Source organism: Rhipicephalus microplus, chromosome X (genome assembly GCF_043290135.1).
Source record: "Rhipicephalus microplus isolate Deutch F79 chromosome X, USDA_Rmic, whole genome shotgun sequence".
Classification (NCBI taxonomy): domain Eukaryota; kingdom Metazoa; phylum Arthropoda; class Arachnida; order Ixodida; family Ixodidae; genus Rhipicephalus; species Rhipicephalus microplus.
Genome location: NC_134710.1, coordinates 114,651,058 through 114,723,146, shown reverse-complemented (window position 1 = coordinate 114,723,146; position 72,089 = coordinate 114,651,058). Strand labels below are relative to the sequence as shown.

Below are 72,089 nucleotides of genomic sequence, written 5' to 3'. Positions count from 1 at the left end.
TGTATGTGGAGGGGGGCGGCATATTGCATAATATGACGTTCCCGACTTCACCTGCGAAAATCTTAGAGCAAATAAAATACCAAATATTGTCAATCATAACTATGATTACTTCGGAGTTTTCCAGAGACACCTTGCAAAAGCTTGACTGGTGCATCAATCAATTCATCAAAGCAGTATACGTGAAAAAGAAACAGCAGAATAATAAAGCAACGCATAACATAGTTGCCCACAATGTTGTCGGCACATGCTTATTTTTGCCGCTCCGTTCACGGATAAGGACGTCGCGATATGCCGGCGTATTGGCGGTCGCACAACATTGTTAAAACTCTTCAGATTAGGATATTCTATATTATAAGAGCGGAACATGATATCTGTTTTGTCTGAGTCTCGTAAAAGTGTACCAAAAGTGAATTGTCGGCTTTATCTAGCTGCATTTCGATGAACCACGTAGTACACTGTTTTTTCCACAGCAGTTCATATACAACAGATATATTATCAACGTAAGAATTTGTTGCATAGAAACTATGTTGGTCGGGCTTACGAAGTGGAGAAATGAAGCCACGTAAAATTAAGCACACTGTGAAATTATTCATTCAATCTATAATAGGTATATAATATACATTCTGCAGTAGTAAAGAAAGTACGGCGAGTTGGTTTGAGGAAATGCTTTGTTGAATTTCGCCACGCACACAATAGACGAAAAAACAAAAGGCGAGAAGACAAATGAAAGGTGCGCCATAAAATGTAAATGCAGGATGTCACTATACCACTTCCAGTTGTACACGTCTTATATATATATATATATATGTATGTATATTGTTTTTTTATAATACGTGAACGGCTACAGGGAAAACGCGCCGTCAACTATACTTCATACGTGAGCTTCTATGCCAGTTTCCTTCCAAGTTTACGTACACCTTGATTTTACGATGAATCAATAAAGTTGACAGACCAGCAAATTAATATACAGCTTTACCAATGCAAGGTCCCTAGGACCTTACCGCTATTTAGGCGATCTCAGCTTAATTAAGTGTCAACAAACATACCCACAAACTTAACCAAATCTCTCCCTTAAGGGTGTAAATGAGCTTGTCACCAGACGAGCACCCTTTGCTCCCTATTGGGTGTTCAAAAAAGGGTGCTGAGAAAGGGTGCAGAGCAAAAATTTTAAAGGGTGTAATGAGTGCACCCTTTAAAAAAAGGTGCCGTGATGTCATAACACCCTTTCAAATGGGTGCTGGAAGGGTGCTCCTCATCGACGTACCAGTGGGCCGAATCTAGGATTGATGCTGGAGATTGCTAAAAATGCAGAATGCTGTATACTCTGTAGACCATGCTGAGTGACAGCCCACATACGATTCGTTAGTACTTGAACACATGTACTAAGTCGTCCATTCCTCCCTGAACACGTGCACCATGCACGCGGCCGGCCCTCCACAGAGTGCCTTCCGCAGGCGCTTATGAAAATAGCACTGAAAAACAGTGACAGCTCTAGGTGGGGCTTTTGCATTATCGTCTTTAAAACACAGTGTCTCTGCAGTGAAGCTACTGGTAAGTTGGCTTCAGTGTTTATCTTTCTCTATGTGTATAGGCAAATAAAGAATCCGGCACTGTTATCGAGAATTGTGCCTTACCCTGTCCAGGTGCTGTTCCTCGGGTTTTTGTTTTTCAGTGCTCTGGATAGAACAAGCTGAACTTACTGCACTTCTGAAGAACAGTGTCGAATTTTAGATAAGCTTGTACTTTTGCAAGAGCAAAGTTAGCTTCACCACAAAGGAAGTGTGATTTGGCGAAGCCGCCGTTCTCCAGCAGTCAACAAAGTGGAGGCCCCACTTACAGCTGTCTGTACGTTTGTGTACTAGTTACCAAAGTGCCCTCGAGAGGCGCTCAGCAGAGTGCCGGATGCCTGGTGCAATGTTCAAGGTGGAAGTAGACACTATGTAAATATATACCTTAAAGCAAGCTATATTGAATAAATATGTGTGTTTCAATAATCATGAAATTGATCCCAGAGTGCGTATATGGCCTGTGCTACCCATTTTTGGTCCACAATGAATATAATCTATTCAAGGCCCCTTCCTGCACACATGCATGCACAATTTATAGATGCTTGGTCACCATACAGATATGCATACCTGCAAATTAAAAATTCACAAGTTTCGAATACTGGTGATTATTTCAAATGCCATATACTCACTTTAAAATACACACAGATAATATACACTAAGCATAGAACCACATTGCGCTCTTTTAAATTATGTGTAGTAGACGTGAGCTTTTATGCATGTGAGAATGCAAGATATTAGGCCCAACAAAAATTTATGACAAATAAATTAACATGATGCAAATAGTCACTATTTTATTGTACATAGCATACAACTCAAAAATATTGACAATAGTAAACATGAGCTATGAACTTCTGCACCGATTGTAACGGTGAGATTTGTTACTGAGGATCAGTCTTCTGTTTTTCAATTTTTTTTCTTATGAGTAGACATCTTTTTTGTGACGAGACTTCTTTTTTACCTTTTAACATTCTGACTTCCCTACTTGCATAGTAGGTAACAAATAAATTATTTAAAACAACAAAATATAAGTTAGAGGCACCAGCAGTCCAAAGGCGCTTATTGAGGGTGTTGCCAGTGCCCACAAAATTGAAAAAAAATGTATAGGAAAGTAGGTGTGTGGTGAAACATGTGGGCTTATATAACATGCTTTGGTCATCATGCTAAAAGCCTTGACTACAAACTTGCTCAAGGCTTATTTACAGCTCTCCCTTTATATGTGTGTGTGTGTTTCTAAACTTGTACGTTACAGAACCACAAATATTGGTAAGGTAATGCAAGTGGTGTTGGATTAATATGATCATTCAAACACTTGCACAATCCATCTTCAGCTGCCCAGGCGACTTTGGTTCCTTTTACAAAAGTGTGGTCAGGGTGCTCCTTCTCTACAGAACATTCGCACCCGGAAGCCTAAAATAAAGACAAAAGTAATCACTAAGAGTTTCACAAGACAGACTGTCCAAGATACAATATGCTTTGTCATGCTGGAGTGTTTTTAGTTCTATGTGAGTAGAAGTCAGCATCAAAATCCGCTTTGTTTTAAACTGAAAACATGCTTGTTGGAGGTCCCCCAGGCAAAAGGCTGTGTACACTTGACAGTACCTGGGGGCCTACAGAGGGTAGCACGTACAACAGATTTCACATACAAAAACAAACAGAATAGTAGAAAGAAAATATATATAAAAGAAACTTCTGAGCAATGATTCAGCATGATGCACACGTGAAACATGAGTTAGGTTTGAGTAAAAAAGCGACTCATCAAGTAATTGCTCGCATCCGATTTGAACAAACCGAATAAGGCACTGAAGTTAATCAGGGTTTTTAAAGAATTGTAAAGTGCCAATAAGCAATATTCTAGTCTAGCTTTACAATAGTGTGTCATGTATGTTGTATAGTATTTGCCTGTTAGGTATGCTGTACTCATGAATATATTCAGTTTTCTTAATACCTTAAACTTAGTATGGTGCAGTCCAGCTGTTCATGTTCAATAAATAATTGTTTATGGCAGCATTTAGGTTATAAAATTGATGCTAAAAATTTGGCAGACCCCACATACTTTTGGAATCGATGTTATGCGAAACACGCATAACATGTATTTTAATTTTTTTATTGAGCGATCTTATGAAGTGGAGCTCAATGTAAGTACAAATTCTCGCAGGCACATACGTTAAACAGCCGCATAGGTTTCATTTGTTATGGGGAGACGTTACACCCTTGACAACATTAGCAGTTATTTGCTGTTTCGTTACGATGCCAACAGAAACATGGATATTAGCCACACTAGAAGTGGTAGGCTAGTAGTATGAAGCATTGGTGTTTGCGCTGACACTCGCGAGGATGGTAGCCCTCAACACTGCTACAGAAATACTTCACAGGACGGTGCCTGACTACAATTGACTTTGATTCGACCTCACGGCTGCATCATAGGTGTGCACATGTAATAGTTATAAAATTTGATAGCCAGTATTGCAACGACAGTTGATGTTACACAAACATGTGAGACTATTTGGAAAGTATAACTGAGGCCGGGCATGGCTCTGTGGTAGAATACTTAATTTCCAAGCAGAATACTAAGTTTTGATTCCTGCTAGGACACTTGACTTTATTCTTTGCATTCATTTGGTCAATGCTGTCTATGTCAGCTTTTTAACATGACAGCGTTGAAGAGCTCGTGTCGCAGAAAACCCGCCACCGGCATCTGCCCCATTGGTGGTGAGCGAAAAATCGTCTGTTCATCTGTGACCGAAAAATCAAGTTACCTAGTTTCCAGAAACTCAAAATTCCTACTTATGACCTAATGGAGGCGTGCTAATTGCTGCAAAACAAAACCCCCAAGTCGTACTACTAGACACTCAACACAGGACTTAACACACGGAAGCCCATTGACATCAGCCAAAAATTAACTTTTGATGTACAGCGCTATTCCTCTTCCCCATTTCATGAACTACGCAATGCCATGATAATTGTACCCTGGTATTTTTGGTGGGCTATATCGCACGAAAAATACAAGGATTATGTCAAAAGAATGGCTTCAAATTTTACCGACATGTCATCGAAATAGAGACACAGGCTACTAGTCTTATATATAATGCTAAGAGCATTTAAGGTACACGCATTAAAGATACCTAATGGCCTTTTTCACTATCTAGGTATCAATTTTTCACTATCTAGGTATCGAAATTCTGCCATGTCAGTCATAGTTTACTGACATTGCAAGCTCAAGAAAAGTGTGGCGCTGAAGGCATCAACACAGCGTTTTGCCAGATCTTCTAAGAAGGCAGTCTTTAAAATTGCTAATGTTTCCAATTTTTTTTGCTATCAATTTCGTGCCTTGCATCCAAATGAACCTCTATCCTACTTGCTTTTTTGCATTCGTGCTCTCACTAACTGCTTACCTTGTCTTGTCAAGTGTTCATTGACATAAATAGGACTACTTGATCTAAAAGGAAAGGCCACTGTAGACAGACGTAAGTTTTTTGTCTTATGTTACATTTAATTTGTAACATCGTTCATGATGCACTACTATTTTTTTCAAACTAGGCTTGTTTGTTCCTACTCTGTCTGCAGTGTCAATATTATCACGAGTAATGGTTTTTCAATCATCGCACAAAATTTCGGACAGCGTCAAAATAAAACCCTCATATGAGACGCCTTTGATGCCAGATAGTTCAACCTTGAATACAGTGTAAATTCTTCAATTTTCATCTGAAGCTGCTTATTTTCATCTGGAAATTTTTTGTGCCTGTTTGAAGGTGCGACAGGCTCTTCATGCAAAGCCTTTATTTCTAAAGAGAGCGCGTTGACACTGTCACCAACTTCGTTCCACACTTCATGAAGGACCAAAGTTCAGCATGAATTTTGTGCTTGAAATCTTCTGTTTACCATGACAAACAATTCACAGGAAACATTAGTACTCTTGCTTGGCAGGAGCGCATGCAGTAATACTAACACAACTAAAGCAAGAAATAAGTGTCTCACCTGTGCAAAAATGATTTTGACAAGCACTGTGAAGACCACACACACTGCTGCCAAATGGAGGGGAATATGAAGAGCACTTCATATAAGTAGGCAGCGTCCAGTAGCTTGGTGAGGCACAGCGCATGAGCAGGGTGAACAGAGCTGATGCTTGGAACAATGGTTCAGAGTTCGCTGGTGCTTGGGTTCCTTGACCTTGTCAGGAACTTTCCTTGAGCAGCCTCACTCACATGAAATGACAGACCGTGCCGAAGAATTTCTGCACCAGTGCAAAAAAATTATTTTGGTGAGGTTTGTCTAGACTTCATGCGCTGCTTGCCAAATTGCAGTGAATAGCTAGAAACGCGTGGCCAACATATATTTAGTGGAACGCAACTGAGAAATACAAAAAGGGCATGCTGCAGTATAAATACAACAAAAAACATGCTGTTGCAGAGCTTTTCATGTCGATGTCATACATGTGAATTTTCATTCACCTTTATAGCTCGCTCATGCACGAAGATGAAGTTCGAACTCTTAGATGAAGACACGCCCTTTTAGCTGTATCGACTGTGCGTATTTAAGAGATAAGCATGCGTGAGTAATGCTGTTGCCTGGAATCAATGAATTCTGTTCTTGAAGCTGACCAAATATATGCACGAGTGCATCCATAGAGGCACATTTGCATTTCTGTAGTTATGATACCCATGTGATGTGCTTCTTAGGTAAATACCTGCAATATGCACCATATCAATATTTTAATACGTAAAATTGCAATACCACTGCATATACATGTCAGTACGCGCATATGCATCCACTGCAGATAAAGGATAAAATTAAAGCAATACTGACACATGAATTTTTTACCAAGGTAGTGGAGGGCTCCAGAAATTTCGACCACCTGGGGTTCTTTAACGTGCACCCAAATCTGAGAACCCAGGCCTACAGCATTTTTACCTTTATCGTAAAAGCAGCCAGCAAGGTCGGAATATCATCCTGCGACCTTCCGGTCAGAAACCGAGTACCTTAGTGACTAGACCACTGCGACAGGACTTCAATCTCCCTGTTCCCCCGTGTAGGGTGACAGACTTGCTTTGCTGGTCTGGCTAACCTCCCTGCCTTTCCTTCTCTACCATTTATTCTCATGAGTTCAACGAATGGAGCTTCCTTCAAACAGCTAACATTCGGACCTTTATAATTTGCCTGAAATTGAGTTCACTAAATTAATATTGTGTGCTGCATAGTGATCATTGATCTAAATTGTTCTGGTTGGCTAAAAAGGCACTACTCCTCACTTCTAATCCAACAGCACAAGCTGTCTAATGACCATAGGGGGGAAAAGAGGAAACGCTAAGACAAAATATCAATCTTGAACCCCATGCCATCACAATAAAGCAGGCCAGCTTCTGCAATATTGACCGGCAACCAGAATCTCAGACACTGCAGATAGCTACATAACATAATGGTTTCTCAACATGACGTAAAGGCAGCAGAATCACATATTGCCTAACCTGCTTCATTATGATAACAATGAGGCCACAACGTTATTAGCCTCTGTATGCTAATAATAATTTACCTCGCAAATCATGTGACAATAACATTCAATACGACGTCAAGAATCTTGCATCCTACCATGTGGTCTAAGTACCAACAAGGTGGTTTTAGTGACGTCGGTGCAAGCCAATAAACAACAATCACTTGGTGAACATAATTTTTAATATTATTCAATTGGTCTGATGCGTACATCTTCAAAAAACGGCAGTTTATATTTGTTCAGTCTTAGATAAATACAATGTCTAAGTTTGCATGTCAGCAGCAACATATGCACGCCTTAGGCACGCATACTGTGATGTATAACCTTATTGTGTTTTGAGCGAAAAATTGGGTATTCATACACTGCACACATCACAGGTCACTTGGAAATCTGCAGCGAGGTCATAAAGAATTTACGATATAAGATAAAGCGTTACACTTGTATTCGATAGTGTCATTGGAAGTTGTGGTAGAACTTCGTTCTAGAATGTTCGCAGACGTAAAGATATTCGGCAAAGTTTTAACTCCGAAGCGGGCTGCAGCGCCCACAATTCTTTAAAACCAGAACAATGCAATGATAGGTGAACAGATGGGAAGAAGCAGTACCACCAAAATTGCACTCGAACGAGTGAACTGCTGCTCAACCTAGCGCTTGCACAGCTAAGGTACGGCTATTCGGTCACTCATAGACAAAATGTATTGACCCAGGCGTAATTGCACGCTATGAGAACCACACCTACAGCACGCTGTGTCAAGTTTACGCACACTTATGTAGCTGAATATCGTGGTAATTTAATATTATACGTGCCCGGTGGATGCAAACACATTTGGTCACACAGGAAAACACATCTACCCTAAATATTAGTCACACACATTTAATGATCATGTAGCTGTTGAAAAGAGGACGCGTAACATATAAAACTTTCTTCATATACTTCTTTGGCACAGAAAACGAACAAGACCGCGTAAATACCAACACAGACACCGCGTTATTCTTCTCCATTCTTCCAAATTAAATGCGCAAAGATCTAATTCAACGCGAATCACCGGAATACTCCAACGCACGCGACACACAGACGACGCTTACGGCTTCCAGGCGCAGTCCCCGAGTGGCGTCCGACGGCATTGCAAGAATATAGCGATTCATAGCGTGCAGAGCATCGCCCACCGACTCACAGCCGCACAGCGCACATTGCTTTAACCTCCTTCCCCACAGAAAAAATTCATCTGCGCGTAACGTCCCTGAGCTTAGACTTGAGCCTAATGAAATCAGACACGCCAGCAGGCTCGCTACGTTATTAAAAACTTTCTTATCGTCTACCAGCTTGGAAAACCTTAGTTCACAACGTTATTATACTATAGCGCTTTCGGTGTTAACCGCGGGAGGAGCCGAGGACGCGAGCGGAAGCACAGCAGCCTGGATCGGGCACGCCGCGGCCTTGGCCGGAAAAGCAAAAAACAAAGCGTCGACAGCAGAAACATCCACCTACCTTTTTAGTTTGGCGAGCGCTCGACGGTACGAAGCCGCCGGTCCTCTCTTGAGTATAGTGCATCTTCGTAACAAACAGCACCGACAGAACACAAAAGACAGCGCAAGCACACTTTGAACAACATAAAAAATCGACTTTTTAAAAGCTCGGCACACGGCCGTTGCGGCCTCTAGGAAGATACCGCCACTTCTGTCGTTCTGACGCCACCGATCCGCATTTGCGCACATAATCTTTTATATGATAAGTAAATAGATTGTTTTGGCTTAAATTTATAGTGAAAAGTAGTGGAAATAGAAGCTATGCTAGTGTGTATTGCATAGAATATTTCTTACTTTTGAAAATAACAAAATGACATGACGCGTATTCGCGCGAAATTTGAAATATGAAAAAGGGCGCGAAATTTGAAACGTTTGCTTGCTTGTGTATTTCTTTTACCGATACCTTGTTAACATCTGTACATTAGTTGAGTGGTTAAGCTGGCTGTTAAAAATAGTGTTAAGGCCGTTGTATATTAGTACAAAGTACAGGCAGCAAGCAAAATTTGTCACAACAAAATAAGCGTATTAGTTGGCAAACAATATTTTAGCTGTCTTTAGTGAATTTTCTTTAGGAAAAGGTTTTAGTCAAGGCTCATTTTAACTTGCTTTGAAGAATATTTCTATGAACAAAATCAAGAAAACGTTTCCTTAATGTTATATTATTAGAATATCAAAGTCAATAGCCCGCCATAAAAATTGGTAACACGTGTCAACTGATACATTGTAAGGTTAACAAATAATTGTACAACAGAAAAACTATTTTATCTACCACGGTCTTGTTGGTTTGTATTTATTTGCATTAACAAATGTATGAATTATATATACTGTCATGGACGAAGCTTTGTTTTCAATGTTAGGCGCAAACGAGGCCGAGAGCTCTATATGTGTAAGTCACAATCCTATTGTAGCTCTACAAGCTGCGTACTCCGCCATTGGCTAGTGAACTTATAGCGCATAGCTTGGTCAGCACCGGCCGTGAGGTGACGAGAAAAAGGCAGCAAAAATGCAAGAACCAGTGCAGAATTTGCGTTCAGCCGTGCACAGTCGCTATTCAGATATCCGTTACTGCGGTGGGGCTATTATTGAGACCATGGTGTCTAACCAGTAGACCTCTAAAAGCTGCTGGTTATGCTCTATGACCACATTACTCACAAAGATTTGTCGGCGACTGTGCACCCTAATGGGTGCTCATCAGCACCTATTAGTTGTTGCACCCTTTTGCACCCTATTTTCCACCCTTTTGATGTGTTCACCCTTTAGGTTCCGTTTGTAGGGTGCTGAGATACAAATAGGGTGCTCAAAGGGTGTGCTTAGCGTGTTGGCACCCTTTTTGACACCCTTAAGGGTCAGAATCGGTTTAGTATGCATACTTTAGTCTGCAAAACTAACAGTGCGAAGCAACGTTTACTGTTTGGAGCAGCTTTTGCCAAATGCGTAACTTAGTGATTTTCTTGTTGACACCTATCCGTTTTGATATCATACATAAGAAAGGACATGTCCCACTAGAATCCTACCAGGACAATTATGAATATCTGATAAGTATTCCCAATCTTTTTAAAGAAACTCAAAACCCGGATACCAGGAAAGCGAGAGATTTCAGGCATTTCTATTTTATTAGACGAATGAATACAAACACAAATAACGATTCCTATAAAAACAGTAATGTTGTCATAGCCAATTAAACAAATAATAAACGACTGACAAAACATCCCGACTTGTTCGAACGCCTACACGCCCCTTCAGCGTCCGTGCAAGCGCGTCCACATCGCTCCTCCCCGGTTAAGGCAGTGGACATGGGCGGCCCTGATCTCAGCAGCAGAGGTCCATAGGTGGCCTACGAATCTGGATGGCACGGGAATGGCTCGCATACGCGCATTCATGACATACGACTGCCCTGTCTGCGATGGGCGTTTTGGATGACAGGCAGACGGGAGAGTGTGGCTGGCTGGCACAGTCTCGACTGTATACCGGTAGAGGGCCGTCATCTAATCTTACTTGATGTCAATGCTCTTGTGGTTTTCCTCAAGTAACCTGATCTTTTCGTCGAAATCGCATCGAATGGAGTCTTGCAACAAAGCTCGTCCACTCTCATTATATGGACATGCTGCGATTTCCTCAGCTTCGTACTTTCGCTTGATCTTATTCAACTTCATTTTCTTCAGAACACCTGTGACCTTTATCCGCTTACTTATGTTGTTCTGAAGGTCTTCAAGCGGTTGCAGGTATTCAGTTGCAAGGCCCAGTTTTACATCTTCAAGTTTCAATTCTTTTTGGTTTGCTCGCTCGAGGTAAAGCTGTTCCTTGAGGTGCACAAACTGTCGCTCGAGGTTAGCCATGTCATCAATGTACTCCGATCGTCTCATTTCACAATGTTCCTCGTAGATCTCCCAAATGTCATCTTCGGATCCGAAGGACGAATCCGAGTCCTCGTTTTTCGTGTTTTCACTGTCGGGTGTTTGCTGGTCCATTTCTTCACCCTCGTTGTCATTGTTGCACTCCTTGACGCTCGGTATTTTCGAATTTCGAGCCTCGAAGTAAGACGAACCCCGGTAGACTGCCGTCAAGAGCCAGGAACACTGGGTGCATGTCATTTCTTTACGTCGTTGACGCTCGACGGTCAGATACTGGTTTGGGTGTCGTTTCACTGATTGACCTCGCAGCTGGTCATAGCACCTGGGTCGGGCCAGCCATGCCTGGCCCTGGCCAAGGCGCCTGGGCATAGATTGGCTTCCACTTTCCTGGGCATGGCTTGCCTGGCATGGCCTAGGACTGCCTTGCCTGGCCCTGGGGTTCCTCAATGGCTGGCGGCCCAGTGGCGTTGACTGGCACTGGCCTCTACGATCCTCGACGGTCTAATATGGGCCTCGGTGTCATTGTGCTCGCTTGACTCGAAGCTGACCTGAGCCGCCGGGTTGGACGAGCGATGGCTCATCATAAGGTAGGCCAGATCGCTGCGCGGATGGTCGGTCTCGATTGCCGGCATGGCCGTTTCACATGGCCTCGATGCAATACCGTCGTCTGGTGTCACCGTTGAAAACACCCCGTCAGAGTCAGCAAGAAGGAACGCTCGGCGACCGTGAAGAACACCAAACGTTCGCAGCGTGCTCAAGCTTTATGACAGCACGGAACGTCAGCGCATCGAAGCGGAGTCACCAAGCGCACTTGTTCGACGCCTCTCGGTTACGTGGCAAAGAAAGATGATGACGGTGTTCCTCTCATTTCCGGCAGCGACCCACAAAAAGGAGTTTGAAAGAAGACGGAAGTGCGTGATACCTTCGCTCTTCATCTTCTTTTTTCAACTTTGTCTCAAAAATTTATTAGAGACAAAAAAATGAAAAATCTGCTTTAATGGACGTATCACAAATTCCTTTTGAAATATTGTGGTTGCACATGGTTTAGTGAACCATTCAATAAAATTATTTTCTTTTTGGTCCCAGATACTGTGTTCTTTGAATGTTGTATTGGATCAAGATCCAAAGGCTGCGCTTTTGATGCGTGCATGTGTCATTAACAGTTTCGGAGCCCAAAAACACTAGATACACGCGAGACTAAAAAACTGCTAGAGTGAAAATCGCTACTCAGAATGGAAGTAGTGGCCGAGAAATGGCGTCTGCGGCAGCCATCTTAGTCAAGCAAAATAAACTATCGGCATTCGGCCAAGAAAATAGAGCGTTTTCCTCACACGTCCGACGAGTTTATTACGGCAACGTTTGTCAGATAATACTCAAAGATGATACTCAAATAATACTCAAAGGTTGTCTATCTGTTACTAGTTTTCTTAGCAAGCCTCGACGTCAACACGACTTTCACTGGAGGTCATGTGCCAAGTTCATACCTTATTCTTGTACACAATTTGAGAATAAGATTCTTTAAATAAATAATTCATGTAGAACTTACACTAACGCACCAAAACTAGGTTATATTTACAATTTTAAGGTTTCACCAAAAGAGGGAATTTTTTTAGATTTTTGGATTCAAACAGTGGCTCCACTTTTGGCAAAAAGGCATTGTGAGTGTTTGGAATGCAGAATATTTTTGCCCCTTCATAGATAAGTGTTGTGCAAAGTAGACGGACGAATGTTAAAAGCATCCTTTTTTAATCGATGTTAATGAGCAGATTCAGGGTAATGCAAGGAGCTCTTAAAGTGACACTAAAGAGCGAAACAATTTTTCGCTTATTATTGAAGTGCAATTTCACAATCACGACAACACCCCTTTCAGCGCGACACGACGCTTAGAAATCGAGAAAACGTGAGAAAAGAAAAGGTGGGCCGAGACGCAACCTTCAGATTTCCGCACAAGACAGCGTGACCTAAGAAATTTCGATGGTGTCCTGTGGATCTTACCTATCTTTCAATCAATAAAAAATGTAATACGTTGTTATCTGCCATGAACTTTGCATACAAATCTTTAAATCACGCACGACAGGCCCACCAGACGAAATCTTAGAAAATTTCATCGTACCAATGCTGCAAAAATACAACATTTGCATTCTGAAATGTCCAACGTCGCAAGCAGTCATTTTGGCGCGAAGTTTGAAAACTGAACTTCAAATAATATTTTCTACCCAAATAATAAACTTATGCTAGTGAAACATAATGGCATTAGACTTGTCATAGTGCAGTTTGTCAATCAAAAAGAAGTCAATGTTCCTCTTATGAATATCTCAAACTACATGGAATTTTCACGATTTCTTAAAAGTCGCCAGGCCTGCGCCAAACGCGTGACACGTTCATAGCAAAAGCTGCAAACTGGCCTATATAGAGCCTGTTTTAAGCTCTTCTGGGTAACTATACTGCAAGTACCCCTGCATGGCTAGCATGGCACCCACTTCGCCATAAATCATCATATATTTGTAAACCATGTATTCCCGCACTATGGCATTATTCGTTATTGTTAGGAAAAGCATTGTACCAACCGTCTTACGAGCAGTCAGTCAGTCAACAAACTTCTCTCTGGTTTTAAGGAACTAGAGAGTCGTAGTTGTGGGCCACGCCCACGTAGAGGCCGGAAGAGCATGTTGCTTCACATGTTCGAGGGCCCTTTGGGCAGCCCTTAGTTGCTAGAGGCAGCCCTTAGTTGCTAGAGGCAGCCCTTAGTTGCTAGAGATCTCCACTTTTGAAGGCTCCCTCCCAGCCTCATCTTTTTGTTTTTGTAAGAGGCTTGTTGCAACACCAAACATTACCCGAGCGTGTGCCCTGACGAACAATACTCCTTATGGCCCACAGGGCAGTGTGGGTTGATGTTTGGAGCAAAGCGACGAAACCTTCGTCTCTATGTGAAACATCCAGTTTGTAACATTCTCAGTGTGAAGTTGAGGTCTAGTCAGCTTTCAGTATGAAAGCGATAATTTCCAGTGGCCAAGCTCGTAGTGTTTCACTATTCCGTGAAAAGAGAGTAGTGGGTCGAAGTTACGCTCACAAGCGGGATTGTGTAGCCCATCGGGACCATCGTGGAACGTTAAACCTCCTGCTTGGTCATGATCTGTAGCTCAATTTGGTTGCTTTTGCTGGGATCTAAGTACAATTCACGCAATGGCAAGGTTATCACACAAGCTTCGACCCTCCTATAACATCCCAGGGGCAAGTGCCACGTTTCGGAACTGTGAAAATCAAGATTGCGCATTTTTTGTTCCGTTGGCTGTTCCATACACAATAATCGCCCCTACAACGAACTCTACATTCTTCCTATTTTGAGCCACCCATTCGTTGCGATCGCGTCTATTTTTGTGGGCTCTTATCTCCGGTGGTGATTACAAAATGGCTGGAAAATATGTGTTAGAGCTAGTGCTTGGCACCATGGGTATAGCAGGAGGGGAAAGGAGCACTTGCTTTCCCTCCCCCCCCCTTCCCAAGCCACACCAACACATGACATCACCTAGGCTACAGGTACAGTGGTGCTCTCTCCTTCCCCCATTCGCGAAGCAACACTGGTTTGCACTCCTCGAATGAAATGCGGCCGACGACCATGTTTGGCACTGCCATTAGAAAGGGGGATCCCAGCTCAAGGAACAGCAAGAAGGTGAATGAAGCTTTCGTGATACCGTGTAGCCTCTTTTCGAAAAAGTATTCTAGGATATTGCCCCGCCGCGTTGGTCTAGTGGCTAAGGTACTCGGCTGCTGACCCGTAGGTCACGCGTTGGCATCCCGACTTGAGCGGCTGCATTTCCGATGGAGGCGGAAATGTAGTAGGCCCGTGTGCTCAGATTTGGGCGCACGTTAAACAACCCCAGGTGGTCGGAATTTCCAGGGCCCTCCACTACGGCGTCTCTTATAATCATATGGTGGTTTTGGGACGTTCAACCCCACATATCAATCATTATTCTGGGATATGGTGCCATGGCAGTTCTTGGTCGACGCTGGTGCTATAATCTTCATGTACAGTGGACTGAACATTGGTTCAATAGGCGTGCGCAGGATGCACCCTCAGATATAATTCGTCGCAGCGCCCCCCTCCCTATTATGTAAATGTATGGGGCTGACACTGCGCCCACCCCAACACCAAGTCACAGTCCCCCTTCCTATCATATCAATGTGTAGGGCTGATTTTGCACCACACTCTCAGCTTACTAGGAGCAGGGTGCCCTTCCCTGCCCCTCCCCCCTCCCCTTTGCGCACTACTATGCTGGGAACCACGTGATAGTGTGGAAGGCATTCGGCAGTTTTTGCTTGGTTATCGCGGCCATTTCTTTTGAGGTGAGACCACATCACGTGACTGATGACGATGAAAGCTTTTGGCCGAACGCAATGCGGTTCAACAGCATGGAGGGCCCGCCAGTTCAAAAAAGTGAGGGGCCCCTATCTCAATAAAATATTAAGGTAGAATATATATATATATATATATATATATATATATATATATATATATATATATATATATATATATATATATATTATTAGGGTAGGAAAAGATAACTTCCCGTGGGCGGGAACAAAACCTGCGACCTTCGAATAACGCATTCGATGCTCTACCACTGAGCTACCAAGGCGGCTTTTCACCCACCCACTTCATTGTATATATATGGGAATTGAAACGTGGTAGTGTCAGTCAGCACCACCAGTAGCCATGGCGGCGAGTGTAGCACACTCTTTATGAGCCTGTTTGGCATCACGTAGCACATGAATTTATTACGAGCTGGCAGCTGACGAACAGTCCCTCGTATACAATCTAAAGGCATCAAGTCAGCCAGTACAAGACCCTCGTTAATGAATCATGAAAGAAGTTTGTACTTAAGAGCTCGTTTTTTGTCATTGATACAATAATAACAAGATCTAACAGACAATAATGCCAAGGAAATATGGAGGAACTCAATAGACCACCGTGGGTCTGGTTTCTGCCCACGGTGAGTTATGTTTTCCCGTACATTTTCCTTGACATATACGTTACAATATTCGGTCTAATACCTTCTCCTATATTTCCTTGGCATGATTGTCTGTTCGATCTCATATATATATATATATATATATATATATATATATATATATATATATATATATATATATATGTGTGTGTGTGTGTGTGTGTGTGTGTGTGTGTGTGTGTGTGTGTGTGTGTGTGTGTGTGTGTGTGTGTGTTCAAGCTTCATGCAGGTCTCAAAAAGACTGTTATGGTCACCGGCGGAGGTTACTCTGTATTGTGCATTATTTGTTTGCCTGAAGGGCAGCATTAACCAACATCTATTTGTATTGAACAACATGGGCATCTCTGAGGCCAGGCTAAACCACAACACCAAGAATTCTGTCGCAGCAATGGGAACTCGGAAAGAAATAAAAATATGAGTCCTGGTTGTAACTTTCAAGTGTAGTTAACTGACGTGAACGTATATATAAGCCAATGACCAGCCCCTCCCACGGACATTTTACCACTCACTTGCGTATATGTTTTCTACACCTCGTTTATTTTCACGCAAATTTTTTTTTATTACTGTTCTCTCCAACCCCTTGACCTAATGCTGGGTATGAAACAGAATTTCATTAGTCAAGTTTAACTCCTTGCCTCCCCTCCCCCAATTTTCTTCTCTGTTAGGGGAGTTGCTTTGTGAATCATCTATACGTGGTGAATTTCATGGAGTTGATAACTTTGTAGAACGTTGCACAATGTGCACAATCTTGAAGTCAGCTCACAGGTCTGCAGTTTATGGTAAGAACCTTACTCGCCTAAGAACATTCACCTTGTAGAAAGAAACTGATCCAGCGGATGGACACACAAGCCTGACGAGGATTTTAGCAGCCACGGTCCAACACGTACGCAATGCGAAGCTGCATTCCGTGAAATACCTTTCGCTACAAATAAATTATATTCCTCGATTGCATCGTAATCCAAATAAAAGTCATTGTTATTATTGTAAATAATTACCACATTATTGTTGTTTGTTGTTTTTTATTGCATTAGTTATGTTTTTTCTGTGATTACATTGTTACTTTATGTATATTACTGTCGCTACGTTATTACTATAATATGTAATTATAAGTTCACTATATTTGATTATGTCCTAGTTGATTCAGAATTTTCAAAGTTGGTTTGTTGTTTTCAAGTCCGTCTCTTTCTGCCCCAGAGTGGTAGGGCCTGATCTTGTGGTTTGGATCCTCGTTTTGCTTTACCCTGCGGGCAAATCATGTATACGTGTTTGCCAAATAAATAAACAAACAAATAAATAAATATAGTAAATGTTGTTTCATGCGCTGAATAAAAATAACCGGTATGCAGCAGGCGTATAGGTTTGCTATAGTATGCTTTTTTCATAGTGTGAACAAAAAAGGCCCTCTTGTACACTTCAGCGGTGCTCGCACGCAGGCGACAAAAACGCGCGCTACCAAATCAGTGAGGTTGAAGAATTTGGAGAAAGCTGTTTTTGACAAAGGCGCTCCCTGATTTTTGAGGGACGATGTCCTCTCCTGAAGTAAGGGTAACTATCACAATAGGTTAGGGCGAATGGACGAAACACACAAGGCGCCTGGAGTGCACATTTAAGTATCGTATTCATTACTTCTTCTCGCACAGTTTAGTCTTCTTTCAGTATGATTCAACGAATTAGTCACTCCTACTTTTCGCACAGTTTAGTCTTTTTTGGTAGGATTCAGCAAATCAGACATTCTCACTTCTCGCACAGTTTATAGTCTCCTAACAGTATGATCCAATATACCAGACATTTCCACTTCTCGCACAGTTTAGTCTTATTTCAGCAGGCTCCAACGAACCAGATACTCCTACTTTTCAAACAGGTGATGTTCTTTCAATATGATCTAACAAACCAGACATTCCAACTTCCTCACAAAGTTGAGTCTTGTTTCAGTATGATCCACCAAAGCAGACATTCGTAATTCTCGCACAGTTTAGTCTTCTTTCAGTATAATCATACGAACCCCAAATTCCTACTTCTCGCATAGTCTTTCTTTCAGTATTATCCAACGAACCAGACACTCCTACTTTTCGCACAGTTTAGTCTTATTTCACTGTTATTCAACGAACAAGACATTCCTACTTCTCATATATTTTGTCTTCTCTCAGTATGATCCGACAAACCAGATCTTCCTACTTTTCATGGCTCTGGTTGATCCCCCGTCATGGGAATAGGCATACGACATGAAAGTAAAACGCGCCTTTACAGGCGTAATCAAACGTTTACTGTACATTGATAAAAGAGGGTTTGCCGAGTTTATATTTCCGTGTTTAGCAGCCATAGCCACGTTCAACATGGATGTATTTTCGTTGAAGCTTGATGCATCTCCATCCTGACGACTAACATCCGCCATGATAAATATATAAACAAAATATTGTGGTATTTGGAGATTGCAACCGCCAAAGCATATTAAGAGAAAGAGGTGTGATAGCTAGATGAGCTTCGCATCTTGGAAGCGCATATTTCCCTAAGGGCGCCATTCTTCGGCCTGTTAAATTGCGATTGAATTTCGTGGTATTTAAGAAAGCGCGTCACATGGCCTCGGTGTATGTAAATTGATATAGAAGTGCACGCGCGTTGAGGAAGTTCTTTCTCTCTCTCTCTCTCTCTCTCTCTCTCTCTCTCTATATATATATATATATATATATATATATATATACTGTACATTGTACATATATATATACTGTATATATATATATATATATATATATATATATATATATATATATATATATGTATATATATATATATATATATATATATATATATATATATATATATATATATATATATATATATATATATATATATCATGGAAGTGTACTTGCGGTAAAAACCCAGAAAAGTTTATAACGGGCTCTGTATAGTCATTTTTCCAGCTTTTGCTAAAAATTTGTTAAGTGTTCGGCGCTGGCCTGGCGATTTCTTAAAATATAAAAAAAATGTCATGTACTTCGGGGTATTCATAGGAAGAACAATAACTTCTTTTAGGTGGACAAATTTTATTCCAACCACTATAATGTCATACGTTTCACTATCATATGTTTGTTATTAGGGCAGAAAGTATTACTTGAAGTTCCGTTTTTAAACTTCGCGCAAAGATCACCGTGTGTGACGTTGGACATTTCAGAATGTAATTTCTGTATTTTCGCAGCATTCGTTCGATGAAATTTTCCAAGATTTCGTGTGGTGGGCCTGTCGTGCACCATCTAAAGATTTGTATGTTATGTTCATGGCAGATAACAATGTATTTTACTTTCAGCGATTGAAACATAGGTATAGGACCCAGTGGACACCTTCCACATTTCTTACGCCCCGGTGTCTGGTGCAGGAATCTCAAGGTGGCGTTATAACTCACCTTTTCTTTTCGCACGCGTTCTCGCTTTCTGAGCGTCGTGTCGCACTAAAAGTGCTGTTTTCGTGATTGTGAAATTGTACTCTGATAATACGCGAAAAGTTGTTTCGTTCTTTACTGTCATTTTAAGGGCTCCTTGAATTACCCTGGTTCTAATCATTAACTTCGATTCAAAGAAGATACTCTTAAGATCTGTCCATCTATATTGAACAACACGTACCTATAGAGGTGAAAAAATTCTCTGGATTCCAAACTCTCACAATGCTTTTTCAGCAAAAAGGGAGCCAGCCTTCAAAAAATCTTAAAAAATGCCCCTGTTGTGGCGAACATTAAAATGCTTAAATATAGCGTGGTTTTGATGTGTTATTGTACATGCTACATGAAGTATATAATGAAATATTCTTATATCTAAATTATGTACAAGAACAAGGTATGAATTTGCGACCTGAACTCCAATAAAACTCGTCATGACGTCGATTTTTACTGAGAAAAAAATTGTAAGAGATAGACATCCATTTAGTATTTTTTGACCGGAAGAACTTTGCCGTAATAAACTCGTCCGGCGTGTGAGAAAAACACTCCGAATTTTTCGCCGAATTCGGATGGTTTATTTTGTCCTGACTAAGATGGCTGCCACAGCCACCATTTCTTGGACACGACTTCAATTCTGAGCAGCAATTTCCACACCAACAATTTTTTAGCCCTCGCCCGTATCTGGTGTTTTTGGGCTCCAAATTCGTTTACGACACATGCACGCCTCAAAAGCGCAGCCTTCGAGATCCATTACGACATTCAAAGAAATCTGTATCTGGGATCAAAAAATAAATTATTGTATTGAAAGGTTCACTAAACCATGTGCTACCACATTACTTCCAATGGGATTAGTGAGACGCCCATTCAACCATATTTTTTTTCGTCTCTAATAAATGATTGAGAGTAAGTTGAAAGAGGAAGATGAAGTGTGAAGGTATCACGCACTTCTGTCTTATTTCCGATCCCTCTTTGTAGGCGGCTGCCAAAAATGAGAGGAACATCCTCATCATCTTCATTTTCCACGTAACCGAGAGGCATCGAACAAGTGCAATTGGTGACTCCGCTTCGATGCGCTGACGTTCCGTGCTGTCATAAAGCTTGAGCAAGCTGCGAATGTTTGGTGTTCTTCACGGACACCGAGCTTTCCTTCCTGCTGACTCCAACGGGGTGTTTTCGACGGCGATACCAGACGACGGTATTGCATCGAGGCCATGTGAAACGGCCATGCAGGCGATCGAGACCGACCATCCGTGCAGCGATCTAGCCTAGCTTATGGTGAGCCATCACTCGTCCGACCCGGCGGCTCAGGTCAGCTTCGAGGCCAGCCAGCACAACGACACCGAGGCCCATACCTGACCGTCGAGGATTGTCGAGGCCAGTGCCCGCCAGCGCCACTAGGCCACCAGCCATTGAAGAATCCGAGGCCCAGGCAAGGCAGTCCTAAGCCATGCCCAGGAAAGTCGAAGCCAGTCCATGCCCAAGCGCCCTTGCCAGAGCCAGGCATGACTGGCCCTACCTAGGTTCTATGGCCAGCTGCGAGGTTCATCAGTGAAACGACACCCAAACCAGTATCTGACCATTGAGGGTCAACGACCTAAAGGAATGGCACGCACTCAGCTTTCCTGGCTCTTGACGGCGTTTTACCGGGGTTCGTCTTACTTCGAGGCTCGAAGTTCGAAAACACCGAGCGTCAAGGAGTGCAACAATGAAAACGAGGGTGAAGAGATGGACCGGCCAACACCGGACAGTAAAAATACAAACAACGAGGACTTGTATTCGTCCTTCGGATCCGAAGATGACATTTGGAAGATGCGCGAGGAAGGTATTGAAATGAGACGATCGGAGTACATTGACGACATGGCTGACCTCGAGCGACAGCTTGTGCACCTCAAGAAACAGTTTTTCGTCGAGTGAGCTGAGCAAAAGGAGTCGAAACTTAAAGAGATAAAACTGGGCGATCGACCGCTTGAAGACCTTTAGAACAGCACAAGTATGCGGATAAAGGTCACAGGTATTCTGGAGGAAATAAAGTTGAATAACATGAAGCGAAAGTACGAAGCTGAGGAAATCATTGCATTTCAATATATTTAGAGCATATGAGCTTTGTTAAAGCCAGACTCCTTTCGATGCCAGCTCGAGGAAAAGATCAGGTGACTCGAGGAAAACCACAAGAGCATTGACATCAAGTAAGATTAGATGACGGCCCTCTACCGGTATACAGAAGAGACGGTGCCAGCCAGCCGCACTTTCCCGTCTGCCTGTCATCCGAAACGCTCATCGCTGACAGGCAAGTCGTATGTCACGAATGCGCGTATGCCAGCCATTCCCGTGCCATCCAGATGCGCAGGCCACCTATAGACCTCTGCTGCTGAGTTCAGGGCCGCCCATGTCCACTGCCTTAACCGGGGAGGAGGGATGTGGACGCGCTTGCACGGACGCTGAAGGGGTGTGCAGGCGTTCGAACAAGTCGGGATGTTTTGTCAGTCGTTTATTATTTTTTTAATTGGCTATGGCTACATTATCAATTTATATATAAATACTATCGATCTTACTTCTTCGCCATTTTTGTCTATCTTATTTCGCCCATTAAAATAGCGACTCCTGAAATTTCTTGCTTTTATGTTATCCGGTTTTTGAGTTTCTTCAATACGATTGTGAACATTTGTCTGCTCTCGATAATTTTTCTTGTAGGGTTCTCGTTGGACCTATGCCCTTCCATCTATGATATCAAAACGAAAAGGTGTCAACAAACAATTTGCTAGGTTGTGCATTTGGCAAAAGCTGTTGCGAACAGTAAGCGTTGCTTTGCCCTGTGAACTTTACATATTAAGGTATGGGTATGTTCGTTGGCACTTAAGTAAGCTTAGGTCGCTTAAATACCGGTAAGGCCGTAAAGGCCTTGTGTTCGTAAAGCTATATATTAATTTGCTGGTCTGTCAACTCTTTTGATTCATCGTAAATTGAAGGTATACGTAAACTTGTAACGAAACTACCGTAGAAGCTGGTGTGTAATGTTGTGGGCGGCGTGTTGGCCCCGTCGCCATCTACATATTGTGGGGATGACGAACAGCAAGAAAATAAATAAACAAATAAACACACAAACACACACACAAATCTGAGCACACAGACCTACAACATTTCCGCCTCCATCGGAAATGCAGCCGCCGTATCCGGGATTTGATCACGCGACCTGCGGGTCAGCAGCCGAGTACTTCAGCCACTAGACCTATGAGGCGGGGCCTGCTGCACACTCAAACATAGAAGGCTATTCGTAGCATATGTGATAGCCGTCGTTTATTTGCTCCCGTTGTCTTGTGGCAAGATATATGTTGGGCAAATGGGCCAGTGCCTGAATGAGCGCATAAAGGAGCATCATTACAATGTATACTCAGCTGTGGAAGGTCGTTTGTGCATCTATTTGTAGAGATTGTGGTTGCAGACCGGAATTCGAAAAGTGCACTGTCGTAGCGAAACACCGTAAGCAGCTAACACGAGAGATTATGGAGGCCAATCAAAGGCAAATACTGGGTGATCGATGTATCAGCATGCCTTATCTTGCTCTGACTAAAAAAAAATCGAGTTTCTGGCTTTGACACAATATATCGTGAATTTGTGTTGAGGTGTGGTGTTGTAACCATATAATGACATGATGTTTGTCTTGCTGTGATGCAATAGGTTGCGCGATTTCGACATGATGCTCTGTCACGAGTAGATATTTCCAGCGCTTTCGCTAATACATTTCAGTTGAAGTCAGCGCTCTTTCTGTCCTTGTATCTTCTCCTGTAGTTACGTCATAACTACTCGTAGTCTTGCCCTGTGCAAATATGTTCATTCCGATGATGCAGTCGACGTTATGTAGACCATCCATGGAGGAGAACGTCGCACGTCGGCATTTCCAGCAGGCTCGGCAGCGAGGCAGCCACTCCGACACAGTGTTCAGCGAAGGTGATGAAGTACGAGTTCGCAATTTTCGTGTGGGTCCAAAGTGACTGCAAGCATCAGTGCTAGCCCACACGGGACCAGTGTCGTTCAGACTTAGTGTCGTTACGGCGAGTGGTGTGTACGAGTTGGTGCGACATCGTAACCACATTGTACGAGACAGCTCAGTTCTCACTGTGTTTCCCAGCATGAACACACGCACGGGGAAAACACAGCAACAGCCGGCATCAGAATTCAATGTGCCAGCAAGGGCCGATGAAACAGGGCAAGTATTGACACAAGCTAACGGCGCAAGCAGCGGTAATGGTTGCCGATACCCGAACAAGGTACGTCCACTGCCTGATCGTTACGGGTTCTGAGTGCCTGCATGTGCTAGCAGTGTGTGATTAAGTGAGGGCGGAATGTGGTATACCAGTGACGAAGTGCGATAACACCACTTACTGTTTCGCGCGCGCTGTGCTATCAGTTCTCTCCCTCGCCACCCGAAGCGTTCGTAAGCCGCTGCGACGGCCTAGGTGCGAGCCACTTTGTAACTTGACCTTACGTTGTCCACCAGCAGCTAGGCAGCTGTCCGGTTACTTTGGTATGCAAGAAAGACATGCTGTTCGACCAGCTGGATCCCTTCGATGCGGCATGCATGACCCACAACAATATGCGAGGAGGTCGGTCGGCGGTGCGTCGGCATTTTCGAGGGGGAGAAGAGACGCCCACGGCGTTTTTTGATGCTCATTTGTTTTTCACGCCTGCTTCTGTCGCGTCTGCTTGGCACCTGGTTTTACGTAGCCGTTAAAAATCAGGGGCGCGCACTTTCTTGAGCACACGTTTGTAACAAATACCTTGCAACTTATTATCTTTAATGGGATTGGTGAGATGGCCTTTCAACCATATTTTTCTTTTTCTTCTTTAATAATGAATTGAGATAATTTGAAATAAGAGTTTGTACGCTAGTATCGCGCGCTTCCAGCTTCGTTCTTTGCCAAGTACCTCCAGCGTGATAGTCCAGTGGTTATAGCGCTCGACTGCTAGCCTGAAGCCCACGGGATGAAATCTCGACTGGGCGACTGCATTTTCGATGGAGTCGAAAATGCTGTAGGCCCATGTGTTCAGACTTGGGCTCATTGTTAAGAACCCCATGGGGTCGAAATCTCCGGATCCTTTCTCTATGGCACCTCTCAAAATCATAAGGTGGTTTGACCACGTTAAACCACACATAATATTATTATCTCTGCCACGTAACCGCGAGTCCTATGTCACCGACACCCAAGCTTACCAGCCCCATGTTACGCTGTTGACCAAACACCCCCACCTCTGCTACCAGATCGGAGCCGCCCAGGTGCGAAATACCTGGCCCGAGCCAGCAGAGTGTTGTGGATGCACTTGCGCGGAAGCTAAAGGGGCGTGGAGGCACTTGACCATAGTCGGCATTTTTGTTGTTTGTTGATTATTAGTTATATTGTCTGTGACAACAATGATTTATAAATGAATACTGTAGATCATATCTCCCTACTGCTCGAAACGCTTAATTGTGACGTAGATGTGTTGATGAATGTGTTCAATCATATCTAGTCACTGTTTATGTGTTTATTTTATTGCCTAAATTCAACTAGCGGTGCTTGAAAGCTCTCGCTTTCCTGGTACCTAGATTTTCTGTTTATTTGGAATGAATATGATTGTTTATCTTTAACTGATAATTGTTCTCGTTCGATTCTCGTGTATCATCAGCCCTTTTGACTTATATGCGATCGTGCCAACAAGCAAGTTGCGCGTATGGGAAAACTGGTCGTAAACAGCAAGCGTTGCTTTGCGCTGTGAGTTTTACAGATGACATATGCGTATGTATGTCGACACTTATGTAGTTTCCTTCACTTAAATAATGATCAAGTCTTAAGATCGCTGCGTTATTAAAGCTATTTATTTATTCAGTAGTTTGTGAACTCTTCCTAATCCTGGAAAATTTTCAATAACAGGACACAGGCAACTTTGGTTTGATCGAAAAGGACTCCGAACCGTTCTCGACTTTCTACAAGCCGTTTAATTAGTTGCGTGAGTCAGGATCATTAAGAGTCCAGTTTAAAAGCACAGCGTAAGCCATTAAAAGCGATGCTGTTAGATGACAGAAGTTAGAGGCGCGGCCGACGACCGCTGAAAATTCAGCGCAGCTGAGCTTAACGAAGTATAAGCATAGCGTAACCATGTATATCTATGTGTGGTTGAGCAAGAAATGGGAAAGGGTAGTTCGGGCAGGAAGGCATGTTTTTAGGTCGAGGAGAACAGAAAGGATGAAGGTGAAAGATGCAGCATGTCTAGTCTTGCATTGTTTGGTATAGAAATGCTGTAGGAAGGCAACTTGAGGGTGAGGATGCAGGAAAAGTAGTGTAGACGGTGAAGCATCAACGTGAGGGGAAAACGACTCGAGGATAACCACGAGTAGTAGGGGCACCATCTACGGCGTCGACACGAACGTCGACAAGGATGACATCGCGACCAATATAATTTCTGCCATCCTGGACTCCTTTGTCCATCGAGGCAGGTGCCTCACGGTAACCTTTCAGGGCACCACGGTTCCGACTGATGTGTATCTATTAAAAATCAAGAGGCTGGTCCGCCATCGTCTGCCGCGACCCTCAGTCCACCCGCTGTGGTCACTTCGGTGATGCCAAGGCGACCTGCTCGCGGTGGCAGGCAACCGTTGCGGTGGCGGACACCCCAAGAGATCGTGATCTATGACAACCCTACGCTGCCTCAACTGCAGCGGAAACCACCCAACGGACGAGCCGCGCTGCTTTTCCTGACAGATTGAGCGCAAGGCCGCCGTCATCATTGCCTCTTCGGGCGGCCCCGTGACGTGCTGCCAAGCGTTGGAGCAGGCCAGGACCACATGTAGTCAACACCATCGACAAGCGGGGCAGCTCGGTGATACTGAAGGACCGCTCGTTCCGGGACGCGCTCACCGGTGTCGGCGGAATGACCTCAGAAACCACCCGGCAGGCCACATTGAGTGCGCCTGTCGTCTTGACGAACACATCACCTTCTTTGAGCCAGCTGGCCTCTACCGTCGACCCGAAGGAAACAGTATTAGCCGGACTTGCTGCGACAGTTCGTGCTTTTCTTGCGATTCTCGCAGTGATTTAGCCAGTGCACGGTTTGTGTGGGGTAGATCTGCTCGCCGACGCTGCCATCACGCTTATGGATTAGCCCTCTGAAGCTGCGCTACTAATGTGGCCAACCCGACTTACATCGTCACTTTGGAAGGCCTCTTTCTTCATCCTGCTCGCGTTAACTCATGCGCATCACCGTACCACCGGCTTTCTCGGTGGTATCCCAGTCGACTGCGTGTGCATGCGCGGGTTCGTGCGCTCGTGGGGGAGACAGGTCGAATGCTTTCTTTTTATACCCTTCGCAACTGCTATTTTCTTCTACATCTTTCACTCCCATTTCCTTATCGCTGTTCTGTAGGTGTCCTCCATAGAGAGAGACAGTGACGATGCCGCGCTTATTTCTCCCTTTTCCTTTAAGAACCTATAAGCATACCACAGTCTCGTATTGTATAGATCAACAGGGGTTGGAAAGGAAAATGAAGGTAAAAATGAGTGTTGTCATACAGAGGAGGAAAAGTGGAGAGGGTAAAATATTGCAAATACTTGTAGTTTGGTATAGCAAGGTGAGAAAGTGGAATGAGGGTGAGGAGGAGGAAAATGAGAAGGGAGAGAGTAAAGCAAAGCATAGTGATGTATATTATAACAAAGTGTTGTGAAAGAAAGGGTGGGGAAAGAGGAGGGGAACGCCCCCGCTTCACTGTTCGCTTAGTCTGGAAAGACCATTGAGAAAAATCTAGGGACATTATAGGGTCTAGCTAGCTGCCCCAATTTTTTATCTTCCTCCGTCACAAGAAGGCACTGATGAAAAAAGATTTTGAGAAACTGTATCATTTGTTGGCTTCCTTCCCCTAAAAACGAACAAAGAAAATTATGAACTCGAAAAATTGAATGCTCGTCTCAAAACGTAATGGTAACCATTTGGGTACTTCCTGAACTGTTGAAGTCTTCATGATAGCGTCAAAGAAAAGTATGAGACCAAAATGACTTTAATATGATCATAATGGTTGATTGATTGATTTGTGAGGTTTAACGTCTTAAAACCACCGTTTGAATATGAGAGACGCCGTAGTGAAGGGCACCGGAAATTTTGACCACCTGGGGTTCTTTAACGTGCACCCAAATCTGAGCACACGGGCCTACAACATTTCCGCCTCCATCGGAAATGCAGCCGCCACAGCCCGCGACCTGCGGGTCAGCAGCCGAGTACGTTAGCCACTAGACCACCATGGCGGGGCATGATCATAATGGTGTCCACAGTTAAAGGAATGTGCTATAGACGTTGTCGTTAACACTACAGTGACGAGAAAAAAAGCTTTCGCTTATCGCGAGGACACAGCCGAGTGCTCGTGCAGTGCGCAGCCATTTTCATTCTCTTGTTTTTCAAATATGACTGGACACACGGCGCCACTTGAAAGGCCAACTATGACGACTTTTCGATGTCAATGGATCTCAACGAAATTCACTTGGTACGTTCATGTGCACGTTTGCGCCATTTATGTCGCATTCCAGGCTTGAGAGTATCGCAGATTCTTTTCAAACAATTTTTATAGCTTGTCTCCAAACGCTCACCTTGCTTGACAGAAATAATGGCAACATTGTGTGTGTGACGTTGATTTTCGCCTGGAAGAAGTGACGGAACTGATGTAACTTCTGCCCCACAGTAACCTAATTGGTTACTCTGGGACAGAGGAGGCTATTGGGCCACATGTGGTTGGGCGTAGCACATAGGAATGCCAATTGTTTTCCTAAAAAAAAATTGCCAACAGTGTGCCTTGCCACTTTCGTTACTGCTATAGGACCATTGAAACTCTTTTGGGCCAGTGTTTATTCTTCGAAACCCTTCGAAGTCACGTTCTCTTGAATTTAGACACCGCCCTATAAATGAAAGTCAACTCACAAAAAAAAATCCTGGGCCTTTTGCTAAAAAAGTGACGTAAATATCACCCTGTCTTCTATTTACATATGGCACTGCAGGTTCAAAACCACTACGTCCCAATCTTGGTATCAGCCATTGGCTGATTGAAGCATTTCGCGCGAAGTCGTTACAGGGGCCGCCATGGGAGGCGGAGATTTGTCCACGCGTGCGCGCGCGATCGCTCTGCAGAGCCACGCATTCAAAAAAAAGTGCTCCAGTTCCCGAGAAACACGTCACGTATTTTCTTCCTCCGTGCCATCCCTGCCTGTTTAGCTTCCAGTGCTTTCGTCAGGACGACAAATAAGGGAATGCGATTGCAGTGTGTGACAAATCTTTGTAACTTCACCCTACTCTATGGATTCTGAAAATTGTTGCGTTGGTGAATTCGTGATGCAGTAAGCTCCTGCAGTGAATTCATGCGATGACTACTCGGAAAAAGTGTTTCGGGGCCCCTTTATAGAGAGTGTAGTCTACTAGTTGAGTTTGCTGCGTCTCCCTCCTAGTTTCTCCTGCTCTGTCCTAACTTTGCTATTGCAACAATTGAAACCGCCTTTCCGTCTCCACTGCCTAAATAACCGAGCGGTTTTGTCATCAGTGGGATATTCGAATATACTTATAATAATTTCATACTACAAGTTTTGCAAGTTTCACTCACTACTCTACCCGATGCCTTGATGTGCAGGATAAAGATAAATAACATGTTACGTGGAACATTTGAGAACAAGTCCTCCGTTTGGTCACAGCTTTCATCTGTTTTAGTAACGCTTTTCCAGCAGAATAAGCATGAAGCGCTAAACTGGGATTGAAAGAAGCGTCCTCGTATCTGACTGAGAAATATCATTAAAACGCATGCAGGCAAGTACACTACAAAAGCACATTAACAAAGTGACATGGCTGTATGTATTCAGCGTGCGTGCGCGTTCATGTCCTTTTGTTATGTTGGCATATGCATGCGCTTCAATTACATTTCATTAATCCACGTCAGGAAGCTTACATCGGCTTCCCAGTGTAGCTGTACAGCTCTGTCGATGCCTCACTTGAAGGAGGCCGAGCTCTGAGAGCTATATATAACAATGTTTAATGATGAGCACAAGTTCCCCAGCGGGTCGTAACAAAACACAGGAGCATCGGTCATCGTTGCTTGTAATAGCGTTATCTGTCACGCTCTGAGATGTCTCCCTACCGTTTATTCTGCGATTCAGCTTCATTTCTTATACTCGACTTTGCAGCAACAGCGACAACGATGCTTGAAACAAGCTACCTCAATAGTTGAGGTCTGGATGACGGAATAGCAAGACTATATTATTCCGCCCGATATCAAAAGCCTGCTCTCAACGACGACATCGTTGCTTGTTCTCTCCATGTAAAAACAATAAAAATGTTGGACCATAATGTATTCTGCGCTCTCTAGGCTCGTCCAAGTGTGCCATGGTTGTGGTTAAGGCATAGAAATATGTCAGAAAAATGGTCAAACTAGGCGTTACCCAATTTTAGCCGTAAGTATTTGCGTCTGTGTTGAAATATTATAGCGTGATAGTGGGGCTAAGGGAATAGCTTTACCGTGCAGCAAACGCTCGCTGCGGAGAGTGCCTTATAGCTTAGCGGGATATCGTTTACTTGGTTTACGTGTCCAGGCTTGGATGGTGGCGCCACCTATCGGGGGGTTTATAAGTTAGATAACAGAGAAAAGGAAAAGAAAACGAGAATAATTGCCGGTGTCACCACGTGAAGCAATGTTACAAGTTCATTTTAGTAATAATAAAAGCAAATAAGTATGAACATAGCGCAAAACGTGAAAATATTTGTGTTGATGATTTGTTTACATCGATCTTTTAGTGAGGCCTACAGGCGTTCGAAATGGGAAGCTATCTCAAAAGTTAGGCAAAGGTCTCCGTAATACTCTGTTATCGAAGCTAACTGAAGGCCGGCGAAGTCATTTTAAACAGTCGTTTACTGCGAACAAAGCTAATCCTTTAACAATTGCACCGAAACCACTTCGAAGCGGGCATCCAAAAAGCACCGCCATGTTTGCGTACACTACGTACACCACGCTAACATGGTAACCGTTAAATCTGGAAAATAGCGTGCGTACGGTGAGCGGTACGGGTCACGTACGTTACTGCGTATGCACATTTCGATCCCGCTATCTCGGTAAGCCCGCTATACCACTAAGCTCGGTATAAAAAAGCTCGAATAAAAATATTTTTCTTTTACGTTTTGTTTTTGGTATTTTTGTAGGCATAATAGACCCTCTTTTTACTTCTACTCTCTGCTAAAGACCCCGAATAGCTGCAAAACTGTGTCGTGGCTTCCTGAAGGTCGACGTGAAGGCCACCTAAGTACAATACATAACATTCTTGATTCGAAAATGGGGCAGTGTGTCGTGCGCCACAAAGACTTCGAAAAAGGTGGTATATGTATGTGAATTTCGGAGGCTATAACAGGCGACATTAAAGTAATCGAAGGACACGCTGAGTAACGTCGCGAAGTTTACTGAAAGGTTTGGCAGTACACGCCTGCTGTGTGAGTTCATAGCTCAGTGAATTATCTCGCAGTAAATAAGCTTACAGCAGGATAATTTTCTAAACTGTTCCCGATTTATTTTCCTTTTTATGGGAACAGCACACTTTCCTGCAGTATTGACACAACATTCATCGGATTACTTGGTTGGAAGTAAAATTCCTTTAAAAGACTTTGAAGGCATGCTGCATCAAAAAAATTTGATTTTGAACCTATAAGCTAAGGTATTCAGCCAAAGAGCACGCCTAGCCTGAACATCTCAAGAAACTCGGAGTCTTGACTGTACATCTTGAAGATGTACATCGCAAGACCACGGCTTATGCAATAAAGTGCGTGGAAAATAAAGAAAGAACGCATAACAAAATAAGTCACAAGGTAAAAAAATCGTTGTTAATGACGTCTAGAGATCGGCACGTGTAAGCCAGGTACTTAAGAAAGCCTATCGCGCAACGATCATTCCAACAAGGCGCTGCCTCGACGGCTAGTGGAGATGAGTTCACCCGAACTTAATGATGGGGCTGCTCTCCGTGCGGATGCACCAAACGTGTATCATAAATCGAAATTCGGCTCTGCAAATGTGCTCGTCGACGTGTTGTGCAACCGAGTGACGAAATCATGACGGGTGAAGCGCGGCTCCACCGTGTCCAGGGCTTCTGCCAACGCGACCAATCGATCTACTTCATCGTTTCGATGCGATTTCATACATAGTCGCTTGGTGTCAATGTTTAGTCTGGTGTGTTCGATGCGGACAGCCTCTCTTAAACGGCATCTCTTCTTAGAGACGAGCCAAAAAAGAGACCCCAAAACGAGATTGCACAAACCTGGTGACAACAAATAATGCAGCGAATATTTATATTTTCGAAAAGAAATGATAGACGGAGATCAGAAGCCTATAGATAACTACCATCAGCGTTGTACACATTGCCGAAAAAAAAGGGACTAAATACATTACTGGTTGCTCAAACAAAAACGAACACGTTACACCCTGCATACCTTCAAAAAAGGTAACACGTTACCATTACCGACAAAAAGTAACAGAAGTTACGCCTGCTATTGCTCCGCAATTAGTAGTTTTAATTAGTGTGTTTTTGTTGCAGGAATCTACAGTGCTATGCTTTAAATCTGAAGTTTATGCTTCGCATGAAACATCTAACCAAGACATTGACCCATTATGCTCAATCGACGAGAATTATTTATGCAAATTTTAGTGTGCCTGACCTTATCAATGTTATAGAAGCTTAAAGATGGCCATAGAGTTACATTCAATGACTTCTGGCTCTGCGGTGCATGGTGAAGTCGTTTTTTTCGATGTGACATTATACATGACCTAAGGTTCAATCATGCACGCTATTCGCAAAGAAAACATCACCAAGCTAACAAGTTATTCACAGAGGTCGGCCTTTTCTGCGTCCGAACAAAACCTGCAGAGGGATCGCAGGAATCAAAACTGGTAGCCATTGCTCTCTCATATTGCTCGCCGCGTGCCACTAGGCCATCGCGAAGGTCTGCATTGGCAATTTCTTTTTTTTTTGGGGGGGGGGGGGAGGCGAGGGAGAGGGGCATTAGCATGTTTGTGACTTTAGATGTTGCTTGGTCCACACATGTCTTCACGTTTTGGCCACCAAAATCTTGTGTATGCCCACACACCCATGCAAAAAAGGCCTATTTTGACGACAGGCTTCCACTAACAAAATAGATGCGTAACTATGTAGTAGTAAAGGACTGCTTTATTGCCAGTTACAGAGAAAAATATCGAAGCAGAAACATTCTTTGTGCAATTTAACATGAATAATTACCGCGAAAATTTGCGGGCGTGTAATATATAAACTGCGTAGCAACAGTTTGGCAGCAACCATAATAAAATTTTGAATCGTACTTTCCTACACTCTACAAGTTTCTCACAATGCCAGTTTACTCTTTGTTGCGCAAACATTTCATATAAAAAATAAAGGTAAAAGTATTATTACAGGTAAAAGCAATATTATAGATAAAAGCAATAAAGGTAAAAGCAATAAAGGTAAAAGCAATAAAGGTAAAAGCAATAAAGGTAAAAGCAATAAAGGTAAAAGCATATAGGTAAAAGCAATATTTATGTGTTGCATCATCATGCACTTTCGAGAACGATGAACAATGAAATTGGTCGCTCCGTTTTTAATGTGTTCGATATTTTCTATCTGCTAAACTTTGCACTAAAAGTTAAGTTATTTTCGGTAATTTGGGTAGTATGTGGATAAAATATAAAATACTTAATCAAATCCAAGATTTCCTTTCTTGAATCTGTGTCGATCTGACATCGAATCACCTGTTTGCGATTACTCCGGTTACGGTACTAACAGCGGTTATGTATGCCGTGTAGCTAGCTATCTGTAACCGTGGTAGGCCACAGCACTCTTGAGACAGTGCTATTATTGGGCTTTATTAAAGCCGAGGGAAGCCACTCAAGGTAGCAAGTAAATGTTTCTTTTTTTTGTGCTGCAAGAAATCAATTAACGTCTTGCTTTCTTTTCGTCTTTTTTTTAAAGGCTTTTCTTTCGCAAAATTCTGCAATGGCAAACTCTCGATTGGCAGCAGACCTGTAGACCGGTTGATGTGAGCAGCTGTCTCCTGGATGTGCCAGGATGGCACAAAAAACCGCTTGTAGTATTTGATCTCCAAGTCGTAGAAGCGGGAATTTTCAAATTCGATGTAATGGTCGTTCAACACTTTGTGCTCAGAGAATGTGTTCCTTTTTTACTCGAATTTGTGGGCGTATAATGCCGAAGTTTCTCAGAAAAGTTCTTTGCCCTCCCCCTCCCCCCGCACGAACCAAGCGTCACAATGAACACGTGGTATTGGCCTCGAGATCTTGGAGTGGAACCCTCTCACGTGTGACGTCAGTTTGTGGATGTGGACTCCGCTTCTAACCATGCTGCAGCAGCCGCTGATCCTGTGCGCGGATTGTCTGCTTCTGGCGGGAACTTAGTTGAGTAAACAGCCTCGCGAAAGTCAACTACCGCTCACAACGAATTTTTTCGAGTGCAGTAATGAATTAGTTTCAGTTGCAGTCCTATAGGCAGAATCAAGAAACCTCCTAGATGGCCGGTGAGCATGCTAATGCCCCCGGCCACGTTGCTACTGAGAAAGTTAAACTACCTGTGAGTGTTTCTCTCGTCATCTGCAGTTTCCGCCATGCTATACTAATTAGTTCGGTGTTTTCAAATTTTTAATAAGTGTCCCTCTCTCCAGCATCTACAAGCATGTATAGATACAGCTAACTAAACGTCACGGTGTCTCATCTACGGCGCGTAAGTGTACGACGCAGGCCACGTTATTGAATGTGCGCAGCCGATGCCTTCAATAGAGACTGCATCACCGTCGCGGCTCTGGTCCTGCAAACACGTGGACTTGCTGCGCAACGGTGAAGTACTGCTCTGTGCCTCAGTGTGCTTCGTCCACCCGTGAAAAGGGCGTTAGTTCTTACATTAATTTAAAAGAAAAATACATGCCTGCTCTCTTTCTTGACATATTTTTTTCTGCAGTGCAACGATAGTGACAGTGAACAGGAGGATATGCGTTAGAATTGCCGATTTTTGCCACTCTGGGATTCGCAAAGAACACATGGGATAATTACTGCGTAGCAGCTGTTTAAATTGCTGTTTCGGCAGTCAATCGACTGGTCATGGCATCTATTAGAAATGCAAAGCAGCATCAAATTACCAAATTTCAGATAATTGTGCTTAGATTGCAGTTATGGGCGTTGGCGGGGCGCGAGCCCGTGTTGTATCGCAGTAAGAGGAGTCTTGAGGGGCAGCTACTGGTGTGACTCGGGAAGGGGGCAAGCTCCACGTTAATGCAACGTCTGGCCAGTGCAAATGAATGCAGTTTGTCTCAGTAATGTTTGTTCAGTGAGAGTGACATCACGAAGTAGTTCATACTAATACCGAACAGGACCGTCGCTCAGGTATAAGAATATCGCAAATGTTATCGCTGCTTGTACATACGGCGCACAGTGCCACAAAGATTGTGTGACAACTTTTAGTAAATGTTCACTAAACATCGTCAGTAAAAATTGGCTCATGAATTTATAGTAAGCAGAGTGGTAGGCGCGCGCTTGTCTTAATCAGTAAACTACGTATATATGTACGTACACCAACCAAATAAAACTGTATATAGTCACAGATGTCCTGCGCCACTCTGCTGCGCTTACGAGGCGCGATTACGCGAGGCGATTTGGAGGCGGCATATTCGGCTCCCTGTCTAAGAGCCTTCGCACTAAGTTTTGGGACGGCACCTCACCTGGTGCAAGTCACCTACACCTGTAGCCTGCGTGCAATTGAATGGTTGAAATACTGGCGATGGGCTGAAACACGGTTACAAGCTTACCGAAAAGTGGAACGTAGGGCGGGTGTGGCAAAAGTCACTGTCAGTGAAGTGCTTGCCGCAGACGGTCGATAAAGGCGTGGGACGCTTTCCCTTTCTGAGTTCGACTATTCACTTCTTCCCCAGCTTCTGGTACTTAGGGTAGCTGTGAAAGGTAACGGTCTTTTCACGGGTGGGTGAGCATATAGAGGCACAGAGCAGTAATTCACCAATGCGCAGCAAACGCCGCGGATACAGGTGGTCGCAGTTTTAGGAAACCGAGTGCTGTGCTTTTAAATAGTGTTAACAGCGGACACCCATGGTTATTAGAACAGCATCGGCACCCACCACACAGAAGATAACCAATTGAACTGTTGCTTTTCCGAGTTTTACCGTGATGGTAGTTTCTGTATGGCGTCACGCCTCGAAAGCGCATTAATCCTTGAAGTGACGTCATAAAAGCACAGTTCGCAGCGCCGCCATCAGTCGCACACAAGGCCAATAGAATAAACCGGTCCATGTGCTTTCCTTTCGGGCAGCTTGTCATCTGAACACAGAAAAGCCAGATGCCAGCATTGCACCTGCTACAACCCACTTCCACAAAAAAGCATGTCTGCATACGTTTCTCTTGGCGGATTTCACGGTTTATTCAAGCTTTGTGTGGCGATGGCCAAACTTTCCCCGCAAGGAGTCGGTGTGTCTGCTAAAATTTCAACCCGAAATTTCAACCCGAAACACACACACACACACACACACACGCGCGCGCGCGCGCGCGCGCGACGGTTATTCTACTCACGCATTCTTTGTTCAGGCCTAGCCGGCCAGCAGCTGTATGACGTTGTGTCAGAATAATTCCGTGAGGCAAGTTCTGGGAAAATGACCCAGACAGGATGAAAAAGTAACGAGCAACATGACACCACACGTTACCGAAAAATGGTATTGTAAGTACGTTACCCGTTACAGTTACGAAATGGTAACGAGTACGTTACTAAGTTACCGAAAATTAGTGATATCTGGGGTTTCACGTCCGAAAACCACCTTATGATTATAAGAGATGCCATAGTGGAGGGCTTCGGAAATTTCGACCACCTGGAGTTCAATAACGTCCACCCAAATCTGAGCACACGGGCCTACAGAATTTTCGCCTCCATCTAAAAAGCTGCCGCCGTAGGCGAGATTCGATCCCGTGCCTCACGAGTCAGCAGCCGAGAACCTTTGCCACTAGAGCACTGCGGCGGGGCTAAGTTATGAAAAAAAGTAACGCGTTACCGGTAGCGGCGTTGCTTGTAACACGTTCCCGCCAACACAGGCTACCATAACTCACACCATATTTGGTAAAATATGGTGCTCCCAGTCATCCACATTAATGTTCCGGCCATGAATGAGACAGGTAAATTTTGGCATCAGCTTAACACTAGCTTAGCACAAGCCACGAAACAAAACACGGAGGAGCGTTTATTGTGAATAGTCTTTTTTTATATGGTGGTTTTGGGACGTTAAACGCCACATATCAATCAATCAATAGTCTTTCCGCCCCCTTAAACATTTCAGGAGCACGACCATTGGTGACATTGCATCACTTCCAACAACCTGCCCTAGAAACTTATAATACTCACGAGGCACCTTCGCTGAGTAATATTTAAGGCGAAGCATTGTCGACAAGAGATGATTGGATAATGTAGCTTAGGTGAAGCGTCGTGAGTCGAAGCCTCCCCAACTTTGTGGACTGTAGCTGTTGCTGTTGTATGCAGCTGTCACTTTCTCGCCCAGGAGCTGAAACAGACACAAAATGAAGAAGTACACGAAGGTTGGATCGCACCTCTGTCTACACGCAAAAGCGCACGACACTTTAATGTTCAGCCCGCAACAACCAGCCATGTACTTCTCCCACCCTGACCAAAAGTACCACTTTCAGGCAATATCCGAGCACGTGCATTCGCACACCACGTCCACTCAAAAGCGCATGCGCGCGCGTTTGCTTCCACTTGGACACGCATGCTGGATCGACGCGGGCGTCTCATAGTCACCTTTACTACTGCCTTGCACTTCGATTGCGATAGCAATTATATGGACACTCTCGGCTGGATTTCGCCGCCGTCGCCGATGTCATGCACCGTATATGTGTACGTACCTATATATATATATATATATATATATATATATATATATATATATATATATGAAAACGCAAAAAAAGAAAAAAAAATCTGGAAAGAAAGACTCCGGCCCACGCAATATAACGTGGGACCTCCGCGTCGCAAAATGCGAAGCGTTAAACACTGAATCACCACAGGGTAAAGCTTTCAAACGGCAAGCTATTTATATCTATCACTTACCGCTGTTAGTGGGCATCGCGGCGCTTGAAGGGGGGGGGGATATCGTGTTTTCAGCATTACCAGCAAAATGGCGCATAGAGCGCGCGGCGATTCTCAGCTCTCACGCGTACTTTGGCCTACTGAGAGGAGGAGAGTGGACGATCTCTCGCGCGCCCTTATCTCCCAGTGGGGAGGATCATACGTCATGGCTGGCGTAAGGCTTGCACTGGAACGATTCTGAAGTAGTTACGTGGCGCACAAAGGTCACTGCAATCATTGCACAGCCTACATTTGCGAAAAGGGCGTGCTTTTCAGACACAGCGAAGTAACTACTGAGACGCGTGTTCGCGTTCATTTGTACCTGCGAGTACGTTTCCTGCATCATTTGTGCGCGAGAAACACCGGGCACGTTTGGATCCTCTAGCCATTCTGCGCTTGACCTTCAAATTGGTTGTTATCGCGTTAATTGCTCGCCTTTGAGGCAAAGCTGTGACTTTTCTTTTTCATTTCTTCGTTCCTTCTTTCCTTCTTTCTTTCCCTCTTTCTTTCTTTCCTTCCTTTTTGTCTTCGTTCATTATTTCTCTCTTTCCTTTGTTTTTTCCTCATTTATTTTTTCCCTTTTTTCCTTCTCTTCTTTCTTTTCTTCCTCTTTTTCTTTCGTTTTACTATGTCTCTTTCCCATTTTCCTCGTTTCCTTTTTCTCTGTTTTGTTCCTCCTTTCCGCTCTTTCTTCTTACCTTCCTCCTTTTCTTCCTTCCTTCCTTTTTCTTTCTTTCCTTATTTCCTTTGTTTTTCGCACTGTATGTCCTTTCTTTCTTCCTTCCTCCTTTCCTTCCTTCTTATTTCCTTCCTTTTTTCTTTCCTTTTGCTGCCCTATCTTTACTTCTTTCTTTCCTTCTTCAGTTCCTTCTTTTCTTTTTTATTTTCTTCAATTTTCTTTCTTTCTTTCCCTCCTTTTCTCTCCCTTTCTTCTCTTGTTTCTTTTCTTCCTTTCTTCCCTCCTGTATTTCCTCTTTCTTTCCTCCTTTCTTTCTTCTTTCATTTCCTTTTCTTCCTTTCTTTCTTTTTCTTTCTTTTCCTTATTTCTTCCCTACTTTCGTTCTTGCCTTCCTTTTTTCCTTAATTCTTTTTTTCTTTCCTTCATTCATTTAGTCTTTCCTTCTTTCTTTCCTTTGCTTTTTTTCCTTTTTTTTACTTCCTTCTTCCTTGCTTGCTGATGATTTGGTGGTGTTCTAGCCCGGCCGTGGTTGGAAGCATAGAGTTTCCTAAGTATCCACTATAGGGAACTCTGGCGCTAGTACCTATGGAAGCTGCAACGCATGGTGCTTCAGCGGGCATGAGAATCATGAGTATGGTGGCTAGATGACACATGTGACCCGTGCTGCATTCTCATTGTGACAATGGGAGGGGCGCGCGAAACGCAAATGAAAATTCTGGCCGCCGCAAGGGGCGCTGTTGTAGTAATAAGTGCTCGCCATGCTTGCCTGGGCTCGTTCGTTCTCCCTGTGCTGTGCCGTTGCCTCATTCGGATGCTTCACCTTCGCCGTCGTTGTTTGTCTGCCCACGTGTTCTGGTTTGTGTTCTGCGAACCAGCACACTGTTGGTTTGCTGACCATTCCCTTCAGCAATCTGACCATGCTGGTCAGGCACTATAAAGAGCAGAAGTCTGCGGAACGTCGGATCCACAAGTAATGGGAATTTGTGCTATATAAGTGCTTAATACTTGTAAGTAATCAACCTGGTGACTCTGTAGGTCGGAATGCGAAGTGAAGTATAGCACATTTTTTCCCCAAATCACATTCTCAGACAAGGCGACATTTCAGCTTTATTGAACATTTTGCGTCCCAAAAAATTTTGCTGTTGATAGTCTTTGTTAACCGCCTGACTGAGCCAGGACAAACTCGAAAATGTTTTCAGGATAATTACGCACGGTTGGGGTACTAATGACCATCCGAGTATCACACAGTTCTTAGTTACTGTAAATTGCCTACCTTTTCCATGATCATTCGAGATTACCCAAGCTGGCAACACCCTAGCAGAGCTTGTAAAAGCTCTCTTTGACATTTAGTCACCAGCCTCAATTAATTCCAATTTCGGGATACAAGATATCATAGAGGACATGTTGTATCAAGTTGAATATGTTGATGGTGCGACGTCTACACTGCAGTCTTTAGGTGGTTATCACTATAGGCCGGATTTTTAGAAACTAAAAAGTATGTTTTAGGTGCCAAAGACAGGCAGGTAAAACACCATTTTAGGCCCTCAAAATCATATATATAGGCACAATAAATTTCCACAAAAAATAAAATATCCCAAGACAACGACGTCGGTGACTTGTATCTACGGCAAGAAGCAAAACTATGATGTTTAAGATAGCAGAAAAATACAAACGATTGAACAAACGCACGCATTTTCCACGCGATTCGCAGTATAAGGTATTTCGTTTTATTGTCTAGCATTGTGCGTCAAGTGTCTACCATTCAATTAACATTTTCATGGGCCTTTTCTGTTTAGTTGTGGCTGGGAAGGGCAGCGCAAGAGCAAATAACCAGACCACTGTTACCCCAAAAGTGAGGCATGCTAGGTCTAATCGCGTTGGACCAATTTCTTCCCTATTGGTGAACACTTTAAAGGCCCCCTCTCTAGGTTTGAGCGTTTCGAATTGACAAGTGTAATGGTGCACTGGGCACTCCGGATAATTCCTGTTAAGATTTGCAAACGTACATGTCATGGAAAAACACATAATTTTAATGAATGCCACTGGCCCTTCTCACGGGCATGCGCCCCAAGATCTAGGGAGTGACGTACCGCAAGGAATGGTCCTCTTTTTACGTCGCTCCTTTACACTGGTGGGCTGACGTCGCGTACTGTACGCTCTTCACGAGAACTTCGTTAAATGCTAGCTGTATCTATAAAAACAGACAAAAATGTTCTTTCTTCTGATTATATCCTGCATTTTAAACGGTACCTCATTAAGAGTGTTGTGCGTGACAACATTCTACTTGGCATTTGCAGTTTGCGTGTTCTGTTGTGTAGCATGAATGAGGAGTACTTTGATTTGGACTAGCTGCTTCATATCAATTTGAAAGGGAAGCACTAAGACAAAGGGAAAAAACAGCACTCCTTGTCTCTATGTCTTTTTTTCCCCTGTGCCTTTGCACTGCACTTTCAAAATCAGTAAGATGAATGAACGCTGAGAAGCATAACAAAACATGCAAACGGAATCTCAGGTTGTTATTATTTTTATTTTTGTTTTGAATAGCCTCGAGATGCTATTCACTAATCGGCCCTCGTTTAGCATTCGCCTCGGTGGACCAGTCGCTATAGGGTGCCCTGCTGCTTACGCGAATGCCACGGTTCGATTGTGGCCGTGGCGGTCACATCTAGATGGATGGGAAAAAGTAGATGCCCGTGTACTGTGCACTGTCAGTGCGCGTTAAAGGCCACCAGTTGGACAAATTTGCTGAGACCTCAACTATGGCGTTCTTCATATTCATATCGCGCTTTTTTACGTAAAACCACACTACTACTACTATTACTACTAGTACTACTACTACTACTACTACTTATACTAATACTACTACTAATACTACCATTACGACTACGACTACTACAACCACTGCCCATTTTGCTTGCATTTGTCTTCTCGTCGTTCCTGCATCGTGCCTTCGCCAACCCTGACAACGCTTAGCTTGTGTTTCGTGCGTCGTCTCTGACCGCAGTTTCAGCGGGGCCACGTGGTGTATCGCGGTCACAATACATGATCCTTGCCAGGCTCTTCTAAAGTACACGCACTGACTGATCCATCCCACAGAAACTCGTAATACACAACAGAGAGCACCGAATCGACACAACATCGATTGCGTACGCGCACGAGTAGGCTGGGGCACGTCGTGCGTGCGTGACCTTGCTTACGCATGTTGTTCTTGGTGCGTATGCGTCATGTGATTCTCCAGCCCCGATACCGAAGAAAACAGGGGAGGAATTAGGCTCACGATGACTACACAGAATGAGAGGCAATGGTTTCAAGCTTGCTTCTCCGCATCATGCTGTGGTGGCTCATAGCGAACCAATTTGAAATTCACCATGGAACAACGCTTTTCATATGGCACGCAAAAAGTTCTAGTGTCTAACTACAACTTATTATATCGCCTAGAGAGGGATGCTTAAAAAGTAAATTATAAACAAAACAAAAGCCACGTGCAAATCACATTTTGTACCTGAAGGCGCTGCAGCAGATGGGTTACAATGACGAAGAAAACACGCCTTCATCGAAACAACACACTTTGTTCGCTTTATAAGCCATTTCATTTTGTAATGAAACTAACATAAACGAAATAATAAAAAATATATCTTATACGACATTCTAAAATCTTAACTACCATTGCGCGAAGAGGACTGCTTAGGTAAATTCATTTTCAAATGTGAGTTTAGCATGAAATGCTTGACATAGGAGCTTTAATCGCAGTTTAATTCAACGCGATGACAGTAATTCCCATCCTAGTTAACTTTTTATATTGTCACAGCTGCTATTTTTGAGTAATGGCTTAGGGCAAACCTTGAAGCGCTGTTCTGTATTTTTTCATGTTTGTCACCTAAAGACATATGACAAGGGCTCTCATACAGAACAAGCATATTCAAGCATACGGTTAATGTATGATAAATACACCGTTTGTTCTAAACATGCCGGCGCCTGTCTCAGGCTTTGCTGTATAAAGTATAATGATTTGGCGACATTCGCCACCACTGAATCAACAAGAGCATTCCATGAGTGGTCCTCCATGGTTTTTCATTCGTTCTACAGCTACCCGCGGCTGCCCAGAAAAACCTGCCCTTCCTTTCCCACCGCAACACCAAGGTCTACAGGGGGTTCTTCAGTTTCTTCAGGGCACTGGGCAGCTATTTATAGAAGGCCACGTCAGGCCTCGGAAACTCTCAAGTTCAAGTGCTCACCTGTAGGGGGCGAAAAAATCAACCGCGGCGCGTTTCTGCTTCAAACACCCAGAGTGGATCTACTAACCTCTCTCGCCACTCGCGCTATTGCACTTTCTTGTAGAGGCGCCTTCATGATTACTGAATTGGACACGAAAAGCAGAGAAGTAGGTCTGAAAATGAATACGCACAAAACTAATGTAATGAGCAACAATCTCGGCAGAAAACAGCACTTTGAGATACGGGGAGAGGCGCTGGAAGTTGTTAAGGTGTATGTCTACTTAAGACAGGTAATGAGGGTGAAGCTGAATCACTAGATTGAAGTAACTAGAAGAATAAAAATGGGGTGGAGCACATTTGGCAAGCACTCGCAAATCATGACCAGTAGAATACCACTATCGCTCAAGAGGAAGGTATATAACAGTTGCATCTCGCCAGTACTTACCTACGGAGCAGAAACCTGGAGGCTTACAAAGAGGGTTCAGCTTAAATTGAGAACGACGCAGCGAGCGATGGAAAGGAAAATGGTATGTGTAGCTTTAAGAGACAAGAAGAGAGAAGAGTGGGTCAGGGAACAAACCGGGATTAAGGATATGATAGTTGAAATCAAGGAAAAGAAATGAACATGGGTCGGCCACGTAGCATGTAGGCAGGATAACGTGTGGTATTTAAGGGTGCTTGACTGGATTCTCAGAGAAGGCAAACGCACGAAGGAAAGACAGAAAAATAGGTGGGCAGATGAGATTAAAAGTTTGCGGGTATAACGTGGCAACGGAAAGCACAATACCGGGTTGAATGGCGCATCATGGGAGAGGCTTTTGCCCTGCAGTGGGCATAGTCCGGCTGACGATGATGATGTTACGTCATAGCGGCAACGAATCACAAAACAGAGGTGTAGCAGCAAATGGGAGTTCAGCTGTTGTCACCAAGGGTATTACTGTTCCAACGATCCGTAAGCTCCCAGATAAGTTGGTTTAAAGTTTCAACTCGTTGGTTCTGATTTATAGGTGATAATAGGCATCAACTTTGGGTCTAGTAAGTGAATTCGGTCACATGTAGGCACTTTGCTGCAAAGCGGGTATGCTGGTATACCGACTAATTTCAGTCGGGCAGTATATCAATGCTTAAATTTCCTTTTCAAATATGATAGCCTTTGTTGGGGACCTTCTACAAAAAAAATTTTGCTCTGTCTGTCTGTACATTTGTCTGTTTGTCCGCTCTTAACGATACTCTAACGGCACCAAACGATAACCCAAACCACCACCCCATCGCCAGCACCCACCAATATTGCTCAAAATTCAGCGTTCATACTTGTGTGATTGTCAATTAAAAAGCAATTATTTGCATATCTGAGGCACCATAACAACACGTCAATAGTCTGTATGTGTGCCTTTTTACTAGAAAAAGTATACATAAGTCATTCTAAGGACCGTGGCGTTTATCAAGCTGCGCTGACACTGCAATGCTTGCACGAAAAGGCAAGAGCTTAAAACGCTTTGCTAAGACGGCACGATGGTCGCATCCACCGTTGCCTTGCGTTCTACACCTTATCACCTCCGAAACGGGCGCGCACGACGCGCGCTTCGTTTTCCAAAATAAGTGCCAGGTAGCGCTCATGTCTGACGTGTGACATGACTTGATGCGCTCGTTTGCCTCCGCTGAACGCTCGAGACACTCTAACGCAGCGTCTACAGAATACCATTCACTGATTTTTTTACGCAGAACATGAAATAAGCATTTTGTTCACTCTCTCCAGACGCAAGATTATCGTCTTTCGACAAACCTTGCAGTGCGACATGGAGATACGGCGCCAATTTTTTAGAGCACCGCGTTTAGGCGTTTTCTCCTACGTTCAGCGGTGTCGCCGTTGTTGGTTGACACCTGCGCAATTGATGGAGTGAACAAGCCTGAACTCAGAATCTGCCGTTACCCCGAGTCACTGGCCTCCAACCTCTGCTTTGTTACTCTATCACGCGTGCTGGCCCCTCGGTTGACTAGGTCGAAGCTCGTGCACATGCAGGGCTGGCACATCCACTGCATGCTGATGAGAAACTTTGTATGGTTTTTCGAGGAAATTGAGGGAAGCGAGTTCAGAAGGTGAACATGAGCAGCTTGTGGATCCCCAGCTATCTCTAGCCAGAGTTTTAAAATATGCCGACCACTCAGTGACGACGTGACGAAACTAATGTGGCTGATTATTGCCTGGATTGAGTCAGCCAATTTTTATGTTCTGATAAATCATTTATTTTAGGCACTTTATCAACTTCAATTCACGATTTTTTGATGCAACGAAGCTGAGTGAAAAGTTCAGTGAGGAAGTTGTAGATTGGTTTGCAAAACATTTGATTGGACAATTTCTAATTTTATTCATGTGAATAATTAGTGTTCTTGCAAAGTACAGTTGCGCGCGAAATAAAAAAATGGCCCTGTATATGCATGTTTCACTGTAAATGTCGTCGAAAAAGTGTTGCCTCTGGAGAGAGTGAACAAAACGCTTGTTTGATGTTCTGTGCGAGAAAATCGGTGAATTGTATTCTGGAGGCACTGCATTAGAGTGTCTCAATTCATGCAGCGAAGGCGAATGAGCGCATCGAGACACGTTCAACACGAGCGCTCTCTGGCAGTGCGAAAACGAAGGAAGGCGTGCGCACCTGCCTCGGAGGCGATAAGATGTGGAACTGAAAGCGACGGGCAGGTGCTACCACCATGTCGTCTTATTGAAAGCGTTGGAAACGCTTGCCTTTTTGAGCATCGCATTGCATTGTCAGCGCAGCGTGATAAACACTAGGGTCCTTGAATAACTTATGTATGCCTTCTTTAGTATAAAGACACACTTACAAAATATTAGCGAGTTGTTATGATGCCTCAGATATGCGGAATAATTGCTTTTTAATTGACGATCGCACAAGTATGAACGCTGAAACTTCAGAAATATTGGTGGGCGCTGTCGATGGAGTTGGCCGTTTGTTTGGGCTGTCGGTTGGTGCTGTTTAAAGTATCATTACGGTGGACAAACAGACAAATGTACAGACAGACAGACAGGCAGGCAGGCAGGCAGGCAGACCAAAATTTTTACGTTGAAGTACCCCACGAAATACTATCATCTTGAAAAAGTACCACATGACATGCCCGCTCGGGCGCCAGTGCGCGCGATCAATTTAGTGCTCTTTAACGATCCGCGTGCAAATGCCATACCATTTGCCCGGTCGTGCTGTTTTGACAGGGCTGCGAAAATTGCGGTGGCTGTGCGATGAACACGTTTCGCTAGCGGCAACAAAAGCACTAACCACTGCTTCTGCTTACCGCTGTTATGATGGTGTAGGGGGAGCATATCGTTCGTACGTAGAACGTTAGGGAGCACTGCAATAACGGCGTGCGTAGGTGCGCAAATGGGCATGTCAGGTAATATTGTTTTGTATTTCATGGCATCTTAGTAAGCAGAAAAACGTCGGTAAATAACAGATGTTGAGTTGACTACAAAAGCCACAGAACATCTAAATCGGAAAAGTCAGAGTAGTAGAAACAGAGACCAGAGCTGCGGCGCTATGCAGGATCGGCCAAGTTTCGCGAATCTCTGGATATTCCCGAGCTCTGGCGCTAACGAACAGCAATCAGGAGGAAAAAGTCAAATCCACCCCTCGCCCCGCCGCGGTGGTCTAGTGGCTAAGGTACTCGGCTGCTGACCCGCAGGGCGCGGGTTCGTATCCAGGCTGCGGCGGCTGCATTTCCGAAGGAGGCGGAAATGTTGTAGGCCCGTGTGCTCAGATTTGGGTGCACGTTAAAGAACCCCAGGTGGTCTAAATTTCCGGAGCCCTCCACTACGGCGTCTCTCATAATCATATAGTGGTTTTGGGACGTTAAACCCCACATATCAATCAATCAAATCCACCCCTCAGCACGCCGCGTTTCTTTGTTTACGATAGCACCAGTCATCGCGTCAATGATAGTAGACTAAGTTGGGCATCAACCAGAGGCATCGTCTTTCATTTGTTTGTCGTTCCACTGAGTCTAGAAGTGCACCCATTCAATATAAGTGTCAGAAACATTTCTTGATGATATTTTTATAGCCAGAGGAGTTTAAATATATTTTGAAGCTTTCAATGCCTCCACTAAGTATGTTTTATAATATTGAGCACGGCAGCCTCTGATATCACTTGTGGCCGAGCGTCTTCCAACATCGTGACCACAGCTAAATTCAAGGCCACGTGTTGGTCTGCACATTCTAGCGCGCTGCTCTGCCGGTGCACTTCGTCTTTGTTGTAATCACCCACTAGCAACCAAGCACGTGCGGCAGGCTAATTAGCTATTTGAATGGGTAGTCATACTTCGCTAGTTGGGCCATAACTTGCTATGACCACACTAATTACGCCAAGTGATGAGAAGGCCGAGGTAATTACGTCACACCTCAAGAAGACCGTGTGGTCTAGTGACTAAGGTACTCGGATGCTGACCCGCAGGTCGCGGGATCGAATCCAGACTGCGGCGGCAGCAGTTATGACGGAGGCGGAAATGTTGTAGGCCCGTGTGCTCAGATTTGCACGCATGTTAAGGAACCCCAGGCGGTCGAAATTTCCGGAGCCCTTTACTACGGCATCTCTTATAATCATATGGTGGTTTTGGGACGTTAAACCCGACATATCAATCAATCAATCAATCAAGAAGACCATGATGACAAAGCCATGTAAAGCTAGTACCAGGCTAACAAAAGCGTGCTAGTTGATGAGCTAACTAAGCTATGCTAATTAACGCATCAATAATCATGAGCATGCTAAGTAAACCATGCTAATTTACCATTACTAATATTATGACAGTTAATTTCCTGCTAATCAGGACTACGTTTATTAGCTTCATGCTGATCTTGGCCTTGCTGATTACACGCCAGATAATTGCCTTTTAATTCAAGCCTTATCAATGAAGACAAGACAGCCCAGGGTAATGCTAATAAGGCCTCAGTCAATTAGTTCAATCAAATTTAAGACAGAGCTGATGCCATCTTCACTTCGAAGATGGCCACGCACATGTGTAGACCAACAAGTTAAAAAGCTGCAAGAAGCTCGGTTATCGCAAGCTCCACCATAGCTCCAGCCTTGCACAAGGACGTGTAAGCTCATCAAATTATTTTATACGCAAAGAAGTTGCCGCTTAGCGTTCACCGGATCGAACGTTTGACAGTCAAACCAGCACCATCATAGTCCCAAGTTGAATTCGGGCCTCCTCAGAATCAACGAGTTTGTATCTGTATTCACGTGTCAATCAGTTTGATTGACAGACAGCCACGGCGAAGTATATGTACGCCCGCCACGTTTGCTCTCGCCGAGGATCAGTACTGACGTCGAGCGGCATGATTCATGTATCAGCTTTATCGCGCAGTCTATGCACGCGCGCATGCAGAAGTAAAAGTGATATCACCACGAAGCTATTTCACCGCGCTCACGACGTTGCCAATCACAGCCGCGCTGCCACCATGATGCGAGCGCCCCTGGTTTTATCAACAGTATTGGATAGGAGCTAAACGATGTTTCGCCTGGGAGTCCACACTGAACGCCAGTGCCTCTGCAAAGGCAATCTGTGTCAAGGCCAGCAATCGAGCCCGCCTGACACGATCGACTCAACGACGTCATCAAGTGGCGGCGCCGGTCTGTCACGCAACGCCCAGCGAGCTCCATTAGCCCACGAGCCCGTTGAAGCAATCGGCGCCTTCCAGTCTGGCCAGTCTTACGTAATGCATGGGAACGTCACTCGTCCTTGGCTGCAACCACGTGCAGCGGCTCAGCGGCGAGCCCCATTGGAAGATTCTGACATCATAACCAGTGGCGCTTCTGGTTGGACGTTTGGTGACTCAAAGGATCCACCTGGTGCCTATAAAGAAAGCCCTGCGGCGCGTCGCCAGCAGTAGACTTATGAGTCAGAGAAGCCTCTCGTTGCTTCAAGCAACGTTTCTAGACTAGGTCTAGAAACGTTGGCTTCAAGCCCCTTTCGCAGTCGGCGCGGCCCGGTGTCCTCGGAAATGGCGAGTTTCATGGCGTCCGTCATAACTTTGTCGGCGCCCCACCGCGGTGATCTAGTGGCTAAGGCACTCGGCTGCTGACCCGCAGGGCGCGGGTTCGAATGCCGGCTGCGGCGGCTGCATTTCCGATGGAGACGGAAATGTTGTAGGACCGTGTGCTCAGATTTGGGTGCACGTTTAAGAACCCCAGATGGTCTAAATTTCCGGAGCCCTCCACTACGGCGTCTCTCATAATCATATAGTGGTTTTGGGACGTTAAACCCCACATATAAAACAATCGTAACCTTGTCGGCGGTGCGCTTCGTAACAGGAGTTGACTTAGGCGGCAGAAATAAGCCGACGGATGCGCGCGAGAGAAGACATCTCCGCTCTTCGAGACCCTAAGCTGTCGGCCCCAGTGCCGAACTTGTAACGCCTCTATTTCTATGCTGTACGTAAACCTTGCCTTAACTCACGGTCTTCTCGTCCACTCGTTTATCAGCTCTGCGCAGAAGCAGTCGCGAGCTGAGAAACCTACGCTACCAAACGGCTGGTGACATTGGCGGTGGAGTTCAGAGCAGTGGCGTCTTCGGGACCGTGTTGGCGTCTCGTCTTCGTAACAACGAGCAGCACAACAGTGCTGCATGTGCACCCTTGCTATCTTCGAGAGTAGAAATTTACATGCTGCGGGTAGAATGGAAGAACCAGCCCGGAAGGACTAACGGCCACGAACACGCCTGAGGGAGGCGCATGTTGAGTTGGCAAAAAGGTAGTGTGGCAATCAAGCTTACGTCGCTGCATTGTTAAAATGTTAGCTGAGTGGCGACGCTAACGTGGTCGCACACGGTGTTTCTTTGATAACCGCCTCAAATGTCTCACATGCGTTTCCAATGTCAAGTGCGTTCTTGTAGCCATTTTTATCAACGCTGCTATGACGCGCTCGGCACTGTCTTCTTGCCATGGCCGCCGCAGGGCGAGCTAGGAGCAAACTCGTCTGCCCGAGAAGCTCGGGCCATCCTGCCTAGCACCCCTGCTCTCTGTCTCTGTTTCTGCTGCTCTGCCTTTTCTTATTTCGACATTTTGTGGCTTTTGTAGTTAAGTAAGTACGTACAAACTCTCCCAACAAGCAACTCTCTTGAACAAATATAAAGGTTGAAGCTGTCTAGTCAAATGATTTTCGAACAGATGGCAACCTTTTTATTAAAGTTTTTTGCTTAGCATTGCTTATTCAAAATTGAGTCAATCAAATTTGCCTAGTTAAGCAATTATTAGGAGATAGCTGAGGCTCCTTGTAAAAAAATGTGGGCAGCTTGCACTAGACACGCAAGGCATAGTCACAGTGGAGCTGGTGGTATCCTGCATAGTTCCATATTACTTCCATTTCAATTAGGCGCAATTAACATTTATTTACTTAAATTCGCGGATTGGGTTACGCTTGTGGTTGGCCTAATTACGTTAGTTATATCACGTGACGCTCAGATGTTTCGGGAGGGCTTGGTTACGTAAATAATTATTCATAAATAATATTACTTTATCTTTCACCAATCAGATTTATTTGGCATTATCGAAACTCGAATTGCTCAGTAGTTACTACTAAATTCCTGCGCTTGCCTTCACTAGCCTTGTTGAAATTTCGGCTTCGATTGCTTAGTATAAATGAGCTTAATTAGCCCAGTCTTAGTAAGACATAATTTATACAGACATAACTATGTTTCGATTTGCTTGGAGGTATCCTACTCAGCTACGATATACTTGCCATACATGCCAAAATATGCTGTGGTTAGCTTGGCTCAGCACAATTAAACTTAATCGGCACAATTAGACTTTCTGTCATTCAAGTACCATGGGTGGGCTTCGCTCAATTTCACACACCTTATTAGTGTTAACTAAAATATCCATTGTTGGCCTGAAATAAACCTAATTTGAATTATTCTGGACTAATTAGGCTCCACTTGGTCAGTAGTAATTCACATCTTTTTGAACTTGGCCTCGCTAGCCTATAGAATTTACACTTGGCTGGCTCGCTTTCTGCGGCTCATAGCAGTTTCTGGTGATAGTTTTCTTGGGACGTTAACCGGCATAACGAAAATCCTAATAGCTGCTCTATAAAAAATTGCCTCTTAATATCAAGTGAACTCTAAGTAGCACCAGTGGTACGCTCCACTGATACTAGTTCAATAACAGTAGTAGAGTAAAGCAGAAATACTTTTCTAATGTAAAAATCACTCAATATGAGGAACACCTGTGTCTTAAAGCTTTAGTCATAAAGCTTGACTCACTTATTAGCCAATACGTTCGCAACTACACAAAATAGAAGCCAGACGAATGCCGTATATGGTATTCCTGGGTTAACTTTCAGAAAAAAGCGGGTGAAGGCACGGAAAGATGTTTTTCGGCCCGTTCACGGAGACGCCGTACGGCATCAAAGGTACACCGAGTCAGTCGCTGGTCTTCAGTTGACGATGATGTTCAGAAGGCCTTTCCGAAGGAATCATCCTCAGAAGGAAATGAATGCGAGCTCCTTGATAACAGATAAATTAAAAGAAAGTGCTAATTCAAACACAAACTGAGAAACAGCACACTATGACGGGCGATGGCAGCCAAGAAACCTTTAATTGTGCGTGCACTAACTTATGAAAAGGAGGGAGGGGGGGGGTTATAACGAAAAACAGTTCAGTTTCACGTGGAAAGAGCAGAAGCGTGTAGCGTATCGGTTGCTGTAGGAACCTATATATTCCTCGTCCGACAAAATGAGTGATGGGGCACTGACATACATCGAGCCTCTGCGGCTCATTGTGACAGTCTCGAAAATTTCACGAATTAGTTATTCTTGTACTTGCTCACAACCTTGGTGTCTAGTGATTAAGAGTATCTTTCGTGGGCTCCTATCTCTGTAGGTAATTATAGAATTGCTGGGAATTATGAGTAATAGGTGATGCTAGGCACTGCTTAGTCTATTTTGTTTTATTGACGGTAGTGATTGCAGCCTAAGGAACAGTAAAAGAGTAAGTGAAGCTTGCGTGACACAACCCTGTTCTCGAAACAGAATTCTGGGGCGTTGAAGTTCATAGTCGATGCTCGCGTGACAACATTCAAATTGCGCTCGACTGTACGTTCCACCACAAGTTCGGAGAAACATGACACAAAGTAAGTGCCAGTCCTCGTCCGTTGTTTCGTATTCAGGGTTTGAATAAGTGCTGCTTTCTGGAGATAAGTCATTCTGCTTTGTGCTGGAACTCGCGTCGAGTTTTAATGTCCACAAGCTGAACAGATCTCGACAGCTCGCTTCTGGTGGTTACGAGGGCAACATTAGTCTTCGATTTATGGACAATAAACGATAACTTGAACCTCAATAGCCCGATAACCGAAACTATCTCATATCAATTTAAGAAAGTTCAGCAATTTACACTCTATTTATTATATAACCCGCGCAATAGAGTAACCTCTGCGCGGCACTTTGACAACGCTTGGCGGGCCAGCTGAACTCCGCTGCAGAGGTAAAATAACATCTCCGCGAGCTCCCTACAAGATGAATGAATTTAGTGTGAGATTGCGAGGATCAAACAAATAAAAAGTAACGAGCTACGGGACACCTCACCTTACCGAAAAATGGTAATGAAAGTACGTTACCATTTACCGTACCGAAATACGGACGAGCATGTTGATAAACTACTGAAACAAGTAACGCTATACCGGGAACGCAATTAGTTGTAACGCGTCACCGCCAGCAGTGTAAAAAATGAAGACTACATAAGTCGGCTTCTCCTCACAAAGACTCTCATTGCGAGAAAACGAGCTCTTATGAGTGGAAGGGCGTGGGGGGGGTGGGGGGGGTTAGATCTTTAGTGTTCTGCCAGGATACTTCCCGCGCGCTTATGGGCGAAAATTTTTCCCTCTCAGCCTCGCAAGTTTTCGAGAATGAAGGCTGCGATACGTAAATTTGAAGATTTGAAGATGCGACATGAGAGACACTGCTGCTCGAATGCTCTATATACGTGTAGCCTCTCTCCAAACGTAATTTTGTAACATTAATACTTTTTTTGTGAAATAGAGATTACTGCTTAATTCTTGACACTTCACTGAATAATCGGGACGCTATACGCGCTTCATTGTTCCAAAGCAGCTCCCTAGGATGCGGCAGACGTGGTAGTTTATGTTCCGAATATTTTCGCCATCTAGGGTTCTTTTATCGCGCCTTTAAACGTCAAAACACGAGGTCTATGTTCACACACCACCACCTGAACTTCACCGCCTTCGCCGCTATGGGCTTTCACTTGCGATCGCGCACTCAGCAACAGAATGCTGATGCAACGAAATCACTACGGTGGTTCTCCTCGGAGCTACCAAGCATGACTGAGTCAAGTTTAGGTGAGCGCCAAACCACGTGTCCTAGAATGAGAAAAATGACCGAGCGTGTGTGCATACGGTGACAAGTAGCCATACATATTTATAACTGAAATTAGGCTTACCATACAGTGTAATTACGCTCATCACACAGCGCTTATCATACATTGCTCAAAAGAAAGACTTATTCTTGAATTTCGAATAAACTAGAGTTTGTTATCATAGTATACATAGAATCGAAACAAAGAACCAACAAGAGTTGCGGTGCGGGTTCGTTGGTAGTTCATCTTCAGTAAGTTTTTTGTAGCGCACGTAAACAATGTGCCCGCATTTCTTCCTGTTGTTTACGTGCGCTACAAGGAAACTTACTGAAAAAAAAAACCAACGACAAGTTGCGAACGCCGAAGATGATTCAGTCAGGGACTAATTCCACACTTTACTTTTATTCGGTTGCTCTGATGGCACACTTATTTCCATTGCTGATAACACAGCCGAAAAAAAAGCTGGTAATCCGAGCACGCCACTAAGGGGTAGAACCAAGGAAGGGAGTGTTTGGGCAGGCTCAATTCCTTCCAAAATTGTTCCGTTTTGCTTGCGTATATACACTCGCACACAGAGAAACGCACTCTCGCAAACGTACACGAGGTATAATTGAACCCTCTCCCCCACTCCAAATAAAATTTCAGGCTACGCCCCTGACGCCGCTGTCAAGAATTTAATACACTCGAACATCACAGAATTTCAGAGAAACGTTTTTGAGAGCGCAGAAAAAAGTTACCAGTTCAGGAGAGCGCATAATAATACAGTAGCATTGAAAAATGATAGCGGAGGAAATGCCTTGACTTCTCAGACAACGAAAGTCGGCTAAGTGCCACACCAGCAGCATGGAATATAGCATCTCTTAAGCCCCCAATTTCGTTTTAAGCAAGATGCACAAATTGATCATTCGAAAACGCCTGATTTTAAAGCCAAGGTGGTTGGCGAAAAAAAAAAAAGATTCGGGTATCCTGAAGCTTCGTCTTTTGGAGTTGAACGCGATAACAATATTCTAATCTTATACTGCAAACTCCAAACACTTATAGTGCATGAAACGTTTTCGAACTTGCTATGCACCCACTACGTGGCCTTAAGGAAGCGGGCGCAGTAGTGTGTGTGCTTTTTGTAGTAGGCTACTGGCTGTAAACCAAGAAGTCATTATGATAATCACATGTTCTGACGCCCGATGGCAATGGGCGCTTGTACCAGGCACTATTATTGCAATATTTAATGTTTTATTGCGAAGCATGCATAAAGTACGCGTGTGTTTCTATAACATGTCTTACTTTGACGGCATTTCCAAGCAGATGAAGTTATTTCTCTGCATTCACAAACATACGCATGACCGTTCGTTGTCGCCAATGCTTTTTGCTCTTTACCTGGAGGTACTCTGCTTAATTGTATTTCGATCTAGTAACATCCACGGTTTGAGTGCTTATGATAATTAGGTAAACGTATTGGCGTATGCGGACGACCAAGCGTATTTTTGCACATATTTTTTAGTATAGAAATGCTGATTGATTGCTATGTGGGGTTTAACGTCCCAAAACCACCATATGATTATGAGAGACGCCGTAGTGGAGGGCTCCGGAAATTTCGACCACCTGGGGTTTTTTAACGTGCACCCAAATCTGAACACACAGGCCTACAGCACTTCCGCCACCATCGGAAATGCCGCCGCCGCAGCCGGGATTCGATCCCGCGACCTACAGGTCAGCAGCCGAGTCAGCAGCCATGACCTGCGGGCCAGCAGCCACTAGACTACCGTGGCGGGGCAGCATAGAAGTGCTGGTGTCAACAATCGGGAAATCGGGAAAAATTGCAGGGGCGCGAATGAACTTTGCTGAAAGCTTGGGAGTGTGGTTTGGCCCATGTACTTATAAACCAACCCATTTTCAGAATATAGAATGGTCTTCTGTTCCACCGAAATACGTATGCGTTCCACTAGATGCATATCGATCAAGTGCACATTCTTAGAAAGAACGTGTACCCACCTTGAGCACCATGCCTAGACGTTTATTCCTCATAACCTCTCTACCTTTGGCAGAGCTAAAGCATCCGACCTGTTGCTGGCAACAAAAATATTCTACGTACTGCAAATTATTTATTGTTCGAAGGTTTACATACAGAAATTTCACCGTATATTTGCTACCTTTATTTGGTCATCAACAAATAATGCGATGAGGCGAGACAATGTTTTTAGACCTCTCTGCGCAGGTGGTCTTGAGCTGGTACACCTCTCGAATGAGAATGAAGTTTTTTGGATATCCGTTTTTTCTGAGGTCAGCAATTACGCGGGCCTCTTCTTTCTTTCGCTCTGTGTCATTAGAGCATAAGTTCCTAGCTCTCTCGAATAGCGTGGTCACAACCGAGGCCTTGTAGTAGCGTGGTCACAACAAGGCCTCGATTATGACAACGCTACTCGAGAGAGCCAGTAACTTATGCTCTAATGACACAGAGCGAAAGAAAGATGAGGGCCGCGTAATTGCTGACCTCAGAAAAAACGGATATCCAAAAAACTTCATTCGAGCCGCCACCAACCAGGCAGAGCAACAGAGGATTAGGAAACTCCATTCAACCTTAATTGGCAGCCCCCCGAAACGCGTACCGGTTCCATACGTTCACGGAACCAGCGAGACGCTGGCGCGGATCTTCAAGAGGGAGGGGGTTCGCATCGCGCACGTGCCTTCGTGTACGCTGGGCCGCCGCCTCCCCCGCCCGAAAGACCGGCCAACAATGGACAGGAGCCCCGGAGTCATTTACAAAATTCCGTGGGCCCGAGTGCCCCACGTCGTATATCGGTGAGACAAAAAACATACCGGAACGACTGAAGCAACACGCCAGCGATGTGCGGAAGTTCTACAAAGAGCGCAGCATAGTCACCGAACATGCGAAGACATTGGACCACAAGATAAATTTCGAAGAGACGGCCATCTTCGAAAGCGAGCCAAACTGGAGAAGGTTGTTACTCGAGTCGTGGAACATTCAGGGAACAGCCCACAACATCTACCACTCTCTCGGAACCCTTCCCCCAGTGTACACACACGGACTGCCCTCCGCGGCAAAACGAGAGAGAGAGAGAAAGACAGAGAGAGGGGTCATTAGCCACCCCTCGAGTGCTTTGAAGACGCTGTTGCTACGTAGCCTACGCAGTCACCCCCTGAAGAAGGAACCAAGTCGGTTCCGAAATGTCGGGTCTCTTAAAAACTTTTGGTTGGAGCCTATATCATCTCCCAGTTTCATACCCAACCAGCCAGACTTCTGTCGAATTTTTACATTCAAGTCTCTTTAGACATTTTGTTGTATGGGCTTTGCTTTGTAACGTCCATTGTACGTTTGTCAAATCAACCTTATGTATGTTGTTCGCTATGTACACACGTAGGCCGCATTTGTAATAAATAAGAAAAAAGGAACGTATGACCGTGTGTTAGAACATCTGCTTGCCACGCAAATGGCCCGGGTTCAATCGCCACTTTGACCCAGACTTTTTTATTATTTTATTTGCGTAGTTCTTCACTTTTCTGTCATGCATAAAGTGGAATTTTTTTGCTGACAACCAACGACGCCGACACCGACACCGGAATTTCAGTTAATCGGGCTTTTTAACGCTGTCACGTTAAGGAAACACACAAAGGATAGGGGGGCGTGATTGGCCGGCGCATTTATGCGTGTTCAGTAAAGTTAGGGATGCAATAGCCACACACAAAACAGAGAACTAGATTACTGTTTTCATGCTGCTTGTATGCCGATGAAGCAGTTGTTACAACTATAGGCCTTGTTTTCATTACTTTGACACTTCTTCGCTGATTCATTCTGAGTTGCATATAATGCTCTACACTTCACTTGTCACTGACTGGAGATCTCCCCCTCTCCACATTGACATATTGTTTTAGAAGAAACACGCTAACAGGTTCACAAACAGATTTTCTAAGCTTTTTACGTTTTTGTTTTTGTGGTAGCAGCGTATTCAAGCTACAAAAAATCCATCATTTTAAAATAGCCCAACTGTCCTGGTTAATTCATGTAATACTTTATTAAAAACAATTTTAAGAGTTTTACATACCGAATCCACGCAATAAATATGCAGGACTTCTATTGGAAGACTCCAGAGGTGGTTTATTTCACCCCTTGAAGCTCTTGAACATGCACCAAAATTTAAGTACGTCGACTTAGTGCATTGTTAGAAGCACTATTTAGAACAAAAATGGCTAAACGCCTCCGCGGCAATTCCGGTTTATTTTTATTTTTCGTCATACTTGCGCAATTTCTCTACACGAAGCAATAGCTTCATTTGAGAAAATAATGTATTAGAGACTAAATCACAGAGGCTGAATTTGGAGCCGAGAACTAACAAACTGTGGCTTAGAGGTGTTTTAAAAAGTGAGTTCGTCGGTAAAGAACCATCGAAAAAAAAAGCTCTACTGTAGACACGGACAAGGGAACCTACACAGCACTCATCCTTGTTTATTGCCTTGTCTGTGTCTAAAGCGGCAATGTTTTTTATAGATCAATGCCCTGTGATTTAAAAGTGCGCAGATGCGTTTTTGTAGTTGCAATGAAGTGGCGCTCACGCTTTTTGGATGGTTCAAAGAAAGGGAGGGAGAGAATTCATAGGAAGACGGAGAGGTCAGCCTGAACTATAGTGCGCTCTAGCCTGTTGCACGCCCTCCGCAGAGAGAGCTGCGTAGATAGCAATGAACTTCATGTGCTTTATTCATGGGTTGTAATTGTACAGCAGTAAAAAATATCTATGTTCGTTCTGCTCATCCCCAATTTTTTATTCTTTGGTTAACCTGCTTTTCCGCTCTTGATCCATGACTTCATTCCAAGTCGTATTACTAATTTGAGGTCGTTGATAATAACTTTTTCAGGATTCCTTTGCTGTGTTTGAAGTTCTTGGCTGGATGCAACGTTCTCTTCTTCGTGATTTTTGCTTAGGAGTAAGAATTTTCGTCACCATTCCGAAAAAAACAGTCCATTAATTTTATTGTATACGGGTAGCTGAAGTGTGTTTGCGCCCTCGTGGTCGGCGCTGGCAATGTCGCTCTGCTGTTGACTACGTGTTAATACATTGCTCACAGGAAAAAAAAAACTATCTATGAAAAGTAATTGTGGAATAGGTTTTGAAAGAGAAAAAATATAGACACAGAAAGTAAAAGCAACTAGAAATACTGTTACATGCAGAGCTTTCTACGTCAGATGAGGCGATAAAGATCATATAGAGTGAGAAAAAAAGAAAAAAAAGTGTAAAGCATAAAAAGTGAGAGAGAAAATAAGCACAACAAATCTCTAGTTACGTAAATTACACACAAGCTTGACTTCCCAACCATGAAGTATGATGACCTGTAACTTGAAGAGGCCTGGTTGAGATGCTATTAATGCCTGGTTTCGGCTAAAGAAAGCAAAACACCACGAAAAGAGTGAACGCAAGGAAGACGACACGAATCTGTATATTTAAACCAATTTGACAAAGCTTCCGTTTTAGCTTACTTTCTGCCTTGAATAAGTTACGATTTAAAGTTGTGTGGGTCAATAATAAAAACTTACTATTGTTTATCAAGGTTGTGGAGAGATTGTGGAGGTGGCCTAAACGCTACGAGGGTGCCGCAACTGCATGAGCATGACACGAGTTTCATTGACAGAGAAGAAAATAGCCTTCTTGGAAGGAGCACTAGATCATCAGGAGTGAATAGCTGATGCGTGCTGTCACACACACGCACACACACACACACACACACACACACGCAAGCACACGCACACACGCGCGCACACACACACGCACACACACACACACGTGCGCACAAACGCATTCACGCACACACTCACGCACACAAATATATATTTGTGTGTGTTTCGAAAATGAATTCAGTTGGAAGTTCACGCCCGTGTCTGTTTCTCAAAACATTTTTCGCGAGAAGTAGTTGATCAAGTAGTTATAATGTTGTATGTACATAGATTTGAAAGCTGTTCGTCATTATTGTTGAAGAAGGTGGGCATAATTCGAAAACAATTCGAAACTATTCTCAACTTGCTGCAATTCTTATTCCACTCCCGCACTTTCAAAGGCTGTCAGTATCGCACAACGCCAACAAAATTTCCACTGGCACCTAAATATTTGACACTACAAAACGAACCAGCAAGCCACACTGCATGTACCTTCACCTTCACAACTGTACGTACACCTGTACTTACACATGTGCATACATTTGCATATCATGTACGCTTACTTCCAGCCTTTCCGGTCACACAGTGCAGAAGCATTTCGTGACGCGTATGGTTGCAACTAAAATTATGTGATCATAGTTGCTTTCAGTGGCTGTTTTTCAAGTAATCAACTTATTTTCTGCTCACATTGAATGTAAAAGCAGTTTCCATGGGTATACGTGGCCATTTTCTGTTTTGAATGTTTATAGTGCAATATCGACCAGAATACAAAAGTTGCCCGAATATATGGGCTTCCTTAAAGGACTTATTCATTGCCATTATGGCGTGCATCGACTTACGCATGGGATGCCTTTCGCACTCGGCTGCCTTCTCACACGGTGCCGATAAAATGCGCTGCTGGTCTCTATGCTGATCCGTACGCCAGCGCATGCTAGTTCATATCGGGAAAAGTATTAGGCCACTGCAAGAGCATCGTATCCTGTTAATATTGTATTCTATTACATTCTTCATTCACTGTTTTTCCAAGACTTCTGCTACCCACAGCATAGGTACAAGTTATGTAAGTCTACAAGAATTCAATGCAATGGAGTACAAAACTAAGGATAAGTGCATATATGTGCAAGAATGTTGCCAGTGAAAAAAAAAGATACAAGTAATCTTTCTTTTGTCTGTTATAAACGCACTTGTTTCTTGCGAGGCTATTTTCATCCTTGGTTTCTTTCGGTTCCTGGAGTGAGCCACTGATCTGAGAGTTCAAACTTTGATGCAGCTACAGGGTAAGCGTGCACCACCCGCACCTGGTCATCCTGTTCTGTGCAAACCTCGTTCGAACGAGTGCTTCAGTGGCTCGCACAGTATAGATTCACCTAGAATAGACACGCCAGGCGGCGCACACCGCAATAATTGAGTCGGCACATGCTGTCCGAAGAAGCGAGCTGGCACGCCAAGACCTGCATTGTATAGGAGGAGAGTCGCCACTCTCAAGATCGAATCAGTGGCACAAACCAACAGATCGGGACATTTATTTTAAGGAGCGCAGTGTAACTTATTGCGTGCAGTTCCGCTTTTCCGGCGCTGAATTTAGAGCTCCCCTGGTGATTGTTGGTAGCCATCGCTGGAAAGGAGGCCTCTCGAGATATAAAGGCCAAACGGCCAACGAGCCAAAGTACCAGCTGAGAAAAAAAAAGAAAGCCACATGAAAGGAAAAGAAGACGACACATGCCAGCGGTATGATACAGGAAGAAATCTTTGTAATCCTCCTGTTCATCAGTGTAGCGGTGCCCTGCCTACGAGAAACATTCATTTTAATATGCGCACTGTGGCGGCCACGAAGGAGAGGACACGGTCGAAATGGCCGCGGCCTCCGTAAGCGGTGCATCGGGAGAGCGAGCCGCATATCTGCTTCCGAAGAGCGCGATGGCCCCTATAAATAAGGCGAAGGGGCGAGCCTAATTTATGTTGCAGAATGCACGCACTCGGATCCGTCCGGGATAGCACGGTATCAGAGCTTCAGAATCACGGGACGTGCAGTGACCGCCTTTGAAGTGGCCGCCGGCACAGAGCGAACGCTTCCTGACTCCGTGCGAATCTCGTCTCACCAGATATGAGCATGCGACGAGAAATTTGCACTTTGGGTGAAAAAGAGAAACAAAGAAACGTTTCTGAATAGCAGAGAAGGTCTGGGATGGGCACAAGTTGAAGAAAAAAAAACAAAGCCAAAATTTAGCTTTTCTGACTCTTTGTTCATTTTTGCCTCTTAATAAGCGGGCTGATCCTTTTCATCAGTTGACTGTGGTATCAACCTCATGCTGATCTGTAAACGAGCAAGGTGGAGCAATAACTCAAGCAAGCTACCCCAACCACCGATTGAAACAGCAAGATGTTTTTTTTTTTTTGTGTTGCAAGCTGGAGCCCCAACGAATGTTATAAAAAGAACCCAAGAAATCTTGCGCATTCGGTATATGGGTGAAAATAAAGGACATTTTAGTGATGCACATTGCTTATTTACGGGGACGACTCCAAGGTTATATGTATGCTCACCGCAATTCTAATCAATGCAGGTACTTCTTCTATTCATCTTTAAGGTCTAGTAAGCTGCTGCTCTTTCGTTTTTCACCAGATCGGCCATCAGCGGGCCGTGCGCGCGTCCCTATGGGAGCGACATCTCACTTCGCGCGCGCGCCATGATTTTCGTGGCAATACACATCGGGTGAAAAGCTTCGATGCGCTTTCGTGTATATATATATATATATATATATATATATATATATATATATATATATATATATATATATATATATATATATATATATATATATATATATATATATATATATATATATATGTGTGTGTGTGTGTGTGTGTGTGTGTGTGTGTGTGTGTGTGTGTGTGTGTGTGTATGCGTATACCCATCGTGATAAAGAAGGCGAAGAGAGAGCACGTTAGCGTGGATAATGTAAAGACGTACCCGCGGTAAAAACAGTGACCTCCGCTGATCGCAGAACGAACCCCGCGGGAAAAAAAGAGACTCGCAAGAATAATAAAAAAAACGAAGTGAAGGGGAACCAGAAACAAAAAATTTAGCAGGCGTAAGGACGAGGCTGAACGGAGGAAACGAACACAGTCCATGAATGAATGATACAAAGGACTGGGAACGGCGTCACCGAGACGGCGGAGATTGATTCGAGTGAGGGAAAAGCTGCAGATTCGCGCTGATCCCGCCTTTTAATAAAATACGCAGCCGTATACGCAACAGCAGTGGCACGGTCTAAGCGATCGCTTCGCTCAGGCGACCATAGAAGGACTCCGGTTCGTTCAGGGCAGTTAACCTGTGGCTCGGACGCTCAGAAGTGGACTGCGCGGGCAACGGAATGGACGCTTACCTTAGCTGCGACCATGGACTGTTTGTTGTGAGGTGTAAGGAAGGTTCATTTGGCGCTGCTCTTCTCTGTTCTCAGGTTCAAAACACCTCGTTTGGAGTGCTCGCGCCGGCATCATTTTGTAGCGTGTAGCAAAAAAGGAAAAAGAAAAGTGCAACTATCGTGGCGAAAGCCGAGCCTTCGGAAGGCGTTGAACCGATCGGAGTCTGTAGTGTTTTTTTTTAGTATTTACTTTTTTTTCTTTTTGGGATATTGGCACTCCGACCACGACGACAAGCGCAGATGGCTCAGTGAGCGATTCATGCGTGTTTTTTCAGTTCTTTTATCAGCACGAGTGACTATAGTTGCACATACCTGCGTTCTATTCCTCTTTCTTTACACACTCCTTTAATCGATCGTTCTCCGCAGAGTGTAACACAGTGAACGTTTGTTTGCTCAATAGTACCACTTCTCTCTTGTTTGTTCTATATCTTTCCACGGCGTGCGATATACAAGCGTGCGATTCGCATGGACATAGAAAAGTAACGCAATTTAGAGTTACTTGGACATTTTATTTATCTACTCGTATTGTCTGACGTGTCCTAACGCAATTGCGTTAAAAGGTACTGCAATACTTTTTCAACTACTCATCAAACGACTTCATTAAAATAGCTTATTTACCTCACGACTAGAATACCACCAAAATATTCACAATTCTTAATGTACGAGGTTAGTTACATGGATTTGTTGCAAACTTGAAGTGCTTTCTTTCTCTTCTCGTGCTAGTGAACACGCTGAAAGCTACACGAAGGGGAGGGGAGAGGAGAGGTAATAACAAGGTACGCCAATTTGTTTGCGCACGTCATGACCATGAGGACCCATCTGTTTCTTTTTATTTTCGAACATGGGTTTCTTTCTTACGTGCGATCGTGAGTGTGCACGCGGGCACATGGTGAAATGCAGCAGTGGTCACGATAACGATCACGCTTACAATACTCAAATCAATAATAGCCGAGGACTTTGGGTTTATGGCATCATTGGTTAAGAGAAGAGGGAATGATATTTAGGTGATTTTGAGAAATAATTGCAAATGTTATGCCGACGTGCGGCGCTCTAATGTCTGACTAGGGTGTCCCACGAGCCTTCTTCACCAATCGGTAGCGTTTCCTGATAATGCCAAAAAAAAAAAGTTTTGCGGTGCCCCATTATCAACCTGCCGGGAACAAGAAACACAGGATAAACTTAGTGATATCTGATGAACGAAAAAACAGATCGCTTGTTGATGAACAACATAATGTAGCTGAGGGGAGGGTCGAGAAAAAGCGGTCTATGCATTGACCACCCGTGAACGGGAACGTGTAAAAAAATCACGTGTGGGAGCATTGTTGTGCAGTATAAAGTAATGAAAGACAATAGTCAGTAATTTTCCTAACCGCTGAACGAAAGAGGGAAAAAAGTTGATGCTATGCCTGCGTAGTTTTCAAACAAAAAGTCGAGTGTGAAATTCCAGAGAACGTGGGAGAAGAAGCCCCGCCGCGGTGGTCTAGTGGCTAAGGTACTCGGCTGCTGACCCGCAGGTCACGGGTTCGAATTCCGGCGGCGGCGGCTGCATTTCCGATGGAGGCGGAAATGTTGTAGGCCCGTGTGTTCAGATTTGGGTGCACGTTAAAGAACCCCAGGTGGTCGAAATTTCCGGAGCCCTCCACTATGGCGTCTCTCATAATCATATGGTAGTTTTGGGACGTTAAACCCCACAAATCACAAATCAGTTTTGGGACGTTAAACCCACAAATCATCAATCAACGTGGGAGAAGAAGCAAACTGCCCCGCTGTGCGTTCGGACGGCCGCCTGGCTAAGTTTTAACACGTATCGCGCATGTGCGTCCTTTTCTGCGCGCCACACTGCTCGCTCGTTCACGTCAGCCACGCGTGCATCAGAAAGAAGATGAGAGCGCTCGGTGCCAATAATGCTGCTATCGATCTTGATAACAATATTTGTGGTTTTACGTACCAAGACCACGATATGGTTATGAGGCATGCTGTTAGCGGAGGGCTCCATCTAGTCGAATTTTGACCACAGCTATAACACGTCGTCGAATTCAAGACGAAAAAATTGGTCCCGTATCTGCATGTAATCTGCAAATGTCGAAAGACGATAGTCTTTTGTGTGGAGAAAGTGGACAAAACATTGATGTTCAGCGTAAGAAAATCGGTGAATGGTATTCCGGGGGCGCTGCGTTAGGCCGCGTTCACACTGAGCATTCCGGCCACCGAAAGTGCTTCGAATCCGGTTCGGCGGCGGCGAGTTCCGCCGAAAGGGCCCTCTCCGCGCCGATCGCTCTCGGACCGATTTTTGCGGCGTCTGCCGCCGAATCGGTCACCGCGGACCAATAGGAGCGCTAGTCAAGGAATTTCGAAAAATGGCGGCCAAGCCTTACTCATTTGTTATGCCGCAGTGCACGTAACTGAATGTTGAAACCAACGGGAGTTTAACCTACTCTGTGCCTACTTCGCCTCCGTATTTTGTGAAAGAGGTGACCGAGCTTGCTGTTGGCGTGACCGAGCTTGTTGCGGTCTTGCAAAGCAAAACGAACCCACCAACGCTGCTGGCGTCAGTGGTTTTTTTGCTCTTCGTACATTACAAGACAGCCACCTATCAGCAAAGTAAGCAGTACTGTCTTTTCTTGCGTACGAGAATTGTCGAAGTATACACCACCGGATAGCGTAGTAGCGTTTGCGAGCCGCGACAACAACCGGGTGACAGCTTATCCATCCCGCGTTCGCCCCGTAGTAGATGGCATATTCGGCGGCGCGGGGCGCGTCCAGTGTGAACGACACTGCGTTTTGGCGGCAGGGGAATTTCGGTCGTTGTAGAAAGCGGAAGTTTCAGTGTGAACTAGAGTGCCTCGAATGTGCAGCGGAGGTGGACGAGCGCATTAAGTCACGTCACACGTGATACATGAGCGCCATCTGGCAGTTTCTTTTGGAAAACAAAGCGCGTGGCTGTGCGCGCCCGTCTCAGAGATGGTGGTGGCACCTACCCGTTGCGAGGCGACGGGTAGGTGCCACCACCACCTTGTCTTAGCCAAGCGTTGGAAGCACTCCCCGTTCCGCGCTAGCGTTGCATGGTAAGCGCGGTGTCATAAGCGCTACGGTCATTAAAATTACTCATGTAGGCGTTTTCTAGTAAGAGATGCATATGCAAAATATATTCATGTTGTTGTAATGCCCCAGGCATGCGCAATAATTGCTTTTTAGTTGACAATTGTGCAAGCATGAACGCTCAACCTTGAGCAACATTGATGGTCGCTGCAGACGGGGTCGGCCGTTTCAAGTAGCCGATGCTGGTAAGAGTAGAGAACAAAATTTTTGCGTCTAAGGTCCCCAAGAAAGACTATCGTCTTTGAAAATTGGCATAGGGAAGACAGACAAGCTTGTGCAGTGCCGTTCACCGCCCTAGCGGAAAGAGGGTGAAGCTCCGGTCGCTCGGACGGGCCGCGCTTGCTGGGTTTTCCCATTGCGCGCACGAAAAACGTGTTCCTTGGGGCGCTTATCTCGCATTTTGCCTGCTATGGGCAGCACTCTGTCGTCATCCTGGAACGCAGGCACGCACTACTGCTGCATCGTGGGCTGCTACAAATGTTTAAACATGACAAAGACCTGAATACTGCCCGTCAAGTTCTACCACTTGGAATGCAAGCATTGCGAGCAGCAAGGACGTCAAGAGTGAATTATGACAGTTCGGCGATACTCTGCGGTCTTGTTACTTTGAAATTTTCTTGTATTGCGTAGTACTACAAACTAATAATTAACTGGAGTAAACGCGACGACTGAACTCATGTTAAAAAAACATGCTTGTAAACTGAAACTACAGCAAATGGACAACCGCTGTACAATTCGCGATTGGGCTACGGCTTTCCGAGAATATCATTGGTAGTGCGAAAGTGATTGAGCATGCTAGCTTAATACACTTAAAATACTGTACTGCGAGCCCTGCAAGTGTTTTATTCAGCTGATGGCTGTAGACTTCTCATCACCGCTCACTGTAAACGGATTTGCGCTGCGGGTTCGCGTTGAGCTAATTATTCGGACTGGTCTTGCAAGCAACACCCACCGATAAGTTAGCATGATGAGGTGTTGCGATGCTAGGACCAATGTCATGAGTTGCATTTGAGCTCATGATGCAGCTGGCATCATGAGTTGCCAGCTGCATTTCCACGGGAGCGAAACGCAGTAACAATGCACTCAGATTTTGGTGCAAGAATGACAGTCAGAATGTGTTCGTGTTGTATATTTCAATACTACGTTGGAATAAGACGCTCAATGTAAACAAAAGTGACGCTCGGTGTGTGTGAATCCTCTTTAAGTTGTCGTCGCGCCTAACACTTCAACTTGATTTAGGTGCACGTTAAAAAAAAAAAAAAAACTTCAGGTGGCCAGAATTACTGTGGACTCTCAAACCACGGCGTGCCTGATATGATGGTTTTCGCACGTGTAATATCATTTCAATCGTACATTGGTATTATATCAAGCTTTCGCGAAAGTATAGTGTGCACCGTCCACTTATCACCACGGACAGGCCCGCATGTATGCGCAGAGATGCCCAACAGCATGCGCACGCCTGCCCATGGTGATAAGAGGACGGCGTGCCATCGCGAAGGCTTGCCGCTGTTCAGGTTTCGTTTGGCGCAGATAGTACATACCATTAATTTAAGGTAAAGTGTAGTATCGGTGAGACTTAGGATTTCATATTATATATTTTTTTCCTAATTGCCATTCTAGCGTGAAACTCGCTTTACCGCGATTGTTCCCAACAATATTGCCGTGATGGCGAAGTTGGTTTTGTGTGAAGAAAGATAGAATAAATCAGTAAAGCCCTAATAGAATAACTAAACATAAATATCCAGACAAAATAACAACTGGGCGTGTGTTCAAAAACCTTCAATTCATTAAAAGCGTGAAGTGTTGCGGGTATATGCGCAAGTTGATTGATTGATATGTGAGGTTTTTAACGTCCCAAAACCACCATATGGTTATGAGAGACGCCGTAGTGAAGGGTTCCTTAAATTTTGACCACCTGGGGTTCGTTAACGTGCACCCAAATCCGAGCACACGGGTCTACAACATTTCCGCCTCCATCGGAAATACAGCTGCCGCATCTGGGATTCGATCCTGCGACCTGTGGATCAGCAGCCAAGTACCTTTGCCACTACACTACCGCGGCGGGGCCAAGGTGTCTGCGCAACTTATCCTAGTAAAGTTATCCCATTTTTTTGCTGAATATATAAACAGTCGTCGCGTATTATACACAGGTTAGCAGTTAACTGACTGATGCGTAATTATAATGAATTAAAATTCAATCTTTTTATACTAGCAATAGTAACACTCCAAACAAAGATTCAATTTTTTTATCGCATTATTAATATGATTCCTAACTGTATCGCCAGAAGTGCTGACTAAAAATACGTAGGCTGCATCCCACCCGCGGTGGTCGAATTTGGATGAAGACGAAACGGTAGAAACCCCTGTACTTTGCGATGTCAGTGCTCATGGAAGAACACCAGGTGGTGGAAATTATCTGGAGACCTCCCCAACGGCATTTTTCATACGCCCAGTCATTTAGAGTCGTTGAACCTCATAAACAAGCCGTCCATTACTTTTATACCGATCATGAAGACAATAAAGTTTTTAAAAACTTCCAAGCAGCAAGAAAAGGTAATCACGTTGATCCATCCATAGACATTGCGAGCTTGAAATGTTTAGGCTGATAGTTGACCTAATTAGTATTGAAGAGAAATGTTACTTCCAACTTCGATACTACCTATTGCGAACTTCGAGTGCAGTTTAGCGCTTGTTTTCTGGGTCACCAGACAACATGAATTCCAGTGGCTTCAATAGTGTCTGTTTCTGCATAAGTATTGCCTGAATCTCAACATCTCCACAGCAAAACACTTAGAACAGAATGCTTACATCAAGTTATGAACACTACAACAGTAATGACAGTCATTGTGTTCCTCTGTTCATTTAATACACAGTAGAGTGGTGGAGACAGATGCAAGATAAAGAATAGGCGCTCCTGCACCAGGTGCCTGTATTTTCGCTGAATTATTTTTATGCGCGTGCCTATGAACACGGGACAATGCTAGTCTCGTGACGCATAGGGTTTTGCCTTAAAAAGAGAACCAAGCTAACTTTATAGTTTGGTTCCGTATACTATCCGCTTTTACTGCAAACAGCGCAAAACGTCGGATTTATTATGGTAGATGCAAAACGGCTGCGTACGTAAATTTTAAGATTTGCGTATGCAGTCCACACCCAAGAAGGGGCATGAAAATTTATCTGATGCAATGTACAATGGCAATAAATGATATGAGAAGCAAGCGAATGTAATGTCACGGTGGTGTATATTTTATTGAGCGGTAAGTTAGAAATGACGTTAAAGTATGTGGACATGTTGTACGCAGACATTTCAACTGTCGCATATGTTTTATATAACCAGCTGTTTATGGTTGCGGAACGTGCTAACATAGTAAGTAATACCAACACCATAAGTGGCTATAAGTTATACGTAGCGCTTGTGCTTGCGATGATGCTAACCTTGGATATATTGTTACGTAAATTAACTTCAGAGGATGAAACTTGATTACCATTGCCGTTATTTCGAATTGACGCATGCATCATAGGAGTACATATATAATGTTCATAAAATTGAATAGCTAGCACTGAAAGCACAACTAATGTTTCACAAACATTACGTCAGCCTAAAATCTTTTTTCGAAGCAGTTTCAAGATCTGGCGAGGCTCTGCGGATACATGACTGCCACACAGATTGCTTATTTTTTAATTCTGGGATACCTTCTTATTTATTTTTTGCATTCTTCGGGTGAGCACGGCCGATGTGGGTTTTTCTTCGCAATCTCGCATTCGAATTACCAATGTCTCCTCTCACCGCTTCTGGGTAGATGTAAACTATCAATCACCTGTGTGCATATCCGCCTACCACAGCCGCCTGGGTCTGGGGGAAAGGGTTTGACGACGTGCGCTACGGGATTCGTGATTTTCACGTTATTCACGGGACGACCAGCCAAACGTATACGTCAAACCCTCTTACACCTTAAACAGCTGAAGCGCAAAAAAAGGGTAACCATGGACTAAGAGAACTTTTTTTTGCGTTCCAGCTGTTTAAGACATGGAATACCAACTAGCCCGCTCCCACACCATGCCTCTTACACTACCCGACTAATTTTGGGGTCTACTCCTAGTTAAGGGGGCGATCACTAGAGCCCTCAGGTGTAGACAGACAGACAGACAGACAGACAGACAGACAGACAGACAGACAGACAGACAGACAGACAGACAGACAGAGACAGGCAGACAGACAGAGATAGGCAGACACAGACAGACAGACACAGACAGACAGACACATACACAGAGACAGACACAGACAGACAGACAGACACAGAGACAGACACAGAGACAGACAGACACAGACAGACAGACACACAGACACAGAGACAGACAGACACAGACAGACAGACACAGACAGACAGGCAGACACAGACACAGAGACAGACACAGAGACAGACAGACATAGACAGACAGACAGACAGACACAGAGACAGACAGACACAGACAGACACAGACAGACACAGACAGACAGACAGACACAGAGACAGACAGACACAGACAGACAGACACAGACAGACACAGACAGACAGACACAGAGACAGACAGACACAGACAGACAGACACAGACAGACAGACAGACAGACAGACAGACAGACAGACAGACAGGATACAGTCAAAGTCGCCGAAGTTTGCTAAGATATGCTTCGGATTTAAATATCCAACGCATGCACGAGTGTGCCAATTCGATTCGTTCAGACAGGCCGGCAGATTGCAAGATGCCCAGTGGCGCTGTTATCGTACCAGTGTACTGTATGGCGGATAGTCGCACAGGACATGCCGAATGATTTGTTTCTTCATCGCCGCATTGTTCACAAGATGAGGTGTCGGCCATCTCTATAGGCTGGACCCATACGCATTGGTAAACGATAAGCTCAACTATTATATACACAAAAGGTAGCGTAATAAATAGGTAGAGTCTTCATAGAAGCCGGAGGCTTGAAGCTGGTTCAAGGTAGTGCAATGAAGTTCAAGGGAGTTTTTGATGTGGCTCGTTTCATTGTTTGATGGTAGCGTGAGTACGGGCTACATGTCCTGTGTGTTTCATCATCAACGTAAGTTTTCACAAGGTGGTCTCTAACGAAGGCTATAGTCCGTCGATTTACTGCCAATTTGCTCAGTGCCAGGCTTACAGGTATATCAAAGCTACGAGTCTATGGTGGGACTCAGCTCCTTATCACAAACGTCAACTTGGTGATGGTTTCTAAACTATACCTATCGGTGCTCTTTATGCTGGTACCGTTGTTAAAAGACTCACTCCACATTATTGGCTTCATTAAAGCTCTCAGGATAGCGAGCATTTGCAAACGTGCGATATAGGTCCACACAATCTAACCAGGCACTTAAAGAAAACATCAATGAACGTAACCGTTATGGGCTTTATGTTTCATAAAGCAGTGAGTATAACTTCTTAGTGACGCAACATGAAGGCCAAATGCAATGGCTGACAAAATTGTTTTGAGAAACTTAAACTGCATGAGCTAGCTACACGGCTGTCCATATACGTATATATAATTGACATAGCGGAAGCATACGTGTAAAGGAAACAGCGATGTATGGAACAGGATGGAGTCGTCGAAATCAACAAAAGTGTTTGCACCGTTCTAGTTGAAACCCGACAATAACGACGAGAAAACTTTTTGCTGCTCTTTTCAAACGCGGCAATGAGGCAGGTGGGGTGACTAAATCGGCTGATTAAGTCACGAGAAACGCGAAGAAAACTATTGCTTCACTCATGCTTGCTCAAACGCCCGTGTACATATACGGATCGCGTTAATAATTCCGTTCGCGGATGTATATGACTGACTACGCGCGGTAGCCAGCAGCCAACTTCTCTCGTCCTACAAATAAAATGAGGAGCGAGCACATCCTTTTTTAAAGGTGGCGTAGTCACTCTTCTTCGCTTTCGAAGAGACTGGGCTGTCATGCAAGAAATGAGTGAATTCAAGAAACAAGCTGAAGACGGGTTACTCTTAAAGTATTTAGAAAAAGGAAAGTAATAAAACGTCGGGAACACCTATTCAGGAAGAGAACCACTGAAAAAAACACAAGCAAGAGAAGGACCAAAGGAAAGTAATATTGTATACCGGAATATATTACGCACTTATTCCTCATTTGAGGAGCAGTCAATAAGGTCGGAGCTTGTCAAAATATACATTGACAAACTTAGTTCTCCGTTTTTATTTTCCTCAAATAGCGCCTCTCTTGTCACTCGCGATGTTTAACGCTAAACGAGGTATTTACCAAGCGTCATGTCGAGACCGAAACACGAACGCCAAAGCGGAGTTAAAATTGGCAAACATTGCGCAACGAAAGCTCAAGTTCTTACTTAGCCCACTCGCAAACAACCAGCAACCATGTTGCTTTCATTTTTTTTTTGTAGTCCAGGTTTGCTAGAAATAACAGATAAGAAGAAAAAAAACCACAGTCGCACTTGAATTAGGTTCACTGCTACGAACCAGAGGCGTTTGATTGAAAGAATCTGCATTTCCACCGTGCTGATATATGCAAAACAATTTCGTTTAATGTAAAAATCTCATTAAACTTTTCTCACATCTCATTACTCATTCCTTCCTTCTCGCGTTCACACAAACGTTGTGGCCGTCTGCCTTCGTGTGGGCGTTGTTCTTATCTTTGCCGTTGAAAGCACGTGTCTCGCTTCGCTTTCAAGTTTCATCTGGCGTGCGGTTTAAGGAATGAACGACAATTCAAATTAAAAAAAATCTACAGTTGTACACTGAGAAATAAGAAAACGTACGGAGGGACGCATGAAGTACAGCGCTACTATACGACCACACGTGGGCCTTTCAGGATGAAAGACTTTGTTTTTGTGCAGAAACGTATGCTGCCCATTTTTAGGCTCCTATTCTTCATACCATTAAATGCTGAGGACGCAGAGAAGTCAGCACGTCTTCATTGCACCTTTTGCGGAACATCGGGATTTTTTTTGTTGCTCCCCAAAATAGAAAGTTTTGCTCTCTCTTTCATCGCATCTCTAATCAAGTTTTCACGGTCCTCATGCTAAATTTAGCTTTTTTTTCTTTAAATCGTTTCGGACGACGTCTTTTCCCGCTGTATATCCACTTACCGA

At 44.2% G+C, this 72,089-nt stretch overlaps 1 protein-coding gene and 1 pseudogene across 1 annotated transcript; one reads left to right on the top strand and one right to left on the bottom strand.

The window, feature by feature from the left end:
• Positions 1–10,311: 10,311 nt before the first annotated feature.
• Positions 10,312–11,563, bottom strand: LOC142775085 (uncharacterized). Its single transcript, XM_075876408.1, has 2 exons — positions 11,480–11,563; positions 10,312–11,432 (listed from the first exon to the last, which is right to left on the bottom strand). Exons 1-2 carry the CDS (start codon positions 11,561–11,563, stop codon positions 10,572–10,574), a joined length of 945 nt encoding a protein of 314 aa, XP_075732523.1. The 3' UTR covers positions 10,312–10,571.
• A 9,406-nt stretch (positions 11,564–20,969) lies between these two features.
• On the top strand, positions 20,970–21,727 carry LOC142775084 (breast cancer metastasis-suppressor 1-like protein-A; annotated as a pseudogene).
• Positions 21,728–72,089: the final 50,362 nt, after the last annotated feature.

What these genes read in the sequence shown, in the direction of transcription:
- LOC142775085 (XM_075876408.1), bottom strand. Translation starts at nt 11,563, where the DNA reads ATGCCGGCAATCGAGACCGACCATCCGCGCAGCGATCTGGCCTACCTT. An exon ending in CGTCCAACCCGGCGGCTCAG is followed by an intron (nt 11,433 to 11,479) that starts GTCAGCTTCGAG and finishes GGCCCATATTAG; the next exon opens with ACCGTCGAGGATCGTAGAGG.